At 39.2% G+C, this 72,089-nt stretch overlaps 1 protein-coding gene across 2 annotated transcripts; it reads left to right on the top strand.

The window, feature by feature from the left end:
- Nucleotides 1–31,076: 31,076 nt before the first annotated feature.
- On the top strand, nucleotides 31,077–65,998 carry SHOX (short stature homeobox). 2 transcript variants are annotated; one of them, XM_044287208.1, is made up of 5 exons: nucleotides 31,077–31,409; nucleotides 33,858–34,066; nucleotides 38,717–38,774; nucleotides 40,163–40,251; nucleotides 63,743–65,998. In XM_044287208.1, exons 1-5 carry the CDS (start codon nucleotides 31,142–31,144, stop codon nucleotides 63,986–63,988), a joined length of 870 nt encoding a protein of 289 aa, XP_044143143.1. In that variant the 5' UTR covers nucleotides 31,077–31,141; the 3' UTR covers nucleotides 63,989–65,998. The 2 variants fall into 2 exon arrangements, with proteins under 2 accessions (XP_044143143.1, XP_044143142.1); XM_044287207.1 differs by having other exon boundaries at nucleotides 38,717–38,783.
- The last annotated feature ends 6,091 nt before the right edge of the window (nucleotides 65,999–72,089 follow it).

The following is a 72,089-nucleotide window of genomic DNA, read 5'->3' as shown; positions in this document are numbered from 1 at the left end:
CACCCCCAGACAAGTCATCCCCAGGAGGCGTGGGAGGAGAGGGAGGCACGGGTGGGACAGCAAACGTAGGCGCCAATCTGTTAGAAGACCTCCGCAGGCTCTCCTTAAAGGAAGGTCTCTCCCTGAGTCTGGTGTCAATCAAAATCAGGAAAGAAATAAGAGACTCGAGCTCCACTGGTAGGTCCTTAGCTGCAACCTCATCCTTCAAGGCATCCGAGAGACCATGAGAGAAAGCAGCGACCAGAGCCTCATTATTCCAGCCCACCTCTGCTGCCAGGGTACGAAACTCAATGGCGTATTCAGCTACGGATCGTGAACCCTGTCTGATGGACATAAGGAGCTTCGCAGCAGAGGCAGCACGAGCCGGCACATCGAATACCTTCTGAAGAGAAGCAACAAAACCGGAAAACTCGGCAACCACCGGATTGTTGTTCTCCCATAAAGGGCTGGCCCAGGCCAAGGCCTTGTCCGAGAGCAGCGAGATCAAGAAGCCCACCTTTGATCTCTCAGTAGGAAAGGCATGTGGCAGCAACTCGAAATAAATGCCCACCTGGTTAAGGAAACCTCGGCACTGAGTTGGCTCTCCCCCAAAGCGCTGTGGAAGGGGGGCAGAACCGGTCATACCCCTAAACACCGCAGGCGCAGCAACAGGTGTCGGGGTAGACTCTGGCGCAACAACCGGAGCGGCAGTAGGAGCGGGCCCAGGAGCGACAACCGACCCATCGGCAACGGAAGCTAAATGAGCCGTGCGTTCAAGCAGGGTTTGCAACGCCACAGCGAACCGACCCAACAGGTGATCCTGCTGATCAAGTCTGGCAACCAGCGTAGGTAGCGAGGATGGCCCTGTACCGTCAGAATTCATGGCTTGGTCCTAATGTCATGGAACCATGAACCAGACGTACAACAAGAGATAAGTGGAAATAAGAAGGCTTTATTGAAAATCAAGCTGTGAGGCAAAAGTCCAAATGGATGGCTAAACCGAAGCAGGGTCTTGCGAAGCCAGAGGTCAGGAACCAGAAGGGTAGTCAGACGAAGCCTGGATCAGGAACCAGCAGGGTAGTCAGATGAAGCCTGGATCAGGAACCAGCAGGGTAGTCAGACGAAGCCAGGATCAGGAACCAGAAGCAGCAGCAGTCTTAGAAGCATGTGAACACAGGAGGACCAAGCAAGGAACTGAAGCCACAGACCTCCTATATATATGAGCTAGGCATCCAGCTCCTCCCAGTGGGAAGGAGAAGCCGCAGGGTGGGAGGCTACAAGAAACCCAGAAACCAAGATGACCGCCAGCACATGTCAAACGAAGGAGAACAGCAAGAAGGTAAGACCATGACAGCTGCTGCACTGAACTTGCACAAAATGGCCACCGACGCCCACCTAGTTGAGTTAACAAGCACTTCTGATATAAGATTCTTTCCTATTCTCTCCCTCACAGCAGCAGCATCCTATCCCTACACTAGTAAGAGCAGAATGATATATAGAGGCTGGGTCACATGCTGCACTGGCCAATCACAGCCATGCCATTAGTAGGCATGGCTGTGATGGCTTTTAAGGGCACACAAGTTAAAAGCTTGTTGGTTAGCTGCTCTGTAGCCTTTCAAAAAGCGCTATTAACTCGCCAAACACCGAACTCGAACCCGAACTTTTACTGAAAATTCGGGTTCGAGTCCGGGGTCTAAAAATCCTAATGTTCAGTATGAACCCGAACTTTACAGTTCGGGTTCGCTCAACCCTAGATATGAGGCTTTGTGCCATGCTGGAGGGCTGAGAGCTACACGCTGGGTAAACAGGCCCCCTAAAGCCTGCTGTGGACTACTGAAAGCAGAACTGCCAGCAAGGTGACTTGTGTTATATGAACTTTCCATTGTGTGTGAATTAACACCAAGACTGCAAATTTACAGTACGTGCTGTTTTGTGCAATTGCCTCAAGTGTGAATAAACACTGACGTTTTGCGTTAAGAACTTGTATTTTGCCTCTGTACTGCAAAGTAAGTTCCTTGGTAGGGGGCAGGGGGCCTACGAGGTACTCGAGAAAATTGGAGATTTAAACTACAAGGTACACCAGCCAGAGCGGTGAAAGCCAGAGCAGGCTTACCATGTGAATTTACTCAAACCGTGGAAAGATAGGGAAACCTGTACAGAAGACAGCCCGCGGCAGGGTTTTATGCAATAGAGGCGGCTGCCACAGTAAAAATTGCTGACAGCCTCTCCTCTAAACAGACTCAGAAGGCCAGGGAGTTTGTTAGTCAGAATACGGATGTGTTCTTGGACCTCCCTAGATGCACTTCCATAATCCAGCATGACATTGTAACTGAGCCTCAGGCAAAAGTCTGATTAAAACCATACCGGGTACCCGAGGCTTGGCGACAAGCCATATCGGAGGAGGTGCAGCTAATGTTGCAGCTAGACATGATTGAGGAGTCAAAAAGTGAGTGGGCCAGTCCTACAGAATTGATACCCAAGCCGGACGGGACGTTGCGGTTTTGTAACGACTTTCGAAAACTTAAACAAGGTTTCCAAATTCGATGCGTATCCCATGCCCCGGGTGGATGAGCTCATCGAGCGGTTAGGACCGGTATTTTTCTGTTTTAGACCTCATGAAAGGGTACTGGCAGGTGTCTTTAATGGAGGCTGCCAAAGAGAAAACTGCCTTCATCACGCCTGAGGGGCTGTATCAATATAAGGTCTTACCCTTAGGTCTGCATGGCGCCCCGCCACTTTTCAGCGACTAATGGACATTATGATTCGTCCACATCGTCGGTACGCTTTGGCTTACCTGGATGATATTATCATCCACAGTACCGACTGGGAAAGTCACCTACTCAAAGTGGAAGCTGTAGTGGACTCCCTTCGGAAAGCTGGGCTAACCACTAACCCCAAAAAATGTGCGATAGGGTTAAAAGAGACTAAGTACCTGGGTTATGTCATTGGGCGCGGAGTCATCAAACCCCAAGTGAACAAAATAGAGTCGATACTGAATTGGCCCTGACTTGTCACCACTAGGCAAATAAAATCATTCCTGGGAATGGTGGGCTATTACATGAGGTTTGTTCCCCGCTTTGCTACTCTAGCCATGCCCTTGACAGGGCTCTTGAAGGAACGAATATCAGTGATGGTTTGCTGGGATGATCGGGTGGAAGAGGCTTTTGCCGCTTTGAAGTTGGCCCTGTACTGTCTCGAGTCTCTCCGCTACTATTTGTTGGGGAGAAAGTTCCACCTGGTGACCGACCACTCCCCTCTCAAGTGGATGAGCCAAGCCAAAGACAGGAATGCCTGGGTTACCAGATGGTTTTTGTCTCTGCAGAACTTTAAGTTCTCCGTAGAACACAGAGCAGGCCGGTTGCAGGGAAACGCGGATGCCCTGTCCCAGGTGCATTGTCTGGCGTGTGTCCACCCCCTCAGGGTTGAACAAGGAAGGGGTATGTGACTGACAAGGCAGGTATTTTCCTTCCAGCATGTGCGGCTAGGCTGGTTTCTAGCCAGGTGAGGTAAAATACCGGTCTGGGGACTTCCGGTTCCGGCGCTGGGGATGCAGGAGGCAGCGTGAAGGAGCTCCGGTGACCTCTCACCATATACTACACCCTGCTTATCATATATCGGCATTAGGGGGCTGCGACAGGTGCGTCCCGGTCCCTGAACATCTAGAGTCCATGAGTATATGGACCGTTACTTACTACGGAGCGGCAAAAGGAGGATCTCCAGAGGACGGGGCAGAGTGATAGACGGCGCGCTCGGCAAGATGGCGGACACGCGCCCTTCCACCCCCTCTCCGCTGAAACAAGTGCTGCTAGAAGGCGGTAAGATGGAGGAGCAGGCTGTCCAGCAGACTTCCTCCGTGGACATTGACTATAAGCGGCTGGCCATAGAGGTGGCCCGACATTTGGCCCCAGACATCAGGGACACGCTTACCGCGACTCTGTCAGCATCCCTGCAGCAGCTTCATGAGGCAGTCTCCCAGCATGACATGAGGCTGGAGGAGCTGGAGCAGAGGGTAGTGAGGGCTGAAAACAAAGCGGCAACGTGCAGTCACAAACTGAACAAGCTTTCCAAGCAGAATATGGTTTTATATGACCGGGTAGAGGACCTGGAAAACCGGTCCAGAAGGAGTAACCTGCGTTTGGTGGGACTACCTGAGAAATATAAGCCGCAGGCCTTGATGGACATTTGTGAGATAGACCTGCCAAAGGCGCTGGGATTAGAGGGGCGCTGCAAGGTGGAAAGGGCGCACAGAATAGGCCCGGTATTGGAGGAGCAGCAGGAGCGGGCTGGTGCGTCAAGAGGCCTGGGTCCTAAACCACGCCAGGTCATTATGAAGTACCTGGATTACTGTGACAAGGAGGCCCTGCTGAGAGCGTATAGGGCTAAGAAAGGCCCATTAAAGTTGCTGGGCCATGCGGTACTACTGTTTGGAGACTACTCTGCGGCCGTCGCCAAAAAGCGGAGAGAATTTAGCCGCGTATGCACTCTGCTACATCAGAAGTCCCACAGGTTTCAATTACAGTATCCCGCCAAGCTGAGGGTACTACACTCTAATGGTTCCAGCACAGTCTATCATGACCCGACTGCAGCGGAAGAGTGGATTAACTCCATACAGAACCCAGGGGAGTCCATGGATGAAGACCAGAGGAGAGGAAGAGGTCCCTACGGTGCAGAGAATCCAAGTGACTTGGAGCGGAGAAGAGGGGGAGAAAGGGAGAGTGTTGAACCCGGAGCAAGGGGGCGAAGGCTTTCGAGTAGAAGAGCGGACTCGTACCCTAGGAGATGACTTCTGTTACCCGTCTTGCTGTTAGAGGACGTATAAGTTACTACACGGCTATGGTGGGACTGTTCCGTCTACTGAGTTATGTTTGTAGTGTCGATCGGGTATTATGTCTATGTTGGAGTAGTACCGGTGGATTGCTATACTTGAAGTAGATGACACCAGTTATAGCATAAATAGTCATGGGCGAAGGTGCAGCATTTTTGGGAGGGAGACCTCTAGCGGGGAAATTGGAATTGTTTTCCTAGTTAACATGGTGGGAGGGAGCTGCAACCCAGAAAAAAAGGGAAGTTACTGCAGTAGTTTTAGTGGTGGTTACAGGAGGAGTGTAACAGTGTGTGGGGGTAGTGACGTCAAGAGTGCGTTACTAAGGAACGAAGAATTGTGGGTTACCTAACAGTTGTTTATTTGTTTGTTTGTCTGCAAGGGATTTCTCTGGGCCTTCTCGGTGAGTGACGTGGACCCCTGACTCGGTAGGTAGATTGGGATACATTAAAAAAGAAAACAAGGGGAAAAAGGGGGGGGGAAGGGGGGGGAGGTAAACAGGAAGACGCGACCGACATAAAGGTAATAACGTGGAACGTTAAGGGTTTGGAGTCACCTCACAAAAGGTGGATGGTTCTGCGACATCTTAAAAAACTCAAACCAGATGCGACTGCAAGCGAAGAGCAGGATTTTGATAGAATGAAAAAGTTATGGGTGGGCAAAGTGTTTGGGTCCCCGTCACTCAACCGAAAGGCAGGGGTACTAACACTTATTAGTAAACAGTTGAACTGCCAGGTTTTAGCACAGTCCAGTGATTCCCAGGGAAGATGGGCTCATATTTTACTACAGGTGCAGCACACGCAGTATAGCATACACAACGTATATTGTCCCAATACGGGGAACTCGTCCTTTCTAAAGGATCTGGAATTGAGGCTGCTAGGGGATGCGTGTGTGAATAAAATTGTAGGAGGTGATTTCAACGCGGTTCTGCATGGTGCGGCAGATCGGAAGAGGGTGGAAGGAAAGGTGGGGGGGAGACCTCCCAGGACAAAGCATTGCAGCAGTTATTGGTTGGCGGGGGACTGGTAGACGACTGGCGACGAACTCATCCTGATGATAGCAGTTACACCTTCTATTCACAGGGGACATTGTGATCTCGGACCACGCGCCGGTGACATTAATGGTTAGGAATGACTTCCCTAGGGGACCTGATTTCATATGGTGTTTCCCCTCTCAGCTCTGCGCTAGGGAGGAGTTCGTAGAAAAGCTGATTATTTGGTGGGAGGAATATAAATCAGATAATGTGGATCACCTGGAAACACCAAACCTTTTCTGGAGTGCTTCCAAGGCAGTGCTGAGAGGCAGAATCATGGGGTATCTGGCAGGTCTTAAAAAGAAGGTCCATTTGCAGTTTGATCAGGCGAGCCAAAAGGTTAGGTTGACCTACCTAGCGTTTAAGCAGGACCCCACAGAGGTCAATAGGAAAAAGTGGATAGAGGAACGCCAGGTCTTTGAACAATGTGCTAAAGAGAGAGAATTATTGCGGAGCTCTGAGTTTGAGGCTAAGCTATTTAAGTTTGGAAATAAGTCAGGGAGGCTCCTAGCCAATTTAGCGAAGGGTCAGAGGCAACCGCAGTATATTGACAGCTTGAAAAACTCTGCGGGGAAAATGGTACATGATCCGGCTCGGATTAACTCCATTTTAGGGGAATATTATGAGCATTTATACAAAGACGGGGGGAAAGTGGATTTGAGTGACACCCTCCTTGACAAAGTTGGCCTACCTAAGATGACCGGGGAACAGCGGAGTGCTTTAAATGCAGAAATTACGGAGACGGAGTTACAGGGAGTGATAAAGGGGTTGGGTAACTCTAAAGCTCCAGGACCGGACGGTTATACTGGAGAATATTATAAGGCCTTATGTACACAGGTCTCGCCAGTGTTGGTGAAGGTTTATAACAGCATGTTTGCGGGTGGACCGACCCTGGACGGAACTAGCCTCTCCTATATTAAACTGTTACCAAAGCCGGAAAAGGATCCATTGTTACCAGGTTCATACAGGCCTATTTACCTGATAAATGTAGATGCAAAAATTCTGTCCAAACTCATTGCAGACCGATTGGCCAAAGTGATGCCATTTTTGGTGGGACAGGGGCAGGTGGGTTTCGTCCAGGGTCGTGCCGCGGTGACGAATATTAGAACAGTACTGGCTGTTTTGGATAGGGTGCAACATGATCCGGAGGAGGGCGTGTCACCAGCCATGCTCACATTGGACGCCGAAAAAGCGTTTGATAATGTCAGGTGGGCATGGCTGGAGGCGGTCCTGGATAAAATGGAGATCACAGATGCCTTTAGGACAGTCTTCTCACAGATGTACCATAGGCCACAGGCGAGGGTCTTTACGCAGAGACACTTATCCAAACCATTTGATTTACAAAAAGGGACTCAACAGGGATGCCCCCTATCCCCATTGCTATTTAATCTGACACTGGAGCCGCTGGCTAGAGAGCTATGCAAGTCTAACCTATTCGAGGGGATTAGGGTAGGAAAGTCGCCAGTGAAGGCGGCATTATTCGCCGATGACATTATATTATTTATGTCCAAACCGCAGGGGCAGATCGATACCGTTTTTAAGGCATTGGAGAGTTTCGGGAAGTATTCCAGGTATAGAGTGAATATGTCAAAGTGTGAACTTCTGCCGATAAGCCAGAGGACTAAGTTTGAGGGGGCGGAAATAGGGGTGTTATAGGGTCCTTGATAAAATCCCAAATTAAATATTTGGGCATAAAGATTGGGCGGACACCGCATTCTATCTATCAGCTTAACTATCCACCTTTATTTCACAAAATTAAAGAGGATCTAGCCAGATGGCAACCGCTACCATTATCTTTAATGGGCAGGTGCCATGTAATTAAGATGTTAGCAATGTCCAAGCTGATGTATCCACTCCAGACCATACCGGTGCTCTTAAGGCATGTGGATGTGAGGAATGTGGAGAGATGTTTCACGAAATTCATTTGGAATGGCAAGAAATCGAGAGTCTCACTGAGGAAGTTGAAACTGCGGAGGGAGATTGGAGGGTTAAATGTGCCCGATGTCAGGGGTTACAATTTGGCGTGTCTGAGTAGACATCTACTGGATTGGTTTAATGGGACTTCCCACTACTCGAATCTGAGGTTGGAGAGGCAGCTAGCGGCACCCTGGGATTTAAAGGCCTTGGTGCATACCAAGTTATCTCAATTGCCTCGCTTAGCTAGGTGCTCGATAATCTTGCGAGACTCCATAATAACATGGAAAAACCTTAGAAAATCATACAAACTTCCGTATCAGATTTCGAAACACCTCCCTTTGCATGATAACCCAGCTTTTGCACCAGGGCAGATGGAGCGGTCGTTTAGGGAATGGAGGATCAAGGGCATTTAGGGATCTGTTCCATACTCAGGAGATTAGATGGGCGACTTTGCGTGAATTGGAAGATAGGTGGGGACTGACAGGATCCAATTTGTTCCCATATTTACAGGTTAGGCACTATTGCAATAGTCTGGCTATCAATATGACTGGTGAGTGGAATCAGAATAAATTTGATTCGCTCATTATTTCTGGTAACAGACAATCCATATCGCACCTGTATGGCAGTTTGAGGTGCCTTTGAGAGGACTCAACCTCTCAGGGATTGTTTGGGAAATGGGGGAACAAATTGGATTTGGCGGAAGTTGGTCCAATTGTAAGAGTTGGTATAGCGGCCTTACACAAGGCAGTGGGGAATGAGAGAAACCCACTTTAAAATTGTCCATCATGCCCTATATGGATTTGATTTGCCAGTGACAAGTACAAAACCAAATAGGATGGTAACTTGTCCCAGGTGCTCAACGCCTAAAACTGATCTTCTGCATGGATTGTTTAGCTGCACAAAATTAGTGGAGTATTGGAAGATGGTGGGACTAATTCTTAGAGAGGGCAGTAATTTTCAAGGGGAACTGGATGTACAAAGGGCAATACTGCATGCAAGACAACAGGAGGGGTCGAGTGAGGGGGGAGATAGGCAGAATGGAGGTTTCACAGCAATGGGACATAGGATAGTGCTGGAGGCTAAAAGATGTCTGTTGTCCAACTGGTTGGATTCCAAGGTCCCATCTAAGGATGAACTTCTTAGACGCCTGTGTCGCATGCTCCACTTGGAGTGGCTGGAAGCAGCAGGTAAAAAGGAAACGGCCGGTAAAAAGCTATACAAAACATGGAAAAAGTTCATGATTAATTTCATGGAGAGGGCTGAAACAGTGAGGATCATGAAGCCGTTCACCCTGACTGCTTGGTATTTGCAGGAGGACCTCAGGGGACGATTGGGGAGGCTTAAGGTTTGAGTCGTTGATGGTACGGGACGGGAGGAGCAGGAGGACGTATAGTGGAGTCAGGATATTAGGTTAGCGTTGGTGGCGAAGCAGGGGGGGCCCAGAGAGATATGTTTATATACCCTTGGTAATCACATTTGAATTGTTATTCTTCGTGTATGTGGGGGGAGGGGGGGTAATAAAATGGAAAAAAGGTATTGCATTATGTTGATGTATGGACAAGGCTGTGTCAACTAATTTGTATGCAACGGATGTTTATGGTAATATGATCTTTATTGTATTATGGATGATGCTGTATTGTCTTTTATCGAGATCATGATGCAATACGAATAAACATCTTTGACAAAAAAATACCGGTCTGGGTTTTGGCAGCACCTGGCTGTCCTTAAATAGGCATCTGGACTCAGCAGAGATCTCTCTGCTTTGGGATCTTAAGCTTTGTGCCATGTTGGAGGGCTGAGAGCCGCATGCTGGGGAAACAGGCCCCCTAAAGCAGGGGTCAAGTCCTGGGAAAAAAGTGTTGGGAACTCACCCAAGATCCACTGCTACCCCCCCCCCCCCCTTCCAAAAAATAAAAAAGCACAGAAAATCTTTAATTTGTGTCGCTGCGGACAAAAAAAAACACTTTTAGAAAAGTTTGTCCTGGGATTCGATCTCTTGACCTCTACACATCAGAGGCAAGGCATATGCCCTCACAGCTATGAAAGCTGTCTAGCTAGTTACTTAAAAAAAATATATATAAGACTTTGTCCACTGTGTATGGATGTAGCAGAGCTGGGTGTGTTGGGGCAGCTGTCATGTGTATGGTTGTACACTAGGTATCAGTAAACTAGGTATCAGTAGAAGTCTTATAAAAAAAAAAAAAAAAACACTTTTAGAAAAGTTTATCCTGGGATTCGAACTCAAAACCTCTACACATCAGAGGAAGGCATTTACCCTCACAGCCATAAAAGCTGTCTAGCTAGTTGCTTTAAAAAAAAAAAGAAAAAAAAAAAGACTTCTACTTATACCTAGTGTACTGATACCTAGTGTACAACCATACACATGACTGCTGCCCCAACACACCCAGCTCTGCTACATCCATACACAGTGGGCAGCTGTCATGTGTATGGTTGTACACTAGGTATCAGTACACTAGGTATAAGTAGAAGTCTTATATTTTTATTTTTTTATTTTATTTTTTAAGCACCTACCTAGACAGCTTTCATGGCTGTGAGGGTAAATGCCTTCCTCTGATGTGTAGAGGTTGTGAGTTTAAATCCCAGGACAACCTTTTCTGAAAGACATTCTAAATGATCTCAGCTGCGAACGCTCTGCCCGAAGTGACTGAACAGCGTATCTGGCCGACAGAAGAAGTGAAGGAGATGTTGTCAGTAGGGGGTGGGGCGCAATGAGAGGAGTCGCAGGCAGCAGCACCGCACAGACAGCTTCCTCTCAACTGAAGCAGCTCCTCCTCCTTTAGCCTGCCCTGCACAGTGCGCTCCGTCTCCCCCTGTGAATCTGATTCTGATTCAGCCGCGTTCTCCTGGCTTGAGGCTGAAAGGGAACGGCGTTCCTGCCATGAAAAAAGTGCAGGAACGCCGTTCCCCCTCCACTCGACCCCTGCCCTAAAGCCTGCTGTGGACTACTGGAGACAGAACTGCCAGCAAGGTGACTTGTGCTATATGAACTTTCCATTGTATGTGAATTAACACCAAGAAAGTCACATGCTGTTTTGTGCAATTGCCTCAAGTGTGAATAAACACTGACGTTTTGAGTTAAAAACTTGTATTTTGCCTCTGTACTGTGCCCACTTCCCCAATCTACCAGAGCGAAACCTCACAATATATATATAGAATATATACACACAATAGTCACAGTTGGGTTGTTAATATGTGATAAATATTTTCATTAAATGGTCTTTTATAGGGGTTAAAGGGTGAGTATGAAATTAGAAAAAAATGCTCTGCTTTTCTCCAGAAACAGTGCCATTCATGTCATTTCACATGATTATAAAATACCTACAAGGAATTTCAGCTGTCTGATGGAATAAGTCCATGTTGTCATAATGTTTTAGACATATGAATCTGTATGCCTTTCTGTGTGGAAAGGATTAGACAACAGATGCATTCTTGGGATTATCTATTTAGACTTGTTCACACCTATCAGACAGGGGACCAGGTCACACTACGGTGGAAAAGAGAAGACAGCAGTGGTATAAATGGATCTTTTTTATCTATCTTGTTTTAAAATACTACTCTCTGAAAATAGTGGGATCCATTAGTTTCCTTCAGACCTTTTATCATAAAGAGCAGTAAGTATAATGGTTTAAAGGTGTAAACTAAAGGCCAGTTTAGATAGGCTGGTAGAGCGGCTGATTGTCAGGAAGGAAGGGTTCCTTCCCAACAGCTGCTCACTCAGTGAAGGAGATCGCTGCATTTACATGCAGCGATCTCCCTCACAGTAGGAGAATGAGGGATCATTGTTTCTGGGCAGCAGATCACTGTTTAGAAAGCATGATTTGCTGCCCAGAAACAATGATTGGTGGTGACTGCACTAACGACAGGATCACTTCTGTCTCCCAGCGCAGCGTACAAATGTCTATCCCCCAAACCTTTGAACGAAAGCGCAAATACCCAGCCACCCACCCACAGACCATAGCACTATATGTGCACCTTTCCAAATTGCTGGCCCTGGAAATGTTGCCTATGTGGATAATGAGGCTTTCCATAGCCTGATGGTGGCGGCTGACCCACGGTACTCTGTCCCCAGCCGCCAATATTTTTGTAACATCACACGTGCCCTGACCAACGCAGTTATTGGGAAGGTCCACTTCACGCCTGACACATGGACAAGTGCTTTTGGACAGGGATGCTACATTTCCCTGATGGCACACTGGGTGAACGTTGTGGAGGCCGAAAGCGAATCGTACCCTGGGATGGCACAGGTTCTACCAACGCCAAGGATTGCGGGCTCTACTTCCATCAGGGTTTCCGCAACCTCCCCTCCTCCGCCTCCTCCTCCACTTCCATCTCTGAATTATCAGCTTGCAGCACCAGTCAGCCATCAGTCAGTAGCTAGAAGCAGTGAAGCACTGCAGTGGGGAAGCGGCAACAGGCCATGCTTAAACTGATCTGCTTAGGTGACAAACAGCACACCACCGTAGAGCTGTGGTAGGGGATAAGGGACCAGACAGAGCTGTGGCTCTCGCCACTCAACCTACAACCAGGCATGGTTGTGTCTGATAATGGCCAAAACTTGGTGGCGGCTTTGGATCTTGGAAATCTCACACACATACCATGCTTAGCCCATGTGTTCAACCTAGTGGTTCAGCAGTTTTTCAAAACCTACTCCAGTTTGCCTGAACGAAGGTGCGCCGCATTTCTGCCCATTTCCACAAGTCATCGACAGCTTCTGCCTGTCTGGCAATGCTGCAGCAGCGCTTGCAATTGCCAGCTCACGACTGTTATGCGACATGTGCGCACGCTGGAACTCCACATGTTGGCGAGGCTTTGTGAGCAGCAGAGGGCAGGAGTGGAATACCAGCTGCAACATGGTCATCACCTTTCCAGTCAGCTTCTGCTCTTCACAAGCGACGAGTGGGCATTGATGTCTGACCTCTGTGAGGTTTTACACAACTTTGATGAATCAACACGGAGCAGCGATGACGCTATTATCAGCGTAACCATCCCACTTCTGTTTCTACTGAAACGTTCGCTGCTCACAATTTAAGGTGGACGTTTTGCATGTGGAAGAGGTGGAAAGGGGGGAAGACATTACACAGAGTGATAGCCAGACCACCCTCAGTTCATTTTCTCAGTGCAAATTGAATGATGATGAGGAGGAGGAGCAGAAGATGGTTGCCTCCGCTACAGAGGGTAGTACCCATGGAAGTTTCATTCCATCTGTTCAGCGTGGATGGTTAGAAGAGGAGGAAGAGGATGAGGATATTGAGAGTCATCCTCCTGATGAGGACAGTGAAGTCTTGTCTGTTGGGACTCTGGCACACATGGCTGACTTTATGTTAGACTGCCTTTCCCGTGACCCTCGTGTTGTACGGATTTTGGCCAACACCGATTACTGGTTGTTCACCCTTCTCGACCCCCCGCTACAAAGAGAACTTCTCATCTCTAATTCCTGTGGTGGAGAGGACACGCAAAATGGTGCAATGCCAGAAGGTCCTTGTGGAAAAATTACTCCAAAAATTTCCATGCTGACAACGCAGGTTGCAGAGTGCATAGTTCCTTGGCCAACCAAGAAGGGGAGACGAGGGGAACACAGCAGTTCCAACAGAGGTAGGGAAACACTCTCCAAGGCCTGGGACAGTTTTTTTACACCCCGTTAGTACCTTCAACCTGATGCGCGGCCTAGTGTCACAAGGAAGGAACATTTTTTGAAGATGGTGAAGGAGTACGTAGCAGACCGTGTCAGCGTCCTCAGTGATCCCTGTGTGCCTCACAACTATTGGGTGCCCAAGCTGGACAAGTGGCACGAACTGGCACTCTACGCCTTGGAGGTGCTAGCCTGTCCCGCCGCCAGCGTTTTGTCAGAGCATGTATTTAGTGCTGCTGGAGGGATAATAACTGATAAACGCATCCGCCTGCCAACTAAAAATGCTGACCGGTTGACTCTTATAAAAATGAACAAGGCCTGGATTGCCCCTGACTTCTCTACTCCAACAGAGGAAAGGGGCTGAACATAAAGGCACTCTAAATGTGGCTTTTATGGTGTATTAAATACACTGTATTCCCATGCACACCTTCCACCACTAAAAAGGGTATATGGTTTAATCTCCCTTTGCTCGTCCTCCTCCTCCATCATATCAACATGCTTATTAGGCTGCCCTCACTCCTAATGTTTTAGAGGGTCAGCTCAGCAGTGGGCCCTCACCCATGTTTTTGATGGTCACCAGCAGGCCCTCAACCATAAGGTTTTAGAGGGTCAGCTCAGCAGCAGACTCTCACCCCTAAATTTTTAGATGGTCAGCTCGGCATCATGGCCCTCGCCCCTAATGTTTTAGGGGGTCACCAACAGGCCTTTGCTCCTAATGTTTTTGAGGGTCACCAGCAGGCCATCAATCATAATTTTTCAAGGGTGTGTATGATGCCCTCCTTTATACAGTATGTAATAAAGGGTGTATTGGAGTGCCGGATCCTTGTAATTTTTGGCAGCCCTTTCCCTTAGTGCATAGGCTTTATGAGTGTAGGAGTCCCACTACCTGAACAATTGTACCACAATGTGAATGAGGCCCTCTTTTATGTAATATACAGGTTGTATCGGAGTGCCTCTTCCTTGTAATTTTTGGCAGCACTTGCACTTTATATACAAGTAAATATAGAGGAAAGAATGTTTCCTAACAATTTTTCCTTTAAGATCGATTTTATTTTCGGTTTGGTGCACATTATTGTCAGTCTGAAAAAGTGGCGTACTACTCGGACAACATCATTCCCAGCAGCGACCTGGGAGTCCAAGATGCATCCAGACATCCTCCCCATGCTGTTCCCGAACGATTTTAGTGGTGTTTTCATCAATTCCTGACCTTTTCTTATGAACCAGATACCTTCCCCTCTTCAGAGCAGGGGGTGCCTGGTTTAATGCTCGAGTTCTCCCATTGACTTCCATTATACTCGGGTGCTCGGTAGAGCATCCAAGCATCCCGAGGTGTTCTACTCGAGCACCCGGGCACTTTGGTGCTCGACCAACACTACTGTTTACCATTAGATACCATGAAAACGTTATAGTTATTTTGTGGGGAGATTTTGTTTTGTTTTTATTTTTTATACAAGAGAACAAAAGGGTTTTTAGCTTTTATTATATTTAAATTTAGTCTCACTATGGACTTGAACTTAAGTTAGTTTGATTGCTTCATTTGCCTTGATACCTATATATTACAATGAGAGATGAGCGAATCGAAGCTGATGAAGTGGAATTCATCTATAATTTCAGGAAAAATTAAATTCGCAACAAATGCGAATTTCCTCGCGCTTCGTGGTAACTAGAGTTGAGCGGATGTTTGGGTTTGACGAGTTGGGACGAACTTCACAAAAAAGTTCGAGTTCGTTGAGCCCGAACCCGAACCCCATTGAAGTCAATGGGGACCCAAACTTTTGAGCACTAAAATGGCTGTAAAAAAGTCATGGAAAGGGCCAGAGGGCTGCAAATGGCAGCACAATGTGGTTAAGATCATGGCAAGTGCTCTGCAAACAAATGTGGATAGGGAAATGCCGTGCTAAACAAACATTTAAACAATACACTGGATGCAGGGCAGATGAGCACCTCCAAGGCGTAAAGGGCAAGCTCAGGCCACGTGCCCAATTTGAAGACCAAGAAGTTGAAGGGGGCATATCCATCAGTCAGTACATGTAGGCATGTGCACACATACTGCTCAACCATGTTGCATGTTCCCGTGACGTCCATGATCCAATTGGATATCTTCACTATCAACTTTCGATGTTCTTTTCTGCGCCTACCATGCTGATCACAGTTAGCGGCGAATCAGGGTTCCACGCCGGAGAGGGAGCGTGAGAAAGGGATACCACATCCAAGGGAGGTCAATGGCTGAAATGTGATCGAGCTGAAATGTGGGACAAGTTATTAAAGCGGAAGGATCGAATGAAAGGAGGGGGCATGCGTCAATTAAAGACGAATTTTTAGAAATTTAAGTCCCTGTCACCTATGCAGAGCAGGGTTTTTCATCTGCAAAAATGAGTTAATGTCACCACAAATGGAACAGACAATTTTTTTTTATTTCGCTAGGGACATTGATAGGAAAGCGATTTACAAGTGCAGAAAAAGATTATTTGCATTTCACTTCTGCAGTTATTTCTGTTGAAAGAGTATGGGGACGTATTTCAGTAAAAAAAGAAAAATATGTACGCACTGCACTGTTGCAGTTATTTCTGGTGAAAGCGTATAGGGGCAAATTTTAGTACTACAAGAAAAATATATACGCAATTCACTCTTTAAGTTTTTTCTGGTCAAAACATACAGTAGCCTATTTCAGTCCAACAAGAAAAATGCCGGTATATTCTTACCGTAGTTCACTTCTGTAGTTATTTCTGTTGAAAGTTTATAGTGGTGTATTTCAGTAAAAAAAGGAATATATATACGCACTACACTGTTGCAGTTATTTCTGTTGAAAGCGTATCGGGGCGTATTTCAGCACTACAAGAAAAATATATACGCACTTTATTCTTTAAGTTTTTCCTAGTCAAAGCATATAGTTTCAGTACATCAACAAAAATATATTCTCAGTGCATTTCTGCAATTAATTCTGGTGAAAGTGTATAGTGGCCTATTTCAATCCAACAAGAAAAATATCTTCTCAGTTCACTGCTGAAGTTATTTCAGTTTAAAGCTTATAGGGGCGTATTTCAGTACTACATGAAAAATATATACTTACTTCACTCTTTAAGTTTTTCCTGGTCAAAGCGTATAGGGTCTTGTTTCAGTACAACAAGAAAAACATAATAATCTAATTCTCGTGAAAGCGTTTACTGGCCTATTTCAGTACAAAAAGAAAAATATATTCTCAGTTCATGTCAGCGGTTATATGTGTTGAAAACAAAAAAAAAATATATACGTACTTCACTGGTGCATTTATGGCTACTTTCACACGAGCGTTCTGCTGTCCGCTCGTGAGCTCCGTTTGAAGGAGCTCACGAGCGGAGCAGAAGGCTTCCGTCCAGCCCTGATGCAGTCTGAATGGATGCGGATCCGCTCAGACTGCATCAGTCTGGCGGCGTTCAGCCTTCGCTCCGCTCGCCTCCACACGGCCAGGCGGACACCTGAACGCTGCTTGAAGCGTTCAGCTGTCCGCCTGGCCGTGCGGAGGCGTGCGGATCCGTCCAGACTTACAATGTAAGTCGATGGGAACGGATCCGCTTGAAGATGACACCATATGGCTCAATCTTCAAGCGGATCCGTCCCCCATTGACTTTACATTGAAAGTCTGAACGGATCCGCTCAGGCTACTTTCACACTTAGAAATTTTTCTAAGTTATTAATGCAGACGGATCCGTACTGAACGGAGCCTCCGTCTGCATTAATATGATCGGATCCGTTCAGAACGGATCCGATCAAGCGCTAGCGTGAAAGTAGCCTATTTCTGCTGAAAGCATTTACTGGCCTGTTTCAGAACAAAAATAATAATATATTCTCAGTTCACGTCAGTGGTTATATGTGTTGAAAGCATGGCTGCGAGTCAGCAAGGTGGCAGCATTGGGAGGTCGCGAGCCAAACGTGCCTAGGGTAGACCACCTGCTTCTCAGCAGCCTACCTGCCCGGGAAGTAGTGTTGCAGGGGTTCACGGAAGTAGCGGCAGTATCAGTCAGTGCGGCGGTTATATGTGTTATTTTGTATTTCAGTACAAAAAGAAAAATATATTCTCAGTTCACTTCGGTGGTTATTTTTGTTGAAAGCGTTTAGTGGCCTATTTTAGAACAAAAAGAAAAATACATTCTTAGTTCACGTCGGCGGCGGAGGTTATATGTCTTGAAAGCGTTTACTGGCCTTTTTCTGTACAAAAAGAAACATATATATGCATTTCCCTTCTGCAGTTATTATTTCAGTACAAAAAACTAAATATATTCAGCGTTCACTTTTGCAGTTATATGTGGTAAAACCTTTAGTGACGTATATAGGTCGAAAAACTAAATATATTCCACGTTCAGCGCTGCAGTAATATTTGCGATAAAATCTTTATTGACATATTTCTGTGGAAAAATTAATTTTATTCAGCGTTCAGCACTGCAGTTATATGCGGTAAAATCTTTATTGAAGTATTTTGGTTGAAAAACAAAATTTATTCAGCGGTCAGCGCTGCGGTTATATGCGGTAAAATCTCCATGATGTCTCCATGATAAATCTGCAGCATGGGGGCCCTGTGTGGCTTCTACACACTTTCAAAATAATCCTTCAGTGGGGCGAATAGATGCCAGGTGCCTGAATCACTCCATGATCTTCCCAGGAGCTGCTGTCGGGAGCAGCGGTTCATTTCTGAGAAGTCTGTATAGTGTGGGGGAAATCTGAAGACCCTCTCCATCTCCTTGCTCCATTATAAGCGGTAAAATCTTTTGTGACTTATTTCAGTGGTAAAACAAATTGTATTCAGCGCTCAGCACTGCAGTTATATGTGGTAAAATCTTTTGTGACTTATTTTGGTCAAAAAACTAAATTTATTCAGCGTTCAGCATTGTATTTATATGTGGTAAAATCTTTATTGACATATTGCGGTCGAAAAACACATTTTATTTAGCGTTCAGCGCTGCAGTTATATGCTGTAAAATCTCCATGATGTCTCCATGATAAATCTGCAGCGTGGGAGCCCCGTGTGGCTTCTACACATTTTCAAAATAATCCTTCAGCGGAGCGAACAGATGCCGGATGACTGGGAGACTCCATTACCTCCCCAGGAGCTGCTTTTGGGAGCAGCGGTTCATTTCTTAAACATTCGTATAGTGCGGGGGGAATCCGAAGACCCTCTCCATCTCTGTGCTCCGTTATATGCAGTAAAATCTTTTGTGACTTATTTTAGTGGAAAAACTCATTTTATTCGGCGTTCAGCACTGCAGTTATATGCAGTAAAATCTGAAAATATGTTATATTCTAGGTTTCTTCAAAGTAGCCACCTTTTGCTTTGATTACTGCTTTGCACACTCTTGGCCTTCTCTTGATGAGTTTTAGAGAGGTAGTCATCTGAAATGGTTTTCACTTCACAGGTGTGCCCTGTCAGGTTTAATAAGTGGGATTTCTTGCCTGACTTCTCAGTTGCGTTGTGGAGAAGTCAGGTGGGTACACAGCTGATAGTCCTACTGAATAAACTGTTAGAATTTGTATTATGGCAAAAAAAAGCAGCTAAGTGAAGAAAAACGAGTGGCCATCATTACTTTAAGAAATGAAGGTCAGTCGTCCGAAAAATTGGGAAAACTTTGAAAGTGTCCCCAAGTGCAGTCACAAAAACCATCAAGCGCTACAAAGAAACTGGCTCACATGCGGACCGCCCCAGGAAAGGAAGACCAAGAGTCACCTCTGCTGCGGAGGATAAGTTCATCCGAGTCACCAGCCTCAGAAATCGCAGGTTAACAGCAGCTCAGATTAGAGACCAGGTCAATGCCACACAGAGTTCTAGCAGCAGACACATCTCTAGAACAACTGTTAAGAATCAGGCCTTCATGGTAGAATATCTGCTAGGAAACCATTGCTAAGGACAGGCAACAAGCAGAAGAGACTTGTTTGTGCTAAAGAACACAAGGAATGGACATTAGACCAGTGGAAATCTGTGCTTTGGTCTGATGAGTCCAAATTTGAGATCTTTGGTTCCAACCACCGTGTCTTTGTGCGACGCAGAAAAGGTGAACGGATGGACTCTACATGCCTGGTTCCCACCGTGAAGCATGGAGGAGGCGGTGTGATGGTGTGGGGGTGCTTTGCTGGTGACACTGTTGGGGATTTATTCAAAATTGAAGGCATACTGAACCAGCATGGCTACCACAGCATCTTGCAGCGGCATGCTATTCCATCCGGTTTGCGTTTAGTTGGACCATCATTTATTTTTCAACAGGACAATGACCCCAAACACACCTCCAGGCTGTGTAATGGCTATTTGACCATGAAGGAGAGTGAAGGGGTGCTGCGCCAGATGACCTGGCCTTCACAGTCACCGGACCTGAACCTAATCGAAATGGTTTGGGGTGAGCTGGACCGCAGAGTGAAGGCAAAAGGGCCAACAAGTGCTAAGCATCTCTGGGAACTCCTTCAAGACTGTTGGAAGACCATTTCAGGTGACTACCTCTTGAAGCTCATCAAGAGAATGCCAAGAGTGTGCAAAGCAGTAATCAAAGCAAAAGGTGGCTACTTTGAAGAACCTAGAATATTACATATTTTCAGTTGTTTCATACTTTTTTGATAAGTATATAATTCCACATGTTAATTCATAGTTTTGATGCCTTCAGTGTGAATCTACAATTTTCATAGTCATGAAAATAAAGAAAACTCTTTGAATGAGAAGGTGTGTCCAAACTTTTGGTCTGTACTATATACTGGCCCACTGCATAGCAAACCCACTGACCCAGTGCCCTGCTCATTGCAAATGCTCTACAGACAGGATCCATTTTTTGAGTGGTTATTGTTGTGACATATCAGAGGAAGGGCAAAATCCTCAGTGACGTCAACACAAACTTACTGCTGACACCCTCTTCACTCTGTCAGGGGGGCTCTACTTTTATAAGAATTTAATAGAACAAGTTCTGTAGACATCTATGTGGAATCAGCTGATGAGGGTGTGAAAGGAGTGCGCTACTTCTCGACGCTAGCATCTACTTGTAAGGCTGAGTTGATACTTGAGTTATTTGGTCAGTTTTGGCCCCATGACTGCCCAAATAAGTGAAGTTTGCAGTGATTCTAAGAGCAACACCTGTCATGTGCTTGTATAAAGCATTGCAATTAGAAGAGTAATATACTGACAGGCTGCTTATTAGACCTTGCCTCTGGCAGAGCCTAATAAGATTCCATACATGGCAGATATGGAAGCCACTGTAAGGCCCTATGCTGCCACGGCAACCATTGGCAATGAGGTACAGAGAGACACCCCTTCCTTCAGTAAACCACTTAGATGCTGGGGTCAGAAATGACTGCTGCTTCTAAGGGGTTAAATGGCAAGTAATGTGCCCACCTAAGCACCTTGATGTACATATATAGCTTCTGTGGGAATGCCTTACATGTCAGGAAAGGATGGCAGTTCAAATATACAATTAAGAGTCTATAGGGGTAATTTACTAACAGAAATGTTTTTATTATTTTTGGCGTATTCCTGGCACAGATTATTTGTGCAGCAATCTGAGAAGACTTTTCCCCACTTAGGCCAAGTCTAAAAAAAAAAAAGATAGATGTAGGATAATTGTAGATGACTATAGTAATTAATAAGATGTCCAGAAACTGGTATGATTTCTTATCCAACAAAATCTCAAAAATAAAGCCACAAATGCTAGCTCTCCAGGATTCCTATCTTTTGTTGAAAAATCATATATAGATATACTGTAGTCATGCATATAGGCAATATAGAAAAATTATATATAGACATAGGCATATGGAAAAATGTTATATATCTGTAGCCACTTTTACATAGTTTTTTAGCATTTCAAGGAGACTGGCCATTTCTCATTTACTGAACAGGTTACTTGCACATTATGTGGGGGGCAACCTTATACAGTTAGAACTTTATCCCCCTAAAATAACGACCACCAATTTGCCTCTTTTGAATGGTCTTTAAGGGGCCTTATACAATATAAGTGCTGCATGGTAACCTTGTGTCACCCTAGAGCGGGTACATAGTTTAATGACAGCCAAACTCTTGTTCGAATGCCATTTAACCTGTTAAATGCTACAGTCAAGTGTGACTGCGACATTGTCAAAGGGGGACCCCACTTTCACAGGGTCATTTGGTTTCCCAGAGATGTGATCCAGGACTGGGAAACCACTTGACTGTCAGGCTTGTTCGTGGTGTAAAATAAACACGTAAAACAGATTATTTTTTTTATGAGATTTAAAAAAAAAAATACAAAATACAATTATCTAGTATAAAAATAGATTTTCTTGCACATGCACTGAATAAACACAAAACAACCTACACGCAGTAGACATCTACATGACCATAATACCCTAAACAATTATTTGTTGTACATATTTACCAACAAGCATTCACCCCACGCGCGTTTTTTTAAGAACAATGGTAGTCTATGGGGTTATTCACACAGCGTTTTTTTTTCTTGGCCAGTGACTAACAGACATAAAAAAATAAAACATGTTGTATCCTCTCCATTTTTCATTGACCCACTGCTCCCATACAATTGAATGGGACAGTTTTTAACGTCCATTTCTCAGAAAGGCATCAGTGAAAAAAACATCCGTTAAAAATGGATAGCTTATCCATTTTTAATGGACGCGTTTTTTTTTGCTTTTTTTCGTGTGCATGTAGCCTTTGTAAATCTTCCCCTGTGTTAAACCTTACCTTGCTCTTTTGCACTACATGCACATTCAGGTAGATCTCTGTGGGTTTTATTGCCATTTTATTTTAAAGCTTTGTTTAACATACTTGCAGAGAGTACATGAAGGGGGATTTTACAGTCTATACAAGGGGCTTTAGGTGGCTCAATAAAACCAGCACTAATTGTATACTATTAAGGTAGACAGTTACAAATCGAGTGGAGTCTAATCCCTACTATAATCACTCCAATATAAAAGTACCTCTTCGGCACACGCTATATGCCCGTTCACTGCGTCTTGGTGATAATGAGGGTAAGCTACCAAGTTCATTCTTACTGAACTGATAAGTATTTTGTCCTTAGCAGTAAATGTCTGAGTATCACCCCCTCTGTGAAAGAACCACTACTCCCTTCTGTTTAACTAGTTTTCAAGCAGTAAAAAAAAAAACATTTTACTGCTTCCAATAATTGTCCTTTAATCACAAGGCCATTTCATGGCTACCTAATGAACATGCTGAGGTTTTTTGATGAATGCAGACTGAAGGGGAAATGGCAGGCCTGGTACGGTATTCAGTAAGGTTGCATTTTGTTTGTTCATTAGGGTGTTGTCTCACAAAGTAGGAGATTTATCATCTCCCTGGGTCAGTTTTCACCATGTTTGCAACTTTTTAAATGCCATTACAACAAAATATTGTTGAAAGTGGCTTACTCCCCCTTAGACATTTTGTATGGGGTATGGTGAAGGCAGGGAGCGGGCAGGGCCAGCAGACCTGACACATTTCTCTTCGTTTGCACCAGTTTTCTTGTATAAGTGATGACAAAAATCTGTCTCACGGACTGCTGGGGGATGTGCCTGCGCCTCTTTACATAAATTTAGCACATCCTCCAGCAGTGCAGAAGATTTCAAAGACCAGTGTGAAATGCTGGTCTTTAAAAACTCTCCCCCATAGTATAAGTCATTTTTTGCTGAGTTTTTCCTGTTGTTTTGTGTTGTTTTTTTTTTAAAGAAACCTTGCTGTAGGTATTGCATTTTTCAGACATTTTCCACTGATTTCTCTTTCTTTTTTAGAAAAAAAGGCTGAAATAATGAATAAAAAATGACTAGAAATAATGTTTAAATTAAATAATTATTAAATTTTATCTACACATAAAGAGCAGGCACTAAAAAACAGAAATCTTAGACACAAAAAATAAATATTGCTGGGACACCATACATTGGTTGCCTTCAGTCTATTGTACCCCAGCTGTTCAAAAATTACAACTCCCAGCCTGGTTTCACTGACAGGGCATGCTGGGAGTTGTAGTTTTCCAACAACTGGGTAGTCGTTGGTGGGACACCACCGCTATATAGCCTACATTTTTGGAATTTTCCTATATTTTTGTAAAAATACCATATTGAAGAATAGTCTTGAGCTGGGAATGTTATTAATAGTGGAAATATATGTTAATTTCCCTACTTTATAATCATATAAATGTAATTGCAACATTTGAACTTTCCAATAAACACAGCTTTATTTTTTCATAGTCTCAATGAGAAGGGCAGCTTTGTATTGTGTCTTTAAGACCATGAAATATGGTAATTTTGCAACAATTTAAGAACAAGAAAGTAAAGGGCTGATCAGGCAAGTACAGTTTGTATAAAATATGTTATGCTTTGGCCTGTCCTGTTTTATATGTAGTGTCACTGCCACATCAAACAAGATGTGCTCAATAGTGATAGGAAAGGCTGTCATCCAGCCACTTTGTTGTCTACAGCTCATTAATAGAAGCTCCCAACACACAGTGACATGTACAAGATAACACTAAGTGAGGTGAAGCTAGGGCACCTTTCACCATATGATCCTTTACATTCAGGGACCATACACTTCCTTAGCAGAATTCTATATCAGACTTTTATGCTGCTGAAATTTTAGACATTCAAACTTTGCCACAATGTTCCCATTCAGAAGAGTCCAACTTAATACACACAAAAAAAGAGCAAACTTACACAAATTGTTAAGTAGGAGCTATTTCTACTTTGATCATTCGTCTATCTATTTATCTATCTAACTCTAAACCCTCTATCTTTCTATATCTATATACTGTACCTACCTGATTATCCATTTATCTATATCTATCATGTATATATTCCTATAGGAATAACATTATTTGAATATATACAGATACTGCACCTTCTAATGTAAAGCATGTCCTATATGCATAAAATAAAATATTTCTAGCAATCAGGGCCCCAGCCTCCTCCTGATTTGACTGTGGGGTTGTATAAGAGATTCAATCCTGTGCTGCAAGGTGGGGGGCTGCCTTCTGCCTATAGCCCTGTCCAAGCGGATCTTAGCTGTGAGCCTTGCCTGAGGCTAGAGCTAAGCACTGGTTTAAAATGGCCACAATGAGCACCAACCTACTCTGTACCAATCTCCATCACCCAATGTCTACCCAGCAGTTTAAGGGACTGATTGCTCTATTAAGGCGCATAACCTTCCTACCATATTCTACAATTATAAGAAAGGCACATGCATGCCCAGATTATTCCTTAAATGGGCAAGGAGACAAGAATCTAGGATTCATAAAGGGTTACTGTAACCCATGCAAGTTTCATTTTAGCATTATCCTTTTTTATCTGTGCATCAGCATAGCTTTGTCGTAAAAAGTAAAATAAAAAATCATAAAATAGATATGCAGCCGAAGTTTATTTATATATATTTATATATGACTATATATACATTTTTTACATATTCTTCTGACTTTGTACAGCCAGAACTAAGTATTCAGCAATTACTGAACTTTACTAACAATAATAATAATAATAACATTAAAGCATACACTAGTTTCTATGTTCTCATTTTATTAGTATTACATTTATACTTCTCTCTCCCTCATCGGCATCGCTTGTCACCGGTTTTGTTATTTGCACATAGAATTTTCTACAACTTTTATTTCGTTTCGGTAAATGAAAAAAACAAAAAATATTTAATATAAGCCTAAAATAATATAACATAACGATATGTTGCAAAGTATAATATAATATCATCTAATCAAAATGAAATGGAGTTGTGAAATTGTATGGAAACAAATGATAAAACGTAAAAGATTTACATTACAAAACGATCTCCTTGTGCAAATGGGAAAATTCATGGCTTCATATGGAAAGCTCAACTTCTCTCCCCCATTTCCCTGCTGCTAATTCTCTGCTGTGTGCAAAGTGCAAACTTTATCCTCAACTCGTACGTGATATTCCCCAGAGCTGTGCGAATCTTGGGAAGTAGAGGGCAGAGGGACAAATGCATAATAACAATTCTCCCACAATATCATACTGCATAGTGAAGCCAGAGAAATGAATGAAATAAATAGTTCTGCTAGGTCCAAAGTTACCAACTCTATTCATGATATCGCACAAAACTTATATAGATATAAAGAAAGATAGAGAGCGAGATATGAGATAGATATAATATAGATAGATCGATAGATTAGATAATAGATTAGATAGATATAAGATAGATAAAATTATATATATATATATATATATATATATAATATAAAATATATATTTAAAAAAACACATATATATATATATATATATATATATATATATATATGTATATATATATATATATATATATATATATATACAATTATTAATAAATAATCCGAGCTCCAGAGGGGCAGTGGAGTTTGTTCTGCAGCATCCGATGCTTGTAACTGAGAGGAAAGGTATGCAGGAATGAAATGAAGTACTTGTGATTAAAAGAATCCGGCCTAATGATGGAAATGTCATTATTTGTGTGACGGAAGCTCTCAGGATCAATCAGCCTCAATTAGGATTACACAGAGGCCATTGAATGTAATCTATTAGCGTCTTATTTCACACACGGGTCCAGTGCATAAATCAATAAGCAGCAGAAGGGGGAGAGCAGGGGGAGACATAGGGGGTAAATGAAGAAGAAAATCAAACTTACTACATCTACACAGTCAACTCCTTCACCGATAGCCATGAATATTTCATGGTAAAAATCGGCACAATCAGTAGTAATAATCTTCATAAAATAATAATATATTAATATATATATATATATATATATATATACTCCCGATGTGACGTCACAAACGTAGGAAGCCTAGTGTAATGTGCAAATTGTATGTTACACACCAGTGACCTCGTCCATAATGTGGAGAGACCTCAAGCTCAATGCATTGGTGGGACTTTGAAAATAGTTTGCCTTCTCTTGTTTTCACAAGGAGTGTGGTGAGGTGCCAGTCATGTGGTTGGTCTGGATGCCATAGCTGCTGTGTGTGTGTGGCTTTATTTTCATAAACTTTCGTATGTTGCCTAAATACACTGGTCTATTGATAGCTGTATGACAGCCAAGCATGCCTGCAGGAATGGGGGAAGGACCTCAGGTCTAGCTGTCTAGGTTCAGATTTCTATGCTGCTATGCCAGGTAGACACATTAGCTGCCCCTATCACCAGCCATGCTATCCACCATGCCCTGTGGTGGTGGTGGTGGTGATCTGCTCCTCACTGCACAAACTGATGATGAGATGACTTTATTTTCATAGGAAAGAGCTGGAAAGGTCCATTTAGAAGAGATCCAGTGGCTTGTGGAGAATAATAATAATAATAGTAATGATTATTAAACTGAGCAGAGGAGGGAAACTTTATAAATCCCCTCTCGGCCTTTTCCATTCTCCCACCCACGGAGAAGATGATTCTGCACGAAATATTCTCATGTATATTCTGTACTTAAAGGGTAAAATAGCTTGTTCAAGAGCCTTTGTGGGAGGTCTGCTGTAGAGGTAGAAGGAATATAACATAAGTGTAAAAGGTTACATTTCATACAGGGTGTAATTGGTGTGTGTGAATATATATATATATATATATATATATATATATATACACATATATAGTATGTATATATATAAACGCATAGAGAGATAGGGAATGAAAAAGATATGTTTTATATATAATATAGGTCTAGAGAGGGGTGGGAGGGGATCTATCACATTCACACACACTTGCATCACTTGGTCCCAGCTAACCTCAGCACGATTGTGCCATTCTACAGAAGACATTGGCTTAGGGAATGGAGACAATGGTCTGACCAGATCACGAATCCCCATTGTGTGTTGTCATTTCGTTTAAACCTCGTTGAAACGAAAGCTGCTACATATGGTGCACACAGTAGTATTGCATTACATCCCATAAGTGATGAGCTCTCTTCATGCCACATGACAGGTCCTCTAAGAACATGGGACAAAAGACACAAGTGTTGTTGGGGACATTAGAAAGGCCCCAGCCCTTTTCACATTAAAACAACAGATATTCTGTGCGTTCTGTTACCATGGAAACTCTGGAAGTGAAATAAATCCCCATTCCAAACATATTCGGACCCAGATGTAACATAATATGGCTATTGCATTGTAATTGTAGTACAGGGTAGAACCAATTTCATGACACCAGGCACAGTGGCTCTAATGTCACTCTCATCTGTTTTATCAAACCCCTTCTGTGCTGGGGCAACTATTCATTTTCATATATGTGTGTAACTGTGTGTGTATATACAGTAAATAAATATATATATATATATATATATATATATATATATATATATATATAGATAGACTAAAACCTAAAATTATTGTATCCCTCACCCTTTATCTTGCCGATGTCAAATTACCTGTCAACTACATAAAGGTATATATATATATATATATATATATATATATATATATATAAACCTACTACTTATAGGAGTTTGGTGGCCAAACACAAGTGCTGCACGCTTTCCCTATCCTCCTCTCTACCATTACCTTACACTTGGTCCTATAGTGCTCCTTTTAATGAATGGCAATGAAGTTGGGCAATCAATTGCAGAACGCATTCCAATATCCTCTTACTACAGGAGGTGAGAAGTGAATGCCTCCACGTGTCTGTGTGCAGGAGACCCAGCAGTGTATGATCGCATGCTGGATATCGGTTGCACAGTTGTCTTTGCATTAGGTGTTGGGATATCGCCGAGCCTTACTTTCTCACACTTCTTTTTATGATTTGCAGGGTTAATTCATCCCTCCAGCCAGCAAACTGTCTATAGCCCCCCAGCACTCTTCTAATATTGAAGGCATGTCATAGTACACAAGCCGAATATTGTGTAATATTGGAAATAGGTGATACTTGTCTCATCAGGAACACAGCTCTTGTGAAGGCTGCTGTACAACCCAAACCCCTGTTTAATATGCGCCAGATGTGACTTACAGCCACTAACCTTTCTCCAAACCCGGGACCTCCAGAAACCTTCTGCTTGCTGGTTACTGAAACACAGAGGAAGGCAGTCAACATGAATGATGTATTATAGATGGATAGATAGATCGATAGAAGATAGAAGATAGATAATAGATGGATTATATATATATAGAGAGAGAGAGAGAGATATGAGATAGATGATAGATAGATAGATATATAGATGGATAGGTAGATAGATAATAGACAGATGAAAGATATAGATAGATAGAAGACAGATAGATAATAGATGGATAATATATATATATATATATATATATATATATATATATATATATATATTAGACAGATGATAGATAGATAGATAGATAGATAGATAGATCTAAGATAGATAATAGATGAAGAGAGATGATAGATAGATAGATAGATAGATAGATAGATAGTAGACATGGTAGATAGATAGATCTGTAATAGATAGATAATAGATGTGAAGATAATAGATAGATCGATAAATAGATATGAGAGATAGATAGATAGATAGATAGATAATAGACATGGTAGATCGATAGATAGATAGATAGATAGATAGATAGATAGATAGACAATGGAGCAGATGAGTTGTAGTATCTGCCTGTACATTCTGGCAGCACCTTTCACACTGCTCTCAGGGTAAGGTCCATGTCTCTAGTAAAGGTCTACACTCTGTGGGGTGTTTCCTTCTGGAGCTCCAGTAACCTCCGATACCTGGGATCTAATTCCCCATGATTAGAGCAGTGGGTGACCAGGAGACATCTCATCTGCTGCACCTCATAAAGAGCACAGCATCACCTTCCTACATGACCTTGCCCCATGGACTTCAGCAGGCTGCATCGCCTCCAGACACTGGACTAATCTGAGGGAGGAATTGACTGAATGAAGCAGATCAATGACTTATTCCCCAAGCTGCATGTACCTTATTGTAGAAGCCAGCTCTACAACCACACTACAAGGGAAGATGCTGTATCTACCACTAGAGTGCTCTTCTTGTGGTCACTTCAGTCTGTTAACTCCACATGTCCCGGGCCTCTGATCCAGCAGCATTGTAAACGAACACTGTGCCGTTTTTTCCCCCTGTAAATATGTTAATAGGTTTTAATATTAACGCGACAGTGACAAAATATGTCCGGGGACTCTAAGGACCACATTCCACCGCCATGTATCTGGGAATAGACAGGTCTCCTGATATTTGCTGGGACAAGTGTCTTTCTGTAATAATTATACCCTGAGAACATAATAGATCGGGCCTAGAAATTGGAAATATTTTTCTAACATTAGGAATAAATGATTTATAAAGAAAATACAAATCCATTTCTTGATGAGGTTCTTTCCATGAATCATAGCCTGTTGACTTCCAGACTTCCTCACAAACCTTACTGGGGACCCTATATAATTCCCCCCCCCCCCCCCCCCCCCCACAAGTTCCTAGGACAGGACAGCTTGATTTGTCCAGTAATTAGACACTTTCCACTAATGGAAGCAATTGCATATATTATATTCACGCACCTGATTAAGAATGAACTCACTGCTTAGGGTGGACTTCATTATGTAATGTCACTTGATGAGTAAAATCCTGAAATCAGGCTTCAGCATGGAAACAGAGGCGGACACAAGCTCTAATGCCCATTCCCTTCATACATATACATAGCGTATATATATATATATATATATATATATATATATCATTGTATAATGTAAAGTGATATATGGTGTGTGTATATATATATATATATATATATATATATATTTTTTAACCTTCTATTATACAGTGACTATATACATAAGTACACACCACCATGTATCACTTGATATTATACAGTGATATATATATATATATATATATATAGCTTGTGCATATATACACCATGTATCACTATATATATATACAGTCACTGTATAATGTAAAGTGATACATGTGTGTATCTATATATATGTATATATATATATATATGTCATTGTATAATGTACAGTGATACATGGTGTGTATATAGTCACTTATAATGTAAGGTGAAAAATGGAGTGTGTATATATATATATATTCACTGTATACTGTGAGGTGATAAATGGTATGTATATATATATATATATATATATATATATATAGCATAATAGCAATAATAAATAACTTTATAATAATAATACAATTAAGAATTACAACATCTCTGTGTGAAATCTACTATCATATGTAGGGTCAAAAAGAAGGAAAAAATGTAAAGGCACAAATTGTATTTTGTTGTAATCTGCACTTTGTTTTATTTAGCAGAAATTCGGTTGCCCTTATATTGTACAAGGAAATCGAAGTTAGTGAATGAGCTGGCGGATACCCTGGCACCAGATAGCCCTGGTTGGGCGCTGTTAGCTCCACGTGGCCCCTGGCAATGTAAAGCAGCATTTGTGCATTATTCACACACAGCTGTAGAGTGCAGCAGATACCTGATGTCGTTTGTATGTGCTTTGTATGTTTACTTGTCTCTTTTTGAGCCTCTCACTTCTCTAAAAATCAAGGTGCCTTGATGCCAAGGGGTGATGAAATAAGAAGAAAAGCCAATTGCTGCACTGAGGTGGGGGATAGCTGCTAGGAATCCGCCTGCAACTGTGGAGAAGTCAGTAATTGCTGGAGACAGGGAGAGCTGGGGGTTGGGCTGAAGGATCCATGTATAAATAGTGTGATCTCATATTGAAAGGCATAAATAACAGCAGGAGTGATCTAACCCTATGCAGTGCATCCTCGGCGGGGAAGAAGGGGGGAAATACCACAAGGAGCAGATCTCCAGTGCAGACCTAGTGGATCTCTGTGGATACAAGATCACAGGGCGCAGCGGCCATGGAAGAACTTACGGCTTTTGTATCTAAGTCCTTTGACCAAAAGAGCAAGGATGGCAGCAGTGGTGGCAGCAGCAAGAAGGAGACCATTACATACAGGGAAGTTCTGGAGACAGGCTTAGCTCGGGCCAGGGAGCTGGGCAACTCTGATGGCAACCTCCAGGACATTACAGACACGGGCAACCACTGCTCCCTGCACCTCTACAAGGAGCACCCAGACATGGACAAGGACAAGCTGAAGGACTACAACCCCAGCAGGATATCCGAGGGTGAGTAGGCATCCTTATGGACTGTGTTAGATACATGCACGGGGGAAACTTCAGACACACAAGCAATGCCATTAGTGTGCCTTCTGGGTTACATTACTCTGATACTTTTATATCGTTTTGTATTGTTTTGTATTATGTAAGCATTGGCATCATACCTCGCTCTAAGAAGCTTTCCCACACAATAATGGCAGGATGTGTGTGACTACTTTCAGCTCTGGAGTTGATAATGTCTGACAACTTCCGGATAGTGTAAAGGCCTGACTACCAATGAGTATTAGGCCCAGTGGTGCACTGCAACCCCCAGGAGGACTGCATGGTAGAAGATCACAGACATTAGGCGCACCCAATAGGTTTGGGTCGCTCAGGGAAACAGGTGTCCCTCTATCACATTGTTATGATGGCTATTGCTTACCGAGACATATTGCACACAGCCTGCAAAACATGTGGCTGGATGATGGAGGGGAAGGGGGGGGTAAAACGTTTTCATCTGGTGGCACTCCAGGAGGAACTAAATTAAAAACAAGACATGGGAGAGCAGGATGGAGGAAGCATACATTTGTTCTGTGATGAAAGTATGTGTTGTATGGTTCTGGGGAAAACCAGTGTGAGATATATGGTAGGTAGATAGATTATAAATATGAACTAGATATTAGATATATAGAGAGATATTAGATATATATGAACTAGACACATAGAAAGATATTAGAGATAGATACATAGAAAGATATTAGAGATAGATAGATTGATAGATTAGATCGATAGAGTAGTATTAGGTAGACAGTTACAATTGATAGAAATATGAGACCTCATAGATATTTTTTCATCTGCTTTGACCAGAATTATATTACAATGCATTTGCTAATACTGTACATAGACAGGAAATGTTAAGCAAAAGTCAATAATGCTCACATTATGCAAAATTACCCCAAATTAAAAATGCTATATTTTAAGGACATGTCAAAAGTGAGCACATTAGCAAAATCAGGGGGATATGGCAGAATGTCATTGTGTGCATTGTCCAGGCTGTGTGTTCTCAGGTCATTGCATACATACTTGTCAGACCAAGTGCAAATGTTCTAAAAGTTACATGGACTAGGAGAACAAAGGGATTAATTCACGTGGGAAAAGAATCAACTTCCATGGCTAACATTTTATAAAGCTCGTTTTTATCGAATCTCTCCAGCTTTTGTAGAGTTTCTGTTGGAGATTCTGAGAACCGACAGTAAGTGTAATGAATTTAATATATAAAGTAGTTCCACAAAAGACAAATCTGTAAATTATTATTATTATTATTATTATTATTATTATTATTATTATTTTTATTTTTTATTACTACTACTTTTATTATAATTTTAATTATTATTATTAGTAATTACTTCTATTACCACTATGTTCATTATTATTTTTATTATTATTATTATTACTATTATTATTCTGATACTCCCGTTAATATTGTACTGCTTATAATTATTAACCTTTCAAACCTTATTGTAACAGCATGAAAGGGTTTATAAATGAAGAGTTGACACTTAACTATCATATTCCTAACTGAGGCTCCATTAACCTCCAGAGCTTTATTTGCCCTGTTCATTGAAGATGCAGTGATAAAAGCATTTATACTGTACAGAGCCTACAATGAGACTTTTATATAATGAGCATAATTTATATATATGTGTGTGTGTGCATATATATATATATATATATATATATATATACACACTTTTATATTACTATTTGTATATTTATACAATGTATATGTCTATTTTATTTTGAAGTGAATTATCTATCTATCTATCTATCTATCTACCTACCTATCTATATATCTATTATGTATGTATGTATGTATCTGTCTATTTATCTATCTGTCTATCGTCCATCTCTCCGTATTGCATGGTACAAGTGGTGTCAGAGTTCAGATCTGAGATCACACAGTAGAGGATGAGCCCAGGAGAATGGACATAGTGAAATGTTTGCTGTTAATCTATTTATCATGTGTAATGAAGCCACATAGCGCAGTGAGCTGGATTTATTATCATTATTAAATGGTATGAAATAGATACAGATCCTCGATCGTTGGGTATTACTATTCAGTATGTGAGGAATTGATTCCCTGCCCGTGTTCTCTGCACCGCCATTGGACTAATAGTCATCGATTGAGAATACATTAGGACGTATCTGTTAGGATAGGAGCAGCAGTTCATGAAATGCATGACGGATGGAGAGTCATTATTAACATTACTGAGTTCTTCCTTCCCAAGGAAAATCACATTTCAGCCATCAATTATTCTGGAGCTAAATAAAAACTATCTGAGGAAGTGCACCTTGTTAATTGTCTTTAGGAGAAAGCTTGATGTGGGGGGCATTTATCATCCAGATCTTGTAATGTCATGTCTGCCCTCAGTGCAGCACACCATAGCAGGGTATTGATGAGAATCCCTCTGCTCGCAGGAATCTACGAGTGTAAGGACAAGAGAGAAGACGTGAAATCAGAGGACGAGGATGGGCAGACCAAGCTGAAGCAGAGGAGAAGCAGGACCAACTTTACCTTAGAGCAGTTAAATGAACTGGAAAGACTTTTCGATGAGACTCACTATCCTGATGCGTTTATGAGAGAAGAGCTCAGTCAGAGACTAGGACTCTCTGAAGCCAGGGTTCAGGTAAGAAGCACTGTCACACAATGTGCTAAACTACTGGGTAATCACTGCCATGGGGTTCTCACCCTGAGCTAGCCTATAGACTTCTATCTATCTATCTATCTATCTATCTATCTATCTATCTATCTATCTATAATCTATCTATCATCTTTGTATCTATTTAATATCTATCTATCTAATATCTATCTATCTATCTATCTATCTATCCATCTATCTATCATCTATCTATCTAATTAATATCTATCTATCTATCTATCTATCTATCTATCTATCTATCTATCTATTTAATATCTATCTAATATCTATCTATTTCATATCTATCTATCTATCTATCTATCTATCTATCTATCTATCTCTCTATCTATCTACAGTATCTATGTTTCTTCTATAAATAGATAAATTTGTTTAAAAAAACAATAAACAAATAAAAATTGAATAAAAAGTCCGGCACTAAAAAAAGGATCATAGGGGAAAAAAAATTCACAGCTGAGTGACAATGTGTGTAACCAAAGGCTAATGTACCAGTTTTTTCATTAATGAGGCCGTCATTATTATCAATAGTATATATAATAGTTTTCCTACTGGCTTCTGCCTCATTAGAAAGAATAGGCAACTGGTGTCCAGTAGGCACACGCCGGGTTCAAGTCTGCCACCGGCCACTGCCTCCCTTTGGCAGCACAGACACATTTGGTCTTATTAGTTTTCAGGACAATTTCGCAGCTTCTGTCGGTGCCCCCACAGAATTGAATAGACCCCTTTAGAGGTTCCCTGGCTGCTTTGGGGCTGGATTATCCTGAGCCGGGGGGTGAAGATGCCCCAGCTGACCCGCTTGACAGCCATATGGATTTATGACATCCAAGTCCTCTCCATCTGCTCCCTCTCTCTGTGCCTTTAAAGTGCTGGAAACACAATCCTGAAAATGATGATTATTTAGTCAGTAAAACGTATTTACGAGCTTTTAGCGGAGCATTCAGCCTTCATGAGAGGACGCAATGAATTAAATCTCTATTAGGCTCAATCAGAAGTGATCTATAGACAAAACAACTCAAGAAATGCAACAATATATTCACAGAAAATAAGGATTCTGAAAATACTATATTTTCTCCACTAATTGCAGAATCCCATGCTCGGAAATCCTATTTATCTGAACACTAGTTTGATTTAACGGGTGGCATGGCATTAGACGTTGTAATTATTATTATTATTATTATTATTATTATTATTATCATCATACATTAAAACAAACACAATACAATATATCCAATAAAGCGCTAGCAGATGATTTATTTCATGATGGTAAAGCTGATATCCCCCTCACCAACCTGTGAAAGAAACCAGGATTCGTATCCTGCGAATTTATAGTGCAATGTCTGTGTGTGTGTATATATATATATATATATATATATATATATATATTGTGTATGTGTATATATATATATATGTGTGTAGTATGTATGTATATGTATGTATGTGTAGTATGTATATATATATGTGATGTGTGTAGTATGTATGTGTGTATATATATATATATATATATATATATATAGTGTGTATGTGTATATATGTGTAGTATGTATGTATATGTATGTATGTATGTGTAGTATGTATATATATATATATAAATATATATATATGATGTGTGTAGTATGTATGTGTATATATATATATATATATATATGTGTGTAGTGTATATATATATATATATGTGTGTGTGTAGTGTATATATATATATCTGATGTGTGTAGTATGTATGTATATATATATATATGTGTGTGTAGTATATATATATATATAGTGTATGTATATGTATATATATATACACACACACAGACACACACACACACACTTTTTACATCATGAATACACAAATTCGCTAGAGACGAATCCCCTTGTGTACTTTCTATGTGGCTGTAGGGTGTATCAGCTTTACCATCATTAGCACAGGTCTGCAGTTCCACATCTATAATATCTTCCTTTGCCTTGATGTTTTTTTTTTTTCTAGCAAAACAAATTACTTGTAATTCCGCCTTTTATTACAGAGTAGCACCTTCTCAGGATATTCAAAGTTGCAGAAAATTGCTCCTTAAACTACTTTCAGATCTCATCCAAAATGTCTATATTGATTCAGGTGGAGGCTTGAAAAAAAACAAAAAAAAAACTTGGAAGCTTCAAAAAAACCCTGTTTGGAATATGAATATTTGGACAGTTTGGGAAGGAAGCTAATTATGTGACAGAAAACCAGGACATTCCTAATAATGAGTATAACTAATAAAGGGGTGGGGGTCAGTATTGGAGCAGGACAGGGAGTTTATATGGTCAATCCTTGTTGTAATAAGCACATACTGTCCTTGTTGATGGAAGATCCAGTTTCAATTGAGAGTGGAAATTTGCTGTAAATAAATTGCTGCTCCTCTGCTTGCCTGCTCCTTATTAACCTTTTATTTTTAGCGTGTCCTGGAACCCCATACCACCCAGCTGTCAGGGTTATAATTGAAAGTTATGAGCCCATAGTGAGGAGCAGGCAGTAATTCAATTACAAGAAATAGCTCTTGCTTTATGGCGCACAGCTAAATTAAATGTCATTATTCACTGTCTCTAATGGAAATCAAAAGGAAATCAGATTAGAGTATTTGTGAAAGAAATCACTGAGTGATCCTTAATGAAGAAATAACTGTCTAAACCAGTGTAGTGCGCTTTACTTAGCAGATTCAGGCCTAATTGGGATTGATCACAGCCCTGATTTATTATTGCTTAACCTACTGGCTAATTCATCACTTTTATTTGTCATCATAACCTCATGATTTTCTTCCCCTTTGCTTGTCCCATGGCTACAGTGGCTTCATGTATTCCTGCCAATGTGCCAGCAGCCCTCCAAAGTGTCCCCCTCCAAGCACCTAATCACATTACACGCTGATTGCGCTTCTCCCTTTGTCTGCTGGATCTCCATCCATAACAGGATCAGTTCCCAGTGAATTTACACTGCCTGTGAGCTGGTGTGTGGCTTTGATAAAGCCGAGGGATCAGCCTCACAGGGCCAAATAGAGATAGCGGTGGGCCATGTAAACTATGCTGACCCCTGTTAGAAAGCCCTTCCTGCCTCCCTCTGAAGTATGGGGCCACTGCTCACCAGCTCACTTCTGCAGATGACATTTTTCTCCAAAGCACTGTGATGAATGTCTTCCAGGAGTTTCTTTGCACTAATTACTGCCTTGTAAATGACCATCATTAAAGCAATTGAAGAAAGCTTGAAGGGAAATGCAATACAGAAAGTGTAGCAAGTAGGAATGAGATTGTAGTGATTGTCCATGTAGACTTGGAAAAGAATGCCATTTTTGATAGCACTTCTTGTCACCTTTCTGCTGAGGCTATTTATTATGAGATGCTTATATTTATTGATAGCGGTACTGTAATGATTTTGTCATTGCAGTCCATATTAAATATTATTTAGTCCAAACCTTAGATGATATTGGTGCTGGACATTGTGCTGCAGATTGAAAAGATATACCATTTCAAATCGGAGCAATGAGCTGGTCAGGTTGATTAGTAATGAATGTAGATTATACACTGATCAGAATAAAATAAAATATACATTTCACATGAGCTGACTGAACTTTGTCAAGAAAGTTTCTAAAGTACTTTATATCACTTCATAGTTTAGAAGTTCTGAATATCCAATGATCATCTACCTGTCTCTGAAATAATTATCACCCCCATTGTGGAAGTGGGATCAATCAGTATAGGCATTTCATTTTTTTAGATTGAAAACTAAAGGGTAATTTTTAAATATAAGCAATATGCAGATATGTATGCAGATAATTGGAGAAGTTCGGGTATATTTAATATGAAAAATCCATAATCTGCCTTCTAGAAGTATATATTCCATCCATTCTATTCTATTTTCTTTCTTTCTTTCTTTCTTTCTTTCTTTCTTTCTTTCTTTCTTTCTTTCTTTCTTTCTTTCTTTCTTTCTTTCTTTCTTTCCCACCATAACCTAACTATTCGGAGGTCAGTGCTACATTTAAACTAGCATTTTTTTCAAGGAATGCAGTAGTCCAAAATGTTTGTTTCATGGTTATGTCCTTTACAAATCTGATATTAACTGACAATGTTTTTTTTGCATCTGTTTTCTAACAGTTTAACTCAATAAAAAAAAAAAAAAATATTATAGGAATAAAAAAGTTGTAGTATAATAAAACTCTTTAACATACCAACATATAACAATTTTGTAGCTCCCTTATATTTTGGTAGTATGTCAAAGTACTAGTATTACCTGAATATGTTGTATTATTTATAGTGAAATGTGCTAATATTTTATATATTTCTGTCATTATATTATTGTATTGCAGAGTATAGATATTAGACATTCACACACAGGAGAAATAAGCAGCATACGCTTCATAGGTGAAGAGGCCATACCCTCAGTTTACAACTTGATCTACCAAACACATATACACACACTCACACCATGAATTGCTAAATTAGAGAGTGGGAGGGACTGGTATAATTGTGTCATGTTTTAGAAAATACATTTTGCATGTATTAGTATTATATAAAAATGTAACCCATATGTATCCCAAACCCAGTGGTGTTACTTTTATATATTTCTGAACCACTCTTGTCTGGAGGATCATTACAACCTCTAATGTTTCTCAGGTATGGTTTCAGAACCGAAGAGCAAAATGTAGAAAACAAGAAAATCAAATGCATAAAGGTGGGTATGGTGAGTAGATCCAAACCCAATGCAGTCTGGTCCTTAATTGAGGTGGCAGAGGGTTCTTCTATCTTTACATCTTCTACTGAGCAACTTAATGTGATTTCTTCCACAATAAGCAGCAGTCAACTATTCTAGACAACTGGTATGTTTTTTTTTTTTTTTAAATATAAGCATTATATTAACTTTGATATATTATTAGGCGGTATAGCCTCAGGGAATGGTAGTAATAAAACCTTTTATATTCCAGCTAGTACATATTTGTTCTTAAACGTTATTAAATATTACATTTCTCAAGTATTTATATTTAATATTTGCACTATTTAACATAATATACAGGTTAAGTTTAGATAGGGTAGGAAAGTCCTGCTTCAATACTATGGAAGTAGGACAGTGAAATGGAATACTTCTGCATGAAGGTGAATAGCAGAATCAATGACATTATAAATTCAGTAATAAAACATAATAATTTTCATACATTCAGGTCTGCTTGCTAATTCTTCAACAGGGTTACCAACTATGTGATCACTCCATAAAAAATGAACTTTTTACCACTCTCTGTTAAAACATGCAGTGTGTGTGTTTTTTAAGCTAGTGGAGTTTTTTTTTTACCTATTATTGTAATTGCAATTATCATAATTTCAAAATTCAGTTAGTGATGAACAAATAAATTCAGACTCGATTCTTCTGAATTGGTCAGGTGATTCCATTTAGGTCCTAATAACTTTAATCTGAATTGAAATGCTCCAATTGCCCTGAAAAGTTGTGGATGACATTGTAGGTCTGTATGCAACTCATTTCAAGTTCTTTAAACCCATGCCAGCATTAGTAATCTTAAAGGGACAGTGACATATATGGCTAGGAGTAAATGTATGGCTGCTGGTGTTAACAGCTTCTTTAAAAACAAATTGCACTGTAGGAATTTTTTATATAAAAAAATACAATTTTTTTTACCTTTTGGCAGCAATTGCCCTCTAGTGTATATACACACACACACACACACACACACACACACTGCCTAGGGACATGCGATACTCCTCCTCCATCTTTTCAGTCTTCTGATCTGAAAAATAGTTGATGTCATTTTGAGAAATTCACCTGAATCGAATCACCAAAAATTTTGACCAGAATTTTTGGTTTAACGCAATAAAAACATCAGAATTTTGGGAACATTTGGGTGGAATTCAATTAGGTTAGAATCAATTTCTGCTGTGCATGGTCTACAGTAAAATCCTTTAGTGAATAGGTCAGATTTGCCATAGGCACTGTACTTAATCAAAGTTTATTTTTATTTTTTTATACTTCTCCAGAAAAATAAATAGTCAGGGTGCCAAACCTGCTCTTTACAAAAACATTGTCAACATATTTTTTTTCTTCATATTTTATAGGAGTCATTCTGGGGACAGCAAGTCATTTAGAAACATGTAGAGTTGCACCATACGTGAATATGGGAGCACTGAGGATGCCTTTCCAGCAGGTAAATCTTTAGATTGTAAGATTGTGATTTAAAATCTAAGACTACTTTCATATGTCCGGTGAAAATATTCACTAAATCCGGCATTGTTGGAATCTACAGTTCACTACCAGATCCCCATTGGCTGTTATGGAATCCGGCAGTGATCCGGCCATATTCCGGCATTACTGATGGCTTTTAGCTGGGCAAATACCACTGCATACAATAGTTTTTCTCTGACATGCCAGAGATGTGAAAGTAGCCTAACATTACTTATAAATCATAATAATTGTTTTTCATAAAAAAATAAAAAATAAGTATTATCCAAATCACTGATCCACTGCTGCTCTGCACCACTGCTTACCAGGTCCCTGCTGGTCTTCCTTTCCTGGTCCAGTCTATTCCTGGAAATGCCTTTTCAGCCAATCACTGAGGGAGGCGGGTTACTGCTGTGGCCAGTGACTGGCTGGGCAGGCATTTCCTGCCATTTTCTGTGTGTTGAGATGGGAGCAGGAAGTGGAGATCACAAAGTCCTGTTAAGTATAGGAAGAGCAGCAGCCAGGATAGGTGATTCGTACTTATAATTTTTTTTTAACCTATTTTACCTTTTCTAAGTTCTGAACAACCCGAAAAACTATTTTATAACCAAAATTGTATAATGGCTGCTATGCTACATACCCTCCATGTAAAGTACTAGAAACTTGTCCTAGTATGTTCTGAAGAGCTCATATATAAATTTATATCTAAGGGCTCATTCACGTATGTGAGAAGGTCAGGTTAAGGTACTCCTGGCCCTTGATATAAAATTTGTAGGAAAACTGATAGCCCAAGTGATCCTGTTGTTTTCAGTTGTGCCCTTTTTATAACAATTTTTCCTGGCATTAATGCCAGATGTCTGTGAAAGCTGTTTCATCTGAAGTAGTGTTGAGAGTAACACTCCTTCATTCAGGAATGTTACATGAAATGTGTCATCGGATGTGACCTACTGAGTAAATCAAGTTTTTACTCTAAGCATATTTTTAAGAATTTTAGAATAATTGTTTTCTATTTTTCATGTTATTCACTATGTGTATAATAAATCTTGCAGTTTTCACTCTAGCCACTGGGCCTAATAATAAGCTGACACTTCCTGTTACGTAGAAATCACTTTTCAGCAGTCACCTTATCATTACTGTTATCATTACTGAGGGTTATAAAAACAGGTATTACCCATATGTAGATAACACAGGCTTTCCAATAGGTAATAGTCACAGCTCACCTCATCCCCCTCTCTGCACACATACACACAGATTATAGAACACTCTCCAGCTGAAGTCATTGAGCCATCTCAATGGTTTCCTATGGTCCATGTGGCTGTAAAACATATGTCTGGATGCTGTTAATAGCATTTCGAGCAAGATAACTGTCCTCATAATCACGTACAGAAAATACATAATAATAAGTCTACAATCAGGAAATGAGAACATACTATATAAAAATAATATTTATCAGTATGGTTTTAATTAGCAAAACAATATATAGATGATAAATTGCCTAACTAATATCCTGCCAAATGGACACCAGAAATGGTTCCATTGTACCCATCTGACAGGCTTTTTTGGAGAGAACCGATTTCTCTTCCTGATATATGTAATGTATATCCAGTAATATAAATACAAATTTTACCTTAAGCCTCTCAAATATGTTAGTAGCTGCACTAGTAGATTGCATATAAATTTAGAGGCACATTAATTAAGACCAGAGTTTTAGATGCCCTGTGCTGGCAGTGGATCTGCTGAAGTTATGAAGAGGTGCAGGCCTCTCCATAACTTTGGCGCCTCCGGCACCAGTTTTAAATGTAAGACAACTTCGGAGCTATCTTAAATTTAGACTATTTTCTACGTCTAAAACAGGCATAGAAAATGGTAAATGAGACGGGCATACTGGACCGTTCTCTTCCCCTCCCACGTCACACCCACAACACCCCAGTGTTGTTGGATATCTGACATCGCAACTGATGTGCCAGAAGAGTAAGAACAATCTCATTGAAAAGTTCTAGCTTCAATTTTCCTCCGCAGTTTTCTGCACCACTCTGGAAGGAAACTGAGCTGGATCGCCAGACTTATATGGCGTGGGTCTTACTGTTTCCTTCCTGATGGAAGTCACATTGACATGTAATTTTTAGATCATCATGTGTGAAAAAGATGTTTGATTAGTTTTATATACATAAACAATGGCATACGTATCATAGAGGTATCTAATGCTAATGCTGTGGGACTTATGGAGTCCAGGTTGGTCCTATTCCTGTTCCTAGTGAAAACTAAAGCTATAATTTTCTTCTGTACAGGCAAATTAAAGCTAGTGAAAAAGGGGGCAAACAACAGCCAGAAGGTCATTCCTTCCTTGTCACTTACAAGTTCCTTCATGCTCTAGATGGATAACTGTGCAGTGGTGTGATCTTTTCTAAGCATTAAGAGGGGTCCGCTCTTAACTTTGATATTTCCTTGAGTGACCTCTAGTCAAAGTATGCCTCTGATCACTCGTCTATGTGGTTTAGGTAAAACATTTAGTATGTAGTGGAAATCACACAACATAGGTTGTCTAGATGTAGAATAATAATAATAATTAAGTATTATTATTATTATTATTATTATTATTATTAATAATAATATTAATAATAATAATAATCATAATGCAAGTAATGACCCATAACATGCCCATGCATTTCACAGAAATGTAAAACATGAGTCCCTCAGCATGGGAAGCCTTTATGATATGCATGCCATTGCTTATGTATATAAAACTAATCACACATCTTTTTCACATGATAGATTCCTATTTTTCAGGCTTAAATAGTACATATTGCATTTTAGATGGAGCATGCTGCATGCAGCCTTGTCCCATTGGATATCATTTGCTCTATATTATGGGGCAAAGCAAAACTGGTGGGAATAGCATGAAGGTGGACGAAAGGGGTTATTTTATCATACACAGTAGGGTTCATTCACATAAAGTGGTTGTGTGAAAACTGCTACAAAACAGTTTTACTTATTGGAAAGCACAGAAGAACTATAATGATACATTGTCTTGCAATAAATGAAAACACCCTTGCGGTAAAATTCTTTTAGCCATTTAGTCTTGGTCATGACTTATATAAACTCTGACATTCAACTTAAAGGCTATGGGCACCTTTTGGGGCAATTTTTTAAATTGTTGCATTGTAGTCATTTCGAGCTAAAAATATATATTTTTAAATTGGTCTTTATTAAAGGTGATGGTGTCAATCAGCTGCGTCTAAGGCCTCCAGGATATTGTCATGCATTAAACGAGGCATAGACTCGCGGGGCAGAGATGTAATATTACCACTTTACAAAGCGTTGGTGCAGCCTCATCTGGAATACGCAGTCCAGTTCTGGGCACCAGTCCATAGAAAGGATGCACTGCAGCTGGAAAAAGTACAGATGAGAGTGACTAAACTGATAAGGGGCATGGAGGGTCTTAGTTATGAAGTAAGATGAAAATAGTTGAATTTATTTAGTCTTGAGAAGAGAAGTCTAAGGGGGGACATGAGTAACCTATACAAATATATAAATGGGCCATACAAAAAATACGGTGAAAAACTGTTCCATGTAAAATGTGCTCAAAAGACAAGGGGAAAAAGTTCAGTATCCAGAAGCGTCAAAGCTTCTTTACTGTAAGAACTGTGAATCTGTGGAATAGACTACCTCAGGACATGGTCACAGCAGGAACAGTGGACAGTTTTAAAAAGGGTTTAGATGAATTCTTAAAAGTAAACAACATTAATGCTTATGAAAACGTGTAGAAATCTGAGTCTCACTTCCTTCTGGGATTCGCATCCCCACCTATCCCTTGGTTGAACTTGATGGACTTAAGTCTTTTTTTTAACCGTATCAACTATGTAACTATGTCCTGGCCACTAGAGAGTTCTGCGCTTTTTCCTATAGTGTGCAAGTGCGACCACCTCTGCTGGATTGCAGGGTGGTCGTAACCATGGAAACGAGACATGTATAACGTGAAGCAAGATGGACAATCACAATACATTAGAAAGTGGCTTGTATTAACTTTCTCTACATGATACATGTCACTTGCTGAAGTGGGAAAACCCCTTTAGATAAGTGTTTATGACCTCTTAGTAAATTACAGATAAGGTCTATTAGATAACCTGCACAAAGTGAAAGTAAAAAGTACAGCCAAACAGCTAGACAAACAGCTAACCCTTTGTGACAGAACAGTTCAATATTTTGGCCTAAAATGGGTAAAATGCAATCATTTTCTGGAATTACTTTGGAAATGTAAATTGTCTATGGAACAGCATTTTTATATATTTTGGGAAATTTAAATATTTGTAAAATTCTTAAAATCAGCTACTTTAGCATTACAGAGATTTATTTTTAAATGAATATGACTGAATTTAAATGATAGTCATGTTAAATGCTATTGGGTTGACTATACATTTAAAGTAAATGCAAACACATCTTTATTAAGATCAGCATTTTAGATGCGAGTCTTAATGCCCCTTGCGCTAGATGCACCTAAGGTAGGTAGAGGCTCCGGCCTCTATATAACTTTGGTGTATATACTGCTTGTCTAAATCTACACCAGCTCCCTTGCATTTTTTCTTTAGTATTCCTTTATTAAAGTCAACTAAATCATACGTCAGTTCTAAACAAGTATACACAATTAACTTAAAATAAATTCACATTATTAAACAAGTGCCATGACTGAGTGCAGTACAACTAACGGTAAAGTCACATTTATGGCACAAACTCTAGTAATCAGTTTCAGCAGAGGAACTAAGTACCGGACTTACCCCCAGGCACCACAGGATCCCTATTGGCCATAATGAGATTCAATGGCTGGTTTATGGTTGGACAAATGGGTTGCATGTAGTGTTATTTGTGTGGCCGAGAACTGACATTTATACAGATCCACATCATATCCCATTATGTTAATGGGCATACGGCAGTATACGGTGGTGTGGGGAAAAATGTCAAAAAGCAGCAGGCTGAAGAGCACAGGATGTCAAGGAATTGTTTTATTAATTTAACGAGTTTCGAAAGTTTGCCGAAAAATGTATAAAACAATTTTGCACTCAATAATAGCATAAACACAGATGACACAATAAAAAGTACCAAATATATATTGATGGAGCAGATATATTTTACCATACTACTTAAACTGACTCGTTCAATGGTTTCACTGAGCTCCTCCGACATTAGGGTCCATTCACATGTCCGCAAAATGGATCCGCATCCGTTCCGCAATTTTGCGGAACCGGTGCAAACCTATTCATTTTCAATGGGGCCGGAATGTGCTGTCCGCATCCACATTTGCGGATCCGCACTTCCGCATCCATGCTTCCGTTTCCACAAAAAAATAGAACATGTCCTATTCTTGTCCGCAATTGCGGACAAGAACAGGCATATTCTATTAGTGCGACAATGTGCGGTCAGCAAAATGCGGAACGCACATTGCCGCTTTCCGTGTTTTGCGGATGCGTGGCTCCGTGTATCCGCAAAACACATTGCGGACGTGTGAATGGAGCCTTAATGTCAGTAGCTTGAAGGTCCAGTAAGCCTTCTTATTGACAAGTCTGGATAAAAGGTTCCTTGTAGCTGCAGGAATCTGTTCTAGAATTTTTTAGAGACTGACTATGTCTATATGTAATGGCTGGTTTCTTGGGCAGCATCTCTTTGAGGACTGGGTCACATAGAAGCAGAAGCCAGTGATAGCCTAGAACATTTCTAATATTACTACAGGCATTGTTAAAACCCACTGCAGATTTAATTGGCTTTTCAGTGGTGTGTGGAGGTATCAGACTGTACTGGATATGGTAAACTCCAGTATTGTGTTCTTCTTCTGGGACAGGTACTGGAGTTTGTGCCAGAGATATGAACATAGGCTAAGTATTCTTCTATCATTGTTTACAGTATAGACTGATAGGATTTGTTCAAATCTCAGTTTTTGTAAATCCGGTAGCCTGTTCCGGCAAAGGAGCAGAGTGCCGAAAATACCATATCCAACATAGCCAGGCATACATTTACTATAAAGGGATCCAGTGGGTTTCCAGCATAAATCCTGGCTCTCTACCTGAAAAATACTATTGCATGCAGTGGTATTTTTCTGACAGAAAGACAACATTTTTACCAGAAAACCGCCATATTCTTGCCTGATCCCGATATAGTGAATGTGTATCTGAAGGTGTCCAGCAGTATCCGGCTATACCAGATACTGTAACTCCAGTAGTCTTCTCCTTTTCTGGAACAGACTACTGGATTTACCAAATGGAGATGTGAGTGAAGCCTTACTTGTACACACTAGTACTGATTGGAGACTACACCAACTCTCCCCAGATGATAAAAAAATGTATCCCTATGAAAGGGTCTCTTGAACCTAACATTGGTCTAATGTTACTAGGGGTGGACTGGCCATAAACCCTACAGAGAAATTTCCTGGTGGGCCGATGATTAGGGGGCCTCCTCATGGCCGCTAGTCGGGTACATAATGATCTGTAGCTCTAAGGGCTCATTCAGACGGCTGTATGCTGTCTGCAAAAATGCGGATCTGTTTTTTTGTGGATTAGATGTTGTCCCATTCATTTCTATGGGGACCTTTTCTTCCATTGCACAGCTCAGCAAAAAAATGAAACATGTCCTATACTTGTCAGTAAAAATCATGACATGGCTCTATTGAAGTCTATGGATCAGCAAAAAAACGCAATGCAATCCGTTTTTTTTTTGCGGACACGTCTGCCAAAAAAACGGATCTGCATTTTTGCGGACAGCATATGGCTGTCTGAATGAGCCCTAAGTGTTAATTAATAGGAGAATCAGGTATTTATGCACTTGGCTGCAGATGTCCTCCTGAACTCAACTGTGCACAGTATTGCAGGGCCCTCTTATTTCTGTTGTCCCTGTCCATGTTGCTCCGCCTTCTGTCAATTTGGAACCACCTATAACATGGGGCCACTTTTATTTTATTTTTTATTTTTTTCAGGGCCTCTTAAAGTTCCCAATCTGCCTCTGAATATTATCTTTGGATACAGAGACTAGTTTACCGAACAACTGAATTGAACTTCCACAATAGACTACACTCTATTAGCAAGTAACCATATGTAACTTTAAAAGGCATTAGGGATATCTTAATTTATGCATCATAGGAAGTATATTGCTATTCATACAGAGGGGACGAAAACAGTAAAAGCATAAGCATAAAGAATACAATACCTGAAAGTACCTTAAAGGGAACCTGTCAGCATGAAAATATGAATTCATCTGCAGGCAGCATGTTGTAGAGTAGGAGGAGCTGAGCAGATTGATATGTAGTTTATGGGAAAAGATTCAGTATAACTTTCATGTCATTCAATTAAATTCCTGCTCTTTCTGGGCTTTGAAGTTAAGGAGGCGGTCCTATCAATAATTGACAGGCTTCCATCTATGACTGTGTGTACAGAGAGAGCTGTCAATCACTGATAGAACCGACGCCTTGACTTCAAAGTCCAAAACGAGCAAGAATTTAAATGAGTAAAATACAAGTTTTACAGATTTCTTTCTTACAAATCTTCTCAGCTCCTCCGATTCTACAACATGTTGCCTTTAGCTCAGACATCTTTTTCCATGTGACAGGTTCCCTAAGAAAACCTCCTGTAGCACACAACATCAGTACTAAGCTACTTAACTATTAATAATATAGGCATGTTGCATATTAATGGATACACCATTCAGAAATTTTCAGTAAGCAAGGGTCTCATGGTGAAATATTTTGACATTAGGTCTTCCAATTTTTAATTGTTTCTTTTTTTTGTAGTGGTACTTTACATTTTTAAAATATGTACACAGATTTTTTATTTTTTTGCCTTTAAGGGTATATTAAAGTGCACAAACTAATTTATCTCCCCTTCTCATGCACATGCACTTTACCATAGGCGCCGCACTATACGAGTTTAAAAATGCCTTACCTTTATTTTCCCATATCATAGCTATATTTTTGGTGTATTAAGAGATAAAATCAGATCTATAAATAGATACAGTGTTTTTTTTTACTTTATCATATATACTAATTTACTTTACAAGGTACTGCTTTAATTTTGTAATCGTTTTATGTAAATGATTGTTTTTCCAAGGTTTTCTATAGTACTGAGGTGCATGGGCAACGATCTTTGTTATGAGAGTTCATCTGAGTCTTTTTAGACCTTGAGGCTTCCTCCAAATATTAAGTCCACAATCATAAGGCTAATCACATGTTTAAAAGCAGAAAATGGAACAACAGCATTCTGTCTTTCATCATATTGTAAGTGCACTATGCAAAAAGCTGCCATGAAAGCTGAAATGATAAAACATTCACTCGTGCCTACTCTTCTGCTCTCATTTATGTGAAGGCCATTAGAGGTGTACATTTACATGTGGCTGATTTGCTGCAGAAATTTGTGTAACTAAAAATCAGTTGTATTAAAATGAATGGACTTGTTTAGCACGGGAATCGCATGGATTTTTGGGAGCCACATTCAGATGAATTGGCACACAAATTTGCCCTGTTCTCTGCATATATCTTCAAGAATGTGGTAAATGTGAACGTATTAACTGAACAGAAGTAACTGTTGTCAGATATACTGTGTGCGCAATATGAATACTTATGTATGGATCATAAAATAACAACTAACTCCTTATTTAAAAATGTAATTAACTGTTAATTAGACTTTTTTTTATATAATGCATTTTGAATAATGTGTATGTCAGTTGGGAGGCATACTTCAGAATATGTGCCGAGTGAAATGTTTGGTATATTTCTATTTATTATATAGAATTTATTATATATTCTATTTCCGTCTCCAGTGATAGAAAAAAAATATGTGCTAGGGAACTGTGGATTGGCTGCTACTTTAATCTCTCTGAAAGCTGGGGCAGAATGTGCTAGTGTTAATTATTCCTACTAGATATTCCTACTAAAGTCAGGTTGACCCCTACAATATAAGTTTGAACCATGTGATATTACACCTTTCAATAGGACCTGAACAATGATAAGGATATGCTGAGAGTTGTTGCTATACAAACAAGAATGGTGCCACACAACATCATAGTGCTGTGGACTATATGAGTGGATAAAGTACTGATCAGACACCGTCACAAGCAGAATAAGCCTTCGTACCCAATGATTTACAGCTGGTGTCTTCTTGTATTAGTTTTTCTTTTTAAGTTTCTTCTCAGTGTAGTCCAGACTGCCATGATGACTTCCCCATCTACAATTTGTCTCTCACAGTTACATCTTGTCTTTGAGTCCTCACTTTTGCGCATCATCACCTTCTATACAGAGACAAGTTACTCATAGTGCAACCAAAACAGTAGTTGTACACATGACCTCTGCAAATAAGTGCCATGCATAGTGTATCCTGGGAATAAGGCCCACCTATAGTGTCATGTTCCCTGCCATCAGGCAGTAATGCAGGGCATATCAGGGTTTTGTGGAATGCTATCTGCATACCAGAAAGACACGGACAGGGCTCTTCTACACTGGCTTTCCCATAAAGTAGGACATGTACCCTCCACCCTTCTCATGAGTATTGTGGCCAGACTACCCTGACATAGTTTACTAGCTTCCCTTAGCTTTCCCCTTGTTTACACCAACTGTTCAACACTGTTCATTCACTCTCTGGCCAGATGCCACTGATTGAAGCGACATCCAGCCTTCCACTAGTCTCAGCTGACTGGCCTTTTGTCATCTGGTCTCCTGTTTATGCTGTAGGGCTGTGTTGGTAACCAACTGTCCCCAGTTCTGACTGAGTTCTATGGAGGTAACTGTTGGCACGTGTACTCAAGTGACACCCGCAGGGATTCTTTTAACAGCTGGTTTGAGAGAACCAGGGAGAATAGGCTAGGTCACTCTGTTGAATTCCACCTTTAGATCTGTACAAGAATATTGAGAGCTTTGATCTCACCTTCTGGTCACATGGTCAGTTGCTAAGAAACACCCTACATCCATTCAGGCTGTTGTTTATGAAGCAGATGCGCTATAAAAAAATTATTAGAAGTCTGAAGAGTTTCTAGTTTTGAAGTTGATAGTTTCCACCATTCCATCCCAAAAAAGGCATCTAGTTAACATCTACAAAGGAATGATCCTAAGAATTTACAGGGATTTCCCAGGTAGAAACTTTTTTCAGCTGGCTTAAATGTAGAGTCAGGATTACTTACATATAGATCACTGTTCTAGTGGTTAAAAATAAAGGATACAGCGGCCCCTCCAATAAAGTGACATGTGCTTTATTCACCAATTGGGCACGACGTTTCGGTTCACTCCATGGAATCTTTCTCAAGCAGTTGTTCTAGTGGTTAGATATGCTCACATTGCTGATAAAAATGATGTTCAAATATATGTAAATGAGCCTTTAGGACCAATGGGGGCTTTGCCATCACTCCTAGGGGCTTAGCTCAACTACCACACCCTCTGCACCTTCATAGAGCAGGTGTGATCATGTTTTTACCACCTGGCCCTGTCAATCAAAGTGGAGAAGGTGCAACAGTTGCAGAGAGAGTGTAGCCTTTTTGTGTAATGGCAATGCCCCTGGGAGGATAATTTGCAAATATTAAAAGATAATTTTTCTTGGCAATGCAAGGATATATGAAAATGTGACCATCAGAGATACCTTCAGCTACCAAGTGCACATGCAACAGGTCAGGTCAGTTTCATCCATAGAAATCTGCTTACAGATGCCATATGAAACCAGACAGCATATAGTATATGGCAATATTCTAACAAACCTAGAACCCACCCTTTACCTCACATGGATTACAAAATAATTCAGATTGAGGTGCTGGTTTGAAAAATGTAAAATATTTTTTGTGGGAGAACCCCTTTCATCTTGAGGGAAAATGTTTCTTCATTGGAGCAAAGGAAAACTGGAGGAGCAGCCAATGAGATTGCCTCTCTCATTTTCAAGACAGCTTTTTAAAGATAAGATCTGGAATCTAAATTTTTTCTGTACAATACTGCTCCAGTTTTAAAGACTAACATTAAGAATGTGCTAAACTTATCGCAAGCTGGCAGCTAAGGGAACATGTTATATAAGTTTCACAGTATATGGCTTGTGGCAATTGAAGGATAGAACTGGGCATGTGTGACCACCTCAGCATGGTGAACAGAGAAATTAGGAAAGGAAAACAGCTGGTGGCATTATACAGATATAGTTTATTGAAAAACTCAGTGGCTATACAAAATTGTTAGTTACATGCAATTATGAAAGCCATATGATGGCTTGTTTTTTGTGTGACAAGTTGAAATTTCTAATGGCACCATTTGATATTGCATAAGATATAGTGGGAGTCTGGAAAAAAATTCCAAATGGGGTGAAATTGGGGAAAAAAAGCAATTTCACCACAGTTTAAACTTTACGGTGTTCACCACCTTTCCCACCCACTTTTCAAAACTGGAGTGAATGGTAGTGTTGAGCGAATCAAAGTTAACAAAGTGGAATTCATTCAGAATTTCAGGAAAAATTCAATTTGCCATGAATCCGAATTTCCTGGTGATTCGTTGTATTGAATTCAATTTTTTCTAAAATGGCTGCTGCACATGTTAGTGAAAGTAAGAAGCATGGGAAGGAAGGATCACCCATAATGCCGTGCAGCCAGCCCATCAGCAGATGGCCAGCCCCTGTGATGTCACAGCCCTATAAATAGCCTCATCCTGTCCAGTGTCCTCCATTTTACTGTGAACTTAGTGCAGGGAGACACGTGACAGGCGCTAGGGACAGTGATTAGGAAAGACTTTCTTTGCAAAATATTACTTTTGAACTATTGAGGGACAGCACAGAGATAGTGTAGGGATATAATAGGGAGACTTTATCCACACTATTGGGAATGCAGGGGCTGATTGAACAGTGTAACGTTTGGCTAATAGAGAAGCCATTCTATTATACCTTGCTGCACTAATTGGGGTTAAAAGTCATTCTAATACTGCTGATTTTAAGTTGTTCACATTCCTTTATACATACATATTTCTGTTAATACTTGATTCTGCAATAGGGGTGAAATTGCAGCCTGATACTACTGATTTTGGTGGGGTTCACATTCTTTTATACATAAAGTACATCTGTTAATTCCTTGATTCTCTAATTGGGGTGAAATAGCAGCCTGATACTACTGATTTTGGGGAGGTTTCACATTCTTTTATACATAAGTATATCCATTAATCCTTGATTCTGTATTTGGGGTGAAATAGCGGTCTGGTAGTACTGATTTTGGGGGTTTATGTTCTTTTATACATAAGTAAATCCGTTAATCCTTCATTCTGTAATTGTGGTGAAGTTGCGCCCTGACATTACTGCTATTTTACACTTATAGCTACTGTTACAGTAAGTATGTCCAACAGACAAGTGCCAGTGTCTTCCAAGGGAACGGACAGTGGCAAAAATGTTTCTGGATCTGGCAGAAGTAGCAGTAGAAGAAGGGGAGTGGTAGCAGCAGTTGCAGCGACAGGCTAGAGCTGCCAGTATCATCCAAGGGCTCATGCATGCGAACATTTTTTTTTTACGTGTCCGTTCCGGTTTTTTTTGCGGCCTATATGCTGAACCATTTACTTCAATGAGTCAGCAAAAAAAACTGAAATTACTCTGTTTGCATTCCTTTTCCATATGTATGGCTGTTCCGCAAAAAAGATAGAACATGTTCTATTTTTGTCTGTTTTGCAGACATAGATAGGCATTGTTACAATAAATCTGCAAAAAAAACAGATGCAATATGGACGTCACAAGGACGTCATCTGTATTTCTTGTGGATCCGTGTTTTGCGTACCGCAAAATACATATGGTCATGTGCATGAACCCTAAGAGTTATGCCTGTCACCTGCCTGTTTTACTGACGCAAAGTAACTGTTTTACTACCACAGCGAACTAGCTATGCATGTTTCTGCAATGCACAGTGATGTACACCGAGATGCGCGCTCCCTGCAGCCGGGAAATAGCTAATTTTTAACGCGCTTCATTACAAATCAATTCAGATCGAATCTAATTTAAAAATAAAAATTGACGAATCGTCCAAATCGAATTTTTGAAAACTTCGCTCATCTCTAGTGAATGGTGTAAAAATGAAAATGTCACAAAATCTTCGTGCAAATAATCTCTAAATGCTTATTCTGCAACGTTTGGAAAACAGAACATTGACATTAGATGAAAAATGCTCTGCATATCTGAAATCATCACAGATATCCATCAGTTATACATCTTTCATTTCTCCATGATGGTGGCAAATTTAAATTTGTAATTTCATCATTTAAACACATTTTTTCTTTCAGTAGTTTTTTTGGGGCAAAACTATAGTTCATATTTAGGTGTGAACTGAAGTGATTTTGTAATCAGCAATCTAAAGGAAAAAATATTATACGGCAAACAGCTACTAGTTGTATGTCTGATAATGTCATATTTATTCATTGATTTAATTATAAGGCATGTTGCAAGTAAATTGGCATCTCAAATTTCTCCCTTGATACACTGCAAAATGAGCGAATGCTGCCAGGCCTTTGCACAATACAATCTGGTCTTTATAAGACTGTTGGCCACCTAAACTTATATTGACGAAAATGATGTTTGTATGGAAAAAGTGGCAAACTTCAAGCATACATGTGGTTGCTGGACAGATGTCCAAAACAAATGTTTTCAATCAAAGTCATTTTTCTTTGGCCATTTCAGCTTGATTTTATGGTAGAAAATGTAGACAAACATGAGTACCTTATGACAAATTTACACTGTGCCACACTCAGCCTTAGAAGAGGCTGCAAACATATTTCATTTTCACCGTTAGTGATGAAATATAGTCTCCTAATAGCCTGAATATATTAATGATATAGGTGAGCCAGAAAAAAAGATAACATGAATACTTGAATACATGTAAAATTCCTGTTACTGCTGGCTACATTTTGTGCCAATTTATTCAAATCAGTGGCCAAGACCTACACCTTTCACTGGATTTTTATATGGCCAAATATTTGAATTTAATTTAAATAAAAATACAAAGATGTTTTGTACAAGTTTATAGTATACCTTATGATTACATTTATATTATCCTTATATTATATATATATATATATTTTATTATACGTTGAAACTCTGACCCTTTAAAATGGTATTCCATATACACAAGCTACAAGATAAATACAAAATTGCAAAATTAAAAAGAGAAAAAAAGAAGTACAATAACATTCAACAGCAGTGCAGGATAAAAAAAAAACAATGGGGTAATCTGCAGTGGTCAGTCATGACACAAATTCATCTATATTGGCCCAAAATTTTTACATATCTCTTGATTGTATGATTGGCGGGAAGTTAGGCAGTGTAATTCAACTGTTCATGAGAACCCCTCAACTTTCATCAGTGCACTCTCTATTATTGCAGCTTAACCCCTATTCTTTCCAGGCAAGACTTAGGCCCCTTTCACACAAGTGAGTTTTCAGCGCGGGTGCAATGCGTGACGTGAACGCATAGCACCTGCACTGAATCCTGACCCATTAATCTCAATGGGTCTGTCTACATGAGCATTTTTTTCACGCATCAGTTCTGCGTTGTGTGAAAAATGCAGCATGTTCTATATTCTGCGTTTTTCACGCAGCCCTGGCCCCATAGAAGTAAATGGGGTTTCAGTGAAAAACACATTGCATCCATAAGCAAGTGCGGATGCGATGTGTTTTTCACTGATGGTTGCTAGGAGATGTTGTTTGTAAACCTTCAGTTTTTTATCACACGCGTGAAAAACGCTTCAAAAAACTCATTGCACCTGCGCGGAAAAACTGAAAGACTGAACGCAATCGCAGACAAAACTGACTGAACTTGCTTTCAAAATGGTGCAAGTTTCACTGAACACACCCTGAACGCATCCGGACCTAATCCGTATCGTTCGTGTGAAAGAGGCCTTATGAAACTGAGGAACACAGTTTGGAAAAGATCAGGAGGTGCTAGACCACCTTTGGCCAAAAGGTTGTATCTTCGCTGATCCCATATTGATGGCATAAACTTTGGCAGAACTATTTTTTTCTGTTTACTTATCTAAAGGAAGATGGGGGAATCACAGGAGATATGGACTCCTGATTGATATCACACTTTAGCAGTGAACTATTAAGGTCCAGGCCTCCATTCTTTATGTGCCTATAGAAGTCATATTTGTATTAGAATTAACTTATTTTCTCAGCTGAATACACGTTACTAGGGCTACTCAACAACAATTACATGATTGCTTAACATACAGGTGCCAATTCCCCCCCCCCACTAAACTATTTTATATTTTTTTTAGCAACTATTTTTAACCTTTTTTAAACTTTAGATAGACATTCAGACCACTAAACCTAATGGAGTCACATAAATTACAAATATTCACTTAACACGTATTTGGTCTTAGCGCCCATAAAATGCAATAGAGGCAAGTTTAAGGATAACATAAAAATGACAGTCATTTATGTATATCCATCAAAAATAAGTTGATATCAATCATAAACAATGCATTCATGATATAAAAAAGTACAAGACAAATCATATGACTAGCTGTATGATCGCTAGACTTAGTGGAAATGATGTTCGAAAAATATGATTAAAGTTCTATGGAATGCCTGTTAAATAGATTTACTGTTATAAAGTTGTAAATTAAATGGTATAGTTACCCTACTTATGATTCATGAGAACGTAAAAAAATGCCTATGTGTACTCATCCAAACCCAAGATATTATTCACTTGCACTCTCTGTTTATACGTATGCAAATATAGTCACCTAAAGAATCTTAACATATGAACAACCTGAACTTACAACATAGGACAACAGAAAAACAAAAGAAATATGTACACAAAGAAATAAATATCTTTCATTTATGTATTACTGTAGTTGTATTGAAAGCAAACCATCTGTTTATTAGTTAGATTACGCAATATTCTTTTAACCCCTTCCTGACCAGCGCCGTAACAGTATGGCACTGCGGGAAGTGACTTTCCGACCAGCTCTGTAGTAGCTGCACCTGACCGATAAGCTGCAGGGGACCAGCTGTTCCTTTTAGCCGGACCCCTGCTGTATGCGCCGACATCGGTGAAAACACATGCCGGCGCATTAACCTTCACTATGCCGAGGTCAGCGGTCAGCGCTGACCGCGGCATGTGCTGGGTGTGTGGAGGGATCCGATGGCAGGGAAGGCAGCCCAATGCCTTCCACAGGCATCGGGGCTGCCTTCCATGTAAGGCTATGAGATCCATCCCCCTGGATCTCACAGGTAGCAAGGCTGTAAGTGTATTACACTCAGTAATACACTTGCAACCAATGCATTATAATACAGAAGCATTGTAATGCATTGTACAGTGGATCAGACCTCCAAAAGTTTTGGGGAAAAAAAGTTAAAAAAAAGTTAAAATAAAGCTTTGCATAACAAAAAAATAAGCAATAAAAAGTGTTCTTTTGCCATAATTACATTTTTTTTTTTTAAATAGGAAAAAAAGAAAAGTATACATATTAGGTATTTCCGCATCCATATCAGCCGGCCCATTAAAAATATCACATGATCCACCCTGTCAGGTGAATGCAGTAAAAAACAAAACAAAAAAACTGCCAAAAAAGCCATTTTTGGTCACCTTCCCTCACCAAAAGTGTACTACGAAGCGATCAAAAAGGCGTATTTAGCCCAATGGTACCAATCAAACCATCATCTCATTAAGACAATCATCTAAAAAATAAATAAAAAATGGCTCTCAGAAAATGGCAACCACAAAAACAAGATTTAATTCTGTTCAAAAATGCATTTGATATGTAAAACTTAACAAAAATAAAAATTATAGACATATTAGATATCTTCACATCCGCAACAACCTGATATATAAAAATATCACATGAGATGCCCCCTGAGGTGAATGCTGCAAATTTTTTAATAGAATACTATGCCACAACAGCTATTTTTTGTCTCCTTGCCTCACAAAAAGTGTAGCACCAAGTGATCAAAAAGTCTTATGTACCTCAAAATGGTACCAATCAAACCACCATCTCATCCCACAAAAAATGAGAACCTAAGACAATTGCCAGAACAAAAAAGAGCAGTCAGAAAATGGCAACACAAAAACAAGATTTCATTCTGTTCAAAAATGCATTTTCTGTGTAAAACTTAACAAAATAAAAATAATAAACATATTGGGTACCACATATTGGGTATCACATTATATGCCCCGTCAGGTGAATACTGTAAAAAAAAAAATCAAAGCCAAAAGAGACTAAAGTCTTATGTACCCTAAAATGGTACCAATGAAAAGGTCACGTTATCCCGCCAAAAATGAGCCTGCACCTAAGACAATCACTCAAAAAATAAAAACCAATGGCGCCCATAAACGAATCCATCAAAATCTGCACTGCAAAAGCCATACGGCACTCCTTCCATTCTGAGTCCTGCCATGTGCCCTCACAGCAGTTTACCACCACATATCGGGTGTTGTCATATTGAGGGAAAATGGGTAAGCAATTATGTGGTGCTTTTTCTCCTGTTGCCCCTTGTGAAAAAAAAAAAAAAATTGGGGCTAAAGCAACATTTTGGGGCTAAAGCAACATTTTATTGGAAGAAATGAAACTTTTCATTTTCAGAGACAAGTGTTTTCAAATTCCGTAAAACGCTTAGGGAGTCAAAGTGCTCAGTACCGCCCCTTAATATATTCTTTGAAGGGTGTAGTTTACAAAATGGGGTCACTTTTTTAAGGGTTTCCACTGTACGGGTACATCAGGGTCTCTGCAAATACAAAATGGTGCCCAAAAACCATTCTAGCAAAATCTGCCTTCAAAATCCATATGGCACTTCTTCCCTTCTGACCACTGCCACGTGCCCATAGAGAAGTTTACCACCATATATGGGGTATTTTTGTAAACTGCAGAATCAGAGTAATGCATATTGAGGTTTAGTTTGCTGTTAACCCTTACTGTGTTGCAAGAAAAAAAATTGATTAACATGAAAAATCTGCATTAAAAAAATGAAATTTCTCCTCCATTTTCCTTTAATTTTTGTGGAACACCTAAAGGGTTAACAAAGTTTGTAACATCAGTTTTAAATAATTTGAGGGGTTTAATTTCTAAAATGGGTGGTTTCTATTACGTAAGCCTCTCAAAATCACTTTATAACTGAATTGGTGCTTAAAAAATGGTTTTGGAAAGTTTGTTGAGAATTTTAAAAATGGCTTCTAAACTTCTAAGCCTTCTAACGTCCTAAAAAAATAAAATGACATTTACAAAATTATGCCAACATAAAGCAGACATATGGAGAATGATGACTGATAACTATTTTATGAGGTATTACTATCTATCTTATGGCTCTTTCACACGAGCGGATCCCGTGCGTGAAAGAGTGCCAAGCCCAGTTCCGGACAGCAGAGATACGGAGCATTAACATGATTGATAATGCTCTTTGCCTCTCTGTGATCTTTTTACTACAAAATCACGGTGACACCTTTATCCCTTTATCTCACTTTGATTTTTATAGTAAAAAGATCACATAGAGGCATGGAGCATTATTAATCATGTTAATGGTCCTTGTCTCTGCTGTTCAGAACGAGGCTTGGCTTTCTTTTTCAAAATTTTGGTAAATTTGGGATTTTTTTTATAATTAAAGGAAAAATATATTGACTTAAATTTAGCACTGTCGTAAAGTACAATGTGTCATGAAAAAACTCAGAATGGCCTGAATATGTAAAAGTGTTCCAAAGTTATTACCATATAAAGTGACACATGGCCCGGGGTAAAAAGGGTTAAAAATAAAAATAGTTAATCCTGAAATTACAGCATGATTTCAGTTTAGTATATCTAGTGACTATAGATGGCTCGAATTAAGAAAAAAAAAAAGTCCAGGAAACTCCAAATAAAAATTTGGCATGATAACCATAATAATAATAATAATTATAATAATACTAAGTAATACAATTTTTTTTTAACAATTTCTTTATCACAGACATCAGAACTAAGAACTGAAATGATTTGATAACCAAAAAACAATTACTAAGCAATTTCCACATATAACAGAGTAACAAACTTGATAGTGTATCCCCAATGTTAATTAAAATTTTTTTTTAGGAAATTAAACTACATGTAATTTTGAATTTCACATTATATTGTTCACATTCATCATTAACAGTCATTTATCAAATCTTCTAGGCCAGTTTTGTGATGTAAAAATGTTGCAATTGATAACCGCATGTGACATTTGGTGCATATTTTTGGGACATTTGGTCAAATTTTGCGGCATATGGTGAGCTTCACCACTTTTAAAAGTGGAGTGAGAAGGATTTCAAATTAGAACACCTTTAGTCTCATTAAAACATCCCCTGGACCAAATATATTATTACAGTGCGCCATTTCATAAATTAGGCGCAACCTCACAAAGCAAAGACAGACCTAAAACCACCATAAATGATAAATTCCTCCTATGTGTACTAAGCGCTTCAATATGAAAATAATGCAAGGCTTGCATAAAAATAAAAAATGTTAAAATTCAACCATTTAATTTCAAATGCACCATTGCACGATGTTGCAACTAATCATAAAAGAAATGTGGTTGCATGAAATAATTATGAGAATAGCTATAAATAACGTATATATTTTACAGGTTGCATTTTTATAATGGATATACAATAAAAATAATTCTAGAAATGTAATAATTTACCAAATGTGTGAATCACATAAATATTTAGAAGAATAAAAACATAAATACAAGCAAAGAACACTGATACTGAAACAATATAAAACTTGTTGATAAAAGAATTTACAACTATTGGAATATGGAAAGTCTGCAACATCTCATTATGTCCAGGCACAGTTTTCTGCATCTCATACATATCTATGCACACACATTTTTTTAAAATTAGATATTACGCATTTTCTCTGCAGTATACCACATTTTTCATTTCTTGTACTCAATAGATGTCGTTACTGTCAAGATGTTATTAGATTATTTGGCAGTAAGCACTAAGGGGAAATAGCTGAACGTTTTAATTATTGTCCAAAATGTTATGCTCCATTTTCTACAAATAATTTGATTAGCATGAATGGAACACACATCTGGATTGCAGACTAACAAGTCCAAACTAAATATGTTAACATTATGGGCTTTTAAATTTTTTTCTTTTTGACATCATTGAGATATAGATAAAAGCTTATTCTGGTTTATATTTTCAGTAAAAATTCCTTACTTGAAAAACATAACATTTTTTTCTTTAAAATTTCCACTAATTAATAGATTAATTAATTAAATAATGTATTTATTTTAATTGTAATTAATAAGGAACAATGCGGGAAAATTAAGCTTCCAAGAAATAATTAACTGGCAACATAATCACTTCTGGTTAACTTGGCAGCATGTAGGCCTTATTGCTACCTTATGTGAGATATTTTAAGTGTGGAAAAGATTGTACTTAGAAATCTGCATATGTTTTTGCAAGGGAATGTCGTTATACTTATGTTCAATATTAACAATGATTCATGATCTCCAACTGATTTACTGATGACACATTACGTTTACTAATTTACAGTTTTCTTTCACGTTATACCATTTAACGGGTAAGGTAAAAAAAAAGCTACTACATCACTTGCAGCTGTATCCACCGAATATCTGTAAAATAAAAAAACCCTTGGAACAATTAGGGAACAAATGAGACCTTTAAACAGTTAATTTGAAACAGTAGGGGGATATCCTGTAACTTCAATGCTTTACACAAAGAAAAAGAATCTTAAAAATACGCTAAAGGAAACTCTATGTTATCATGAAGAAATTATTGCTTATTTAAAAAGGATGGGTAAAAAACCCTGAAATCATATAAAGTTAAAAATTGTATCAATATTACTACTTTTACTTTAGAAATCCCGATACTGGAGATGGTTCTTAAAAATATAAAAAAAACATGATTTCAATAACTTGAAACTTAAAAGTACAGATTTCACAGTAAGTTTATATTAATGTTTATTTAACAAACTCACATGAAATCTGTATTTAAAATTCAACCACACATTTAAATGAATCTATAAACTTTGGCGTCAACTGATCTAACTTATCTACGTGTTTGCATCTACACCTATTATATAAATATATATATATATATATATATATATATATATATGTATAAATATATATCTTTTATTCAATGATATGTTACCAGATTGAAAAGATAATAATTATTAAAATCAAATTTAAAAAAGATCACAAATGCAGACATTCTGCATGTGCTCAAATATTACAAAATTGCTCTATGTTAAAATTTTATGCATGTTTTAAATTTTAAATATTAGTATGACATATGGCATTTTTTTTTTATCCATGAACAACGAAACAGTAAACAGAGAAGTGAAATATAGCCCAGAATTTCAAAATGTTAAAATTTTCATAATAGTTCATAATTTTAACATCTGAAATTTTTGGCCATGCTTCTGCTCACTACATTTTTACACTTCAGTGTGTCAATTAGTAGAAATAGAGAAGACGGGTAGTACAGGAAGGCCAAATAACACTTTCCTTTGAATGTTTTATTTGTTACAGTGTGTCCCTATTCATGCTGCTTCCATAAGTACAGAAAGTCCTTTTCTTAAGTGTTAATAAAATGCTACTGTGAAAGTTATAGGGCCATATATCAAATTTCTAGGCTGCAGAATGTGAACAACTTCTGTGCCACACATAAGGAAAATGTTCCCTTTACAAGCTATTGGGATTTTCTAATTTGATTAGGTTGCTGTAAAATATTTCATCACTGTGGCTCTTGATTCACGCATTTTCAGCTTTTATTATAATGTCATTTTAACAGATGATTATATAGTTTGCGTGTTAGTTTTCTGTGGACTCAGCAGGCATTTGCAATAAAATACCGGTAGACGTTTTTGTTTAATTTTTGGAACTTTACTTTTCTGGCATTATAATACCTTCTCTTTTTTTTCAAGATTCTTTACATGTTCCAGTATCAATATAAAAGAGTTGTACTGTATAATAAAAAATTATGAATTGAAAAATGTCATCATGTAATAAATAAACAAATTCACCTACAATATAGAAATTGGTAGTGGTGTACACTTTTATTATTGTTTTATTAGTGTTATAATTGTGCTAATTACTTATTTACAGTATACTATTATTTTGAATAAGAATTTCATGTAACCACTATAGAAGTCATGTACTACTAATGACATATACCAGACTTTTTGTCATTTATTTTTTAAAATAATACTTCTGCAAATGTCATACGGCATAAAAACTGTGGAAACTTGCAGTGGAGGATAGTATGTATAATATATTAGCATTATGCTGTCATACATGTGTATCAAAACTAGTGCAAGGCAAAATTGCAGCAATTGCCAAGAGCAACAAAATAAATTTCACCTTTCTTTTTCCAAAGGCCCCTTAATGCTTATTCAGATGAACAATGTAAAACACGTCCACTTTCTGTCTATGAAAAACTGATCATTTTTTCATCCATATTGAATCAGGCTTGTGTCCAACTGCATTCCATTTTTCTGTCGGTGTGGCATCTGTATGTCATCTGGTTTTCATGTCAATGACAAAGAAATTTAAGAATGCACAGGTCTCCTAGCAGCTTTCAGTGAGAAAGACACCTCACAGGGATGATGTCCATATGCTGTCAGGTTTTTTTCCTTATGCCCATAGATTAAGATGATGCATGCTGCTATTTTCTCAGAATGATCAGTGAAAAAATAAAATAAAAATTACACGTAAAAGGGCCAGGTTTCAGTTTTGGCCCAGGTGGTCTATTCTATACCCATTCATCTAAATAAGCAACTTGGAAATGAAAGCAGCAACTGGTGGTCATGGGCAAATTAATGGTTTTTATTTGCATCAGTTTTGATAAATATCCCCCTTGGTGTAGAAATTCTTTGACATTTTCTAAACTATTTACTCTATTTTTTATCTTATGACACTTGATACATAACATATATCATATGTGAGTTTACATATTTCACATCTTTTTACATCTTTCACATCTTTAAGGATAGGTTCATATCTGCGGCAACCACACCAGTAGTCTGTTTTGGCAGAAGAGTTTTCTGCAGGAGTTTACTGTATCTGGCATGCTGAATACTGCCACATACCACCGAATCCCCTTTGACTATAATTGGATCCAACAGGGATCCCTCTGATTTCTGGCATAAATGCCAGTTTTTGGTCGAACAAATACCACTCATGTCCAGCATTTATGCCGAAAACCATCTGAATCCCTGTCGGATCCCCTTATCGTCAATAGGGATCTGGAGATGTGCTGCAGTATCTGGCTATGCCAGATACAGTAAACTCTGTAAGTCTGTTTCTCTGCTGGAACAGACTACCAAAGTGGTTGCCACAGATGTGAGCCTGCCCTTATTATCAATAGACATAAGTACATAAGGTTTACCTTCATGAGGCCTAGCTTTTCATGTGCAATACAGTAGATATCTTGATATGTCTGTAGAATTGTAAAAGTGTGCCCTGCTTATCTACTGTTTTGCTATATACAATATTAGTTTATACTTACTGATTATACTTTCTATATTTGTTTCTTTAGGTCCAAGCTCAGTTACAGTTGGAAGGAGTAGCACATGCACATCCTCATCTTCACCCGCACTTGGCTGCTCATGCACCTTATCTCATGTTTCCTCCTCCTCACTTTGGACTTCCTATTGCATCACTGGCAGAAACTGCATCTGCCGCAGCTGTGGTTGCAGCTGCTGCTAAAAGCAACAGCAAAAACTCTAGTATTGCTGACTTGCGACTCAAAGCCAGAAAACATGCAGAGGCTTTGGGACTCTGACATTTTTAGTCATTGGTTGAATTGAAAACTGACTTTGTTTCTCTTTTTCTGCCATTTTATGACTCTACAGACACCAAATGTGTTGGTAAATGCTTTGCAAGTGTAAAAAAAAATAATGATGGGCCTGTACCTGCTTCTCTTGAAGAACATCAAGGAGTGTGGAGGATTTTTTAAAATCAAATATGCCATTCGGTTTAATTCATCGCACATCATGATTTTTTATGATGCTCGCAACCACAGAGATTCTCAACCAGAATGACGACAGGAGTAGTTAAGAACATAGCCTTATATTATTTGGACAAACATGATCACATTTGAAGACAAATGGAAGCTGAGATTTTTTTAATCCTTGATAACAAAATGAACTTGACAATATTGGCTGCTTTTAGTTTTTCTTCTGCATGTTCCTGAGCAAAAAAAATAATATCAAAACAAAAAAATGGAAAACGTATACATAGATCAATATATTATAAATATCAGATCACTGGGGCTGGTCTCCATAATGCCAATGCTATTATTTCACTGCCACAAGAATCTTCCTTTGCAGATACAGTTTCCCAAACCTATAATGGAGTTTTGGATATGAAAAAAATATGATATGTATAGTAGTCCTCTCACCTTCTCACGAAAGCAGGCAGCAATAACGTATTTTTTTCCAATGATCATATGTTGGAAAGGAATCATATATGCTAAGTACACCATATATTGGTGCATTCAGTTTACTGAAAAAGAAACTGGTTTTGCTATAGCATACTTTTACCATTACATGACATCATGTTCTTTGTGCCATTTACCTGTACTTAGTCATCATGTTAAAATGCCATATATTTGGAAATCCCATAGATCTTAATTTATTGGAAAGAAGAAGAAGTTAGAACAATGGTGTTCAGGAAATAGTGAGACAGAATGAATTCTAGTTAATGCAATTAAGTGCAGTAAAGTGCAATACTGTAAATATTATAGAAATAAAGAATGACATCTTCAGATGTTGATAAGTAATTTTGCATTCACCTAGGCCCAGCCTTTTGTGCTTCACTTGGGTGTTGCAGTTCATTTGCCAAATGAGTGAATTCCATGGGAATGGATTGAATAATATTGTCTTCTTCCTTGTATGAGGAAAACTACCATGGTTTAGTCAATGTGCCATATGATGATGATTTCAGCTCAAAAGCTGACATGGTAGTTGTTATTTTTATGTTTTTTTAAATTATGAATTGAATACATCTTGGAATAATAGCCCATTACTGGAAAATACTGGTTGCAGTAAGCATTGCAAGGTATTGATAATGTTACAGAAATACCAAAGTGTTTGCTTTTTATCTTATTTAATGTAAAACGTGTCCAAATAACTTTTCAACATATTGTTGTGAATTGCAAAAACCCAACACTTTTAGCGAATTATGAGAAAAGAAAAGAAAAAATATGTCACCATTTCTGTTTGACATTTGTGTTCCATACATATAAGACAGGCAAACCATTTTGATTCTTTGTAAAAATGTAAGTGGATGTTTTATTTATTTTTCTGTTTGAAATTTTATAAATGTGTAATATTTTAATTATGTTGAGTATACATTTTAATATGCTTTGCATTTATTTTTATATGTTGGAAACCCATTGCTTTTGCCATAGGTTTCAGGCAATTAGCCAAATCTGAAACACATTTTTGTCATTCTTTATGCCCATAGAAATGTAGTCCGTTTGATTCTTGCTGGAGACATTGCCAAGTAGGATTGATCATCTGATGAATTAATCTGATTGATTTAATAAGATGCATACATTATGCCAAATGTCCAGGGGCATAATGTCACCTAATAGAATACATTGGGCTGCATACTTATTGTATGTCTGAATGAACAGACATTTCAGGGATACTAGAATAATAGCCTATTTATAGCAAACTGATTTTAAAATCTGTCATTTTGCATCCTTGAACATTTTTTTCTTTCAAGCCAGCATGCTTCAGCACAGATTCACTAAAAACATGTTACATTGAGTTTCAGAGTTTATTGGTAAATCACATGGTATGAATGTACATCTTGATCAACGAGTCAAATATTAATAAATGTATAAATATTTGGAATTGTCACATAATTTCCATAAGTCATGAAGCAAAATTATCCAAGGGCTTGAGTTATGTCTCTCAGCAGAGTTTACTGTGGTAAAGCATAAAATGCAGGACGTGGCAATAGTAATTTGCACCATTTTCATTTACCGTTGAGGATGTTGGAGAGCTCATTTCAGAAACTGATTTTCAATGTTTCCTACAGCATGAGAAATATTACAGTAATGCAGGAAATATCACATCTGTATTTAACACCTAGGTTTACATAATCTAAATAAAAATATTTTGCTGTGCATTTTTTAATGAAAACTACTGTTTCATTAAATACCTATACATGATTTTCATCTTCGTCTAGCTGCATTTTCAGTATTCAGGAATTAGAATAGCCTTTTTAAAGATATCAAGCCAGAATCTGAATACCTGTTTTTGTGTATTTGTCACTAATTTGATAATAGTGACACCAACCGGCCAAGTGCCACTGTTACATAGAAAAAGCTGCAAACTCCAAAGCCACAAAGTCTTCAAAAATGCTAAACATCTGTGTCACATTTAGCTGCTCCAAGCCTAAGAAGCAGAAGAAATTCTAGCTTATTCATTAATATATCAATCCCCTAAGGTGCTACCCTTGGGTCAAGCAAATTCATTATTTTAATTCTTAAAGTCCATATTTAAGGTTATAGTTTGATAAAATTATAAATTGATGTATAAATTAATATTAGAAGACCTATTATTAAAGTTCATATTTTATGATATTATGATTGGCTTCTGTAGGCAATAACACTCTTCATAAATTTTATAAATGTCACATTTCAATCGGAGATAAATGGTTTTAGCACAAAAAAACATGGTTTTTGGCATGCAAAGTTTTTTTTATTGTTTTAAGAAACTAAAAAAAGTTCAAAGAATAGATTTCTATTGAAAGGAAACCATTGATGTTAGTGCCATAACAACTGCCATAAAAATGTCAGGTTAGAAAAAAAGAAGACAACAGCAGCTTAAATGTCTTAAGCATACTGCTGCTTGTATAGGCGGAAAATCATAAATCTTAAAAAATCAGTAAAAGTGGATATTGCAAATAATTTTGTACCAGAAATACTAAATGCCACTCAAATACCATGTGCAAAGCCTAACTTGTTATTGCAATTAAAGTTACTACTTTTACTTTTGACCCAAGTACATTGGTTATGCTTGGGGAACATCAGCTTTAGCATAATTTTAACACATAAATGTAATACTAATTGCAGACATTTAACCTATCAGATCCCACAGTCAGTTGTGACCATGGCATCTGAGGCAGCTTTCCCTGGGATAGATGCACTTCTGGGCCCGGAAAGGCTTCCACGCATGGAGATTGGGAAGCCATTTCTTCTCTCTAATAGCTTTTTCTCTCTAAGGCTGTCACAGGTGGCAGGGATCCATAGCAAAATAGCAAATTATCAATACATTGCAATGTTAATTCAATGCATTGTATTGCAGAAGCAATCTCAAAATTGCATATTGAAGTTCCCTAAAGGAACTTACAAAACGTTAAAATAAGTTTTAAAAATATCAAAAATTAAATACAAATTCAAATCCCTTTCACATAATAAAGATAAGCAAAATAAACAATAGAGAAATATAGACAAATTTGCACAACCAAATCTGAAAACCCTTATACTATTATAAAAAAAATCAAAATGACCAATTCAACTTTTATTGTCGCTTCACCTCCAAAAATAAATTAGCATAAAATTGCTAAAAAAGTGATATGCATTACAAATGGTAACATTAAATTTTTTTTTTCAAAATTAAGACACAAGAAAAACTATATGTGGTATGGCTATAATAGTATTGACCCGTAGAATGATGATAACAGGTCAGTTTTACCACATGGGGAACGCCATAAAAACAAAATCCATAAAACTATGGTAGAATTGTATTTTTTTCTAATTTAATTCCATGTGGAATTTATTTCCAGCTTTCCACTACATTGTATGCAATAACAAATGGTGTCATTAAAAAGTGCAACTTGTCGATCAAAAAAACCAAGGCCTCATACAGCTATGTGAACGGGGGAAAAAAAGTGGAAAATCGCAAGGTCTTAAAATGGTTAAAAGTATTTCCTTATATTCTTCCACTAAAAATGTCTCCTCTCTTTATTTTCTGCCACATTACTCCGGAAAGGACCAACCCACATTGTGTTCCCACTTCCTCTCACAGCTACTTGTTCAGCTGTGCTCCTTATCCTTCTGTTAAGATGTCCATATGCGATGGAGCCATAGGGAGGTAGTATTCCACATATAAAGAATCTTGTGATTAAACCCAACAGTTTTAATGCAAATTGTCACAGTTATATGATGGGTTTTTTTGGCAGTGCAGCTTGTATAGGTGAAGAAACTGGTTTCACCTGTACAAAGGAAAGTCTGTCCTCTTAAGAACAGGCAAAGTAAAAAATACAAAATTGGAAATGATACATAATGAGAACTTGATGAAATTAAAAATGAGATATTTCCACTTTTAGGTTCTATGTTATTCAATCACTGGAATGAAATGATGTAGATTTTTTTAAAGTGAATTTTCACTTTTTAACAGACATTTTAGGGCCTACATTCTGAACTATTTTATTCATCTATCTTTATAATGTTTGGAGCTGTGATTTTCAGCGTTTAATAGTCATACAGTGTGTTGACGTCACTGATTATTTTGCCCTTCCTCTGATCCGTCAGAACAATAACCCGCAAAAAAACGGATCCTGACTATTGAGCATTCGCCTTCACTCGGTCAGCATTTGGTCAGTAATCCATCAGTATTGCTAATGCAAAAAACAGACAAAAAAGCAGTGGATGCAAAACAGAGATGACACGTGAATGGAATATTTGTATGTCTTCTGTGTTTTGTACCCACTCCTGCCTTTGGCTACCAAATCACAAGCCAATTCTGATGGGACCATACAAGCCTTACAGCTGCTACACAGATCAGAAGAAGGGTAAAATAATTGATTATGTCAACCAGGCCAAATAAGCCAAATAGTTGCCCAGTCATGGAGTGGGGAGAGTGGGAGAACAGCTTGAGAAGTCCACAGAGTGGCCTACTGACATAGTGTTGAGGTAGCAGCAGCATGAGGAGACCACAGAGTGGGCCAGTGACATAGTGGGGAGGTGGCAGCAGCAGCAGCATGAGGAGACCACAGAGTGGACCATTTACATAGTTTTGAGGTGGCAGCAGCATGAGGAGGCCACAGAGTGGCAAGGTGAGTGTGGAGGTGGCAGCAGAAGCAGCATGAGGAATAAACAGAGGGGCCCATGACATAGTGTTGAGTTATCAGCAGTAGGGATGAGCGAACTCGAACTGTATAGTTCGGGTTCGTACCGAATTTTGGGGTGTCCGTGACACGGACCCGAACCCGGACATTTTCGTAAAAGTCCGGGTTCGGGTTCGGTGTTCGTCGCTTTCTTGGCGCTTTTGTGACGCTTTCTTGGCGCTTTTTGAAAGGCTGCAAAGCAGCCAATCAACAAGCGTCATACTACTTGCCCCAAGAGGCCGTCACAGCCATGCCTACTATTGGCATGGATGTGATTGGCCAGAGCACCATGTGACCCAGCCTCTATTTAAGCTGGAGTCACATAGCGCCGCCCGTCACTCTGCTCTGATTAGCGTAGGGAGAGGTTGCGGATGCGACAGTAGGGCGAGATTAGGCAGATTAACTCCTCCAAAGGACTTCACTTGATTAATCGATCGATCTGCAGCTGTGCATCATTGAGCTGCTGAAATTCAAATGCTCACTCACTGTTTTTAGGCTGCCCAGACCGTTTGTCAGTCACTTTTTTCTGGGGTGATCGGCGGCCATTTTGTGTCTTGTGCGGTGCTGCGACCAAGTGCATCCAAGCTGCGACCAAGTGCATTTAACCCTCAATGGTGTGGTTGTTTTTTGGCTAAAGTCCTACATCAGGGTGAAGCTGTCACACCAAGTGCATTTAACCAGCAATAGTCTGTTCATTTTTTTGGCCATATACTAAATCAGGGGCAAGCTGCGCCTGTCACCAAGTGCATTTAACCCTCAATGGTGTGGTTGTTTTTTGGCTAAAGCCTACATCAGGGTGAAGCTGTCACACCAAGTGCATTTAACCAGCAATAGTCTGTTCATTTTTTGGCCATATACTACATCAGGGGCAAGCTGCGCCCGTCACCAAGTGCATTTAACCCTCAGTAGTGTGGTGCGTCAAGCTGTGACACCAAGTGCATTTAACCAGCAATAGTCTGTTCATTTTTTGGCCATATACTAAATCAGGGGCAAGCTGCGCCCGTCACCAAGTGCATTTAACCAGCAATAGTGTGGTTATTTTTTGGCCATATCCCAGTCTAATTCTGTCACTAAATCCATACCGGTCACCCAGCGCCTAAATACTAGGCCTCAAATTTATATCCCGCTAAATCTCTCGTTACCGCTGTCCTGTTGTGGCTGGGAAAGTTATTTAGTGTCCGTCAAAGCACATTTTTTGTTCTGGGTTGAAGTACAATTCCCAATTTAGCAATTTCATAATTTAGTGGTTCCTGCTATATCAGAGCTATTTGAAATCTATCCCTAAAAGGGTATATAATATTCAAGGTGCACATTGGGTCATTCAGAATAACTTCACACACACCCGCTACTGTGTATTTCCAAGTCTAATTCTGTCACTAAACCCATACCTGTCACCCAGCGCCTAAATACTAGGCCTCAAATTTATATCCTGCTAAATCTCTCGTTACCGCTGTCCTGTTGTGGCTGGGAAAGTTATTTAGTGTCCGTCAAAGCACATTTTTTGTTCTGGGTTGAAATACAATTCCCAATTTAGCAATTTCATAATTTAGTGGTTCCTGCTATATCAGAGCTATTTGAAATCTATCCCTAAAAGGGTATATAATATTCAAGGTGCACATTGGGTCATTCAGAATAACTTCACACACACCCGCTACTGTGTATTTCCAAGTCTAATTCTGTCACTAAACCCATACCTGTCACCCAGCGCCTAAATACTAGGCCTCAAATTTATATCCTGCTAAATCTCTCGTTACCGCTGTCCTGTTGTGGCTGGGAAAGTTATTTAGTGTCCGTCAAAGCACATTTTTTGTTCTGGGTTGAAATACAATTCCCAATTTAGCAATTTCATAATTTAGTGGTTTCTGCTATATCAGAGCTATTTGAAATCTATCCCTAAAAGGGTATATAATATTCAAGGTGCACATTGGGTCATTCAGAATAACTTCACACACACCCGCTACTGTGTATTTCTAAGTCTAATTCTGTCACTAAACCCATACCTGTCACCCAGCGCCTAAATACTAGGCCTCAAATTTATATCCTGCTAAATCTCTCGTTAACGCTGTCCTGTTGTGGCTGGGAAAGTTATTTAGTGTCCGTCAAAGCACATTTTTTGTTCTGGGTTTAAATACAATTCCCAATTTAACAATTTCATAATTTAGTGGTTTCTGCTATATCAGAGCTATTTGAAATCTATCCCTAAAAGGGTATATAATATTCAAGGTGCACATTGGGTCATTCAGAATAACTTCACACACACCCGCTACTGTGTATTTCCAAGTCTAATTCTGTCACTAAACCCATACCTGTCACCCAGCGCCTAAATACTAGGCCTCAAATTTATATCCTGCTAAATCTCTCGTTAACGCTGTCCTGTTGTGGCTGGGAAAGTTATTTAGTGTCCGTCAAAGCACATTTTTTGTTCTGGGTTGAAATACAATTCCCAATTTAGCAATTTCATAATTTAGTGGTTTCTGCTATATCAGAGCTATTTGAAATCTATCCCTAAAAGGGTATATAATATTCAAGGTGCACATTGGGTCATTCAGAATAACTTCACACACACCCGCTACTGTGTATTTCCAAGTCTAATTCTGTCACTAAACCCATACCTGTCACCCAGCGCCTAAATACTAGGCCTCAAATTTATATCCTGCTAAATCTCTCGTTAACGCTGTCCTGTTGTGGCTGGGAAAGTTATTTAGTGTCCGTCAAAGCACATTTTTTGTTCTGGGTTTAAATACAATTCCCAATTTAAC

This window comes from Bufo gargarizans, chromosome 3 (genome assembly GCF_014858855.1).
Source record: "Bufo gargarizans isolate SCDJY-AF-19 chromosome 3, ASM1485885v1, whole genome shotgun sequence".
Taxonomy (NCBI): Eukaryota; Metazoa; Chordata; class Amphibia; order Anura; family Bufonidae; genus Bufo; species Bufo gargarizans.
This window is presented reverse-complemented; position numbering and strand designations above follow the sequence as displayed.

What these genes read in the sequence shown, in the direction of transcription:
- SHOX (XM_044287207.1), top strand. Translation starts at nt 31,142, where the DNA reads ATGGAAGAACTTACGGCTTTTGTATCTAAGTCCTTTGACCAAAAGAGC. An exon ending in CCCCAGCAGGATATCCGAGG is followed by an intron (nt 31,410 to 33,857) that starts GTGAGTAGGCAT and finishes CTCTGCTCGCAG; the next exon opens with GAATCTACGAGTGTAAGGAC. An exon ending in TCTCTGAAGCCAGGGTTCAG is followed by an intron (nt 34,067 to 38,716) that starts GTAAGAAGCACT and finishes AATGTTTCTCAG; the next exon opens with GTATGGTTTCAGAACCGAAG.